Source organism: Lissotriton vulgaris, chromosome 1_1, assembly GCF_964263255.1.
Source record: "Lissotriton vulgaris chromosome 1_1, aLisVul1.2, whole genome shotgun sequence".
Classification (NCBI taxonomy): domain Eukaryota; kingdom Metazoa; phylum Chordata; class Amphibia; order Caudata; family Salamandridae; genus Lissotriton; species Lissotriton vulgaris.
The window spans coordinates 68,857,788-68,929,876 of record NC_141685.1 but is presented as its reverse complement, the minus strand read 5'-3'; the positions used below and the strand labels follow the sequence as shown (position 1 = coordinate 68,929,876).

At 47.0% G+C, this 72,089-nt stretch overlaps 1 protein-coding gene across 1 annotated transcript; it reads right to left on the bottom strand.

Moving 5' to 3' along the window:
• Positions 1 to 49,334: 49,334 nt before the first annotated feature.
• Positions 49,335 to 68,285, bottom strand: LOC147737335 (uncharacterized). Its single transcript, XM_086923619.1, is given in 3 exon segments — positions 49,335 to 50,997; positions 62,958 to 62,962; positions 66,486 to 68,285. Coding segments are annotated over 3 exon segments (3,282 nt in total). The 5' UTR covers positions 68,256 to 68,285; the 3' UTR covers positions 49,335 to 49,490.
• Between the last annotated feature and the right edge of the window lie 3,804 nt (positions 68,286 to 72,089).

Genomic DNA, 72,089 nt, shown 5'->3' with positions numbered 1-72,089 from the left:
GGAGAGGCCTCTCCTCTGCACCCCAGGACAGGCCTCACCTTCTCTGAACCCCTGGATAGGCCTCACCTCCTTTGCACCCTCTGGACAGGCCTCACCTCCTCTGCACCATCTGGACAGGCCTCACCTCCTCCGCACCCCCTGGACTGGCCTCACCTCCACTGCGGCCCCTGGACTGGTATTACCTCCTCTGACCCCCCTCTATCCCCAGAGAGGTGTCACCCTCTCTGCACCCCCAGCACAGGACAGTCATTACTTCCTCTGCACCCCCAGGACAGGCCTCGTCTCCTCTACACCCCCTAGACTGGACTCACCTCCTCTGCAACCCCTAGACTGGACCTACCTTCTGGACACCCCCTGGGTATGCCTTGCCTCCTTTGCACTCATTTGACAGGCCTCACCTCCACTGCACCCCCCTGGACAGGCTTCACCTCCTCTGCACCTTCTGGACAAGCCTCAGCTCCTCTGCACCCCCTGGACAGGCCTCATCTCATCTGCACCCTTGGACAGGCCTCGCCTCCTCTGCACACTTGGACTTGCCTCACTTCTGTAGAAGGGGATCTCTGTGTATAGTCATAATCTAGTGAATAGTCCCGCTCATGTGCGGGGGCCCCGGAGCAATCAAAAATAATCTCTTAAACTGTCTTTATGTGCAGTCCTGCATAGATACTTAAGAGAGAATTTAAAGACAAATAATGCAGCCTATACTTATCAGGTTACACTGTCCAGTACTTCAACTAGATATTCCACCAAAATTAAATGCAGCACAGCCTGCCAAGTTTCTCTCATAGAAAAACTTCCCCTTTTTACCAAGAAAGCCTCTGGAAGATAGAGAGGAAGGGGTGAACAGACAAGCCCCATAGGCTGCCATTATGTGGCTCAAAAAGGGATACTGTGCCTTTAAGGAAACTTTCTAGGACTCTCAGTATCCCAGAATGCACAGCAGCTCCCCTCCACTTTCAGTTATTTTTTCCGGCTCCTGCTAGCAGGACCCTGGGTCATTGAGCTCTCCCTTTTTAGGGTTTATTTCAATTTTTTTGGCACTTTTAAAGTGTTAGAGTGTGTTCACTCAACGTGTTTTTGAGCCTTCTTTAATTACTGGTATTTTTCTGGTAATTCTGAGCCCTCATTTATCAAATATGCCTGCCTTATTTGATAGAGTGCTCTAGGAAGAAGGCCAAGTCCGATCCACACGAGGTGTGTGTCCTGTGTCTCCCTTCTGCACATGTTCCTGAAGAGTGTGAGATCTGCCAGACTTTCACCTCCAGGACCCTGAAGGACAGACAGAAGATCAGGCTCCAAGGACTGGAGCAAAGAAAACATCAAGGTCAAGGTGGGTCTGGGAATGATGGATCTGCTTCATCTGCCCGTGCTGAGGCCTCTGGGGGGCTCCCCAGTGAGAAGAAGGCCAGAAAACGCCACCAGTCTCTGTCGACATCGATATCCTCGACGTCGGCGTCGAGAGGAATGACCACGGTCTGTTCCCCATCTCCCCAGGGCTCTGGGTCGAAGCGGCGTCGACGTTCGGCGTCGAGGGGACTGACGTTGAGACCTCCGTAGATGTTGACGTCGGGTACAGATTAATTGTCATCGTCAAGTCATCGACGTCGAGAGAAGTCACGACGGCACCGGCGCTCGCCGTTGAGGCGACACCGCCGTTCGACGTCGACATCGACTAGGCGTTCGACGTCGAAGAGGAGATCGTCGACGTCGAGAAGATCATCGGCGTCGAGATGAAGAGCGTCGAGGTCATGGAGATCTTCGACGTCAAGAAGGAGAAGTCCGGCGTCGAGACATAGATCATCGACATCCAGACGCCATTCGTCGGCGTCGAGAAGGCGTTCGTCGACGCCGAAGAGGCGCTCGGCGCCTAAGAGGAAGGCTTCGTCCTCCAGGAGACGTTCTGACGCCAGAAGCTCCTCCAGATCATCGGGGGCAAAGCGACAAGGTCGTTCACCGACAGGGGGCACGGCCTCTTGGTCTCCCCTGTCGGGTCAGGCTAGTAAGAAAAGGAGAGAGAAGTCTCCAGGCTCTGTGTACTTTGTGGTATACTCGCCCCCTAAACCGAGGTCGCCTTCACCACCGCCTCCGTTGCCAGAGGATCCGCCCCCTCGGATTCCGCCCCCACCTCCTCCTCAGCACCCTCCTCCTCCGCCGCCTCATGGGCTGCCACCGAATCCACTTCTGCCAGCTCATGGGCGGCCGCCTGCTCCACCGAGGTCGACCTCGTTGCCACGCTTTCCGACTCTGCCTGCAGGGCCTCTTCTTCCGAGGCTTCCGGTCAGGCCGCCACAACTTCCGCCTCTGAGACCAGTGGAACGACCAAGGCCGAGGAGGTCTAGATCCCGCTCCGGCCAGAGAGGGAGATCCAGGAGTCGCCGTTGTTCGTCTACTAGATCTAGACGGTGCCACAGGAGGGACAGGTCTAGATCTCGTACGGATTCGTCCAGCGCCAGGGGCTACTCTCCTACTCTGTCGGGGTCCCCTTGGACGAGGGTGTCGCCTGTGGACGACATTATATCCTTCCAGGATGTACTGCTGAGAGGGGTGAGCAAGCTGGGCATAACGCTTACTGTGCCCACACCGACGACCTCAGTCATTTTTGAGACCCTTCATAAGAAGCAATTGTCTCGACCTCTGTTGCCGTTAGTCCCGGGATTGGAGGAGCCCGCCATGGAGTTGTTCCTCACTCCTGCGACTACGAAATCAGCCCCCTCCAGGCTCCAAAAGAAGTACAGGGCTCCTGACTCGGACCCAGCATTTCTCAGGATGGATTCAGCACCGGATTCGGTGATAGTGACGGTGGCGCGGAAACAACATTCCACCACCCCGTCATCTACAGTGCCTCCGGACAAGGAGAGCCGCTGGATAGATTTGGCAGGCAGAAAGATCTGCGGGACGTCTGCCACCTCCATGAAGGCCGCAAGTGCATCGGCGTTGTTGGGAAGGTACGATCGGGCTCTGTGGGAGTCCCTCCAACAGTTGGCTGACCTCCTTCCCAAGGAGAAGAGGGAGGATTTCATGGAGATCCTGAACGAGGGGCTGCTGGTCTCTAATCAACTGATCAGCACAGCTGCGTATTCATCTCTCCTGGCAGCCCACGGGTACAGCCATGGAGTCAACCTGAGACGTCATGCCTGGTTGCGGCTTACGTCCTTGAAACCTGAGGCCCAACAGAGGGTGGCCAACTTACCCTCTTTGGCAAGCACGCTGACGATGAAATGGCCCAGATGAAGGCTGAAGCTGAAACCCTGACGGCTGTCGAGTTGGAGAAGCCCAAGGAACAAAAGAAGACCTACCGCCCGTTCCAGAGACGGTACGGGGTGCAGGGCAGGGGGCGAGGCCAGCAAACTGGACAGCAACAACAACAGCAGTTCCAGAGGAGGCCCTTCCAAAAACGTCAGAAGGGCCGGGGTGGGCAGCAATCTGCCACTGCAACCAAGGGCCCGGCCGGGTCTAGGCCCTGAGCTGTTACTTTCCCGTCCTCTGTTACCCACTCCGGTGGGGGGAAGTGTCCAATACTAACTGGCAGAGTGGAGAAAAATTACTCAGGACAAGTGGGTGCTGAATATTGTTTCCAATGGATACAGTCTTCGATTCATCAGCCCGCCTCCAGCAATTCCACCTGTTTGCTCGCAGTTTCAGCTGTGCGAGCTACAGGCGGAGGCCAATACCCTGTTAAGAAAAAGGGCGATAGAAGACGTCCCTCTGTCTCAAAGGGGAAGAGGTCTATACTCACGGTTCTTTCTGGTATGCAAGAAAGACAAGAACGAGTTCAGGCCCATTCTGGATTTGCAGCAAGCAAACAAATGGATTCGCAGGGAAAGGTTTTGCATGCTGTCTTTGCACAAGATTTACCCTCAGCTGCAAAGGGGAGACTGGCTGTGCGCGATAGACCTACAGGATGCATACTTTCATGTGCCCATTGAAAAGAAATACCGGAAGTTCCTGCGATTCCAAGTCGGCGCCAATCATTATTAATACACAGTACTACCCTTCGGGCTGAAGTCTGCGCCCAGGACCGTTTCAAAATGCATGGCAGTGGTAGCGGCACACCTGAGAAAGAACAAGGTGTTTGTCTACCCGTATCTGGACGATTGGTTGATCAAGGCATCCTCCTTCGCGGAAGCTCAATCGCACTTCCAGAAGACGTCGTTCTCTTGAACAAGCTGGGGTTACACATCAACATGTCCAAGTCTGTCCAGACGGCGGTCCAGTGCCTCCAGTACTTGGGAGCCTCCATCAATACGCTGTCAGCAAGCGTGTCTCCTTCAGAGGAGAGACGTTTATCACTCCTTCAGAAGGCTCAGGCTCTTATGACCGTTCCATCTACAACAGTGAGGATGGTGTCTTCTCTACTTGGGTCGATAGCCTCCTGTATCTTCCTCACGCCACACGCACGTCTGCACATGAGACCGCTGCAAGAGTGTCTGGAGGATCCGTGGGACCAGAGGCGATTGAAGTGGGACAACAAAATACGACTGTCTCTGCATGCTCTGCAGTCTCTGAAATGGTGGTGTTCAGAGGAGAACCTCCTCAAAGGGGTTCCCTTCCACAAGGACATTCCCACTCAGACGATCGTGATGAATGCTTCTCTCCACGGCTGGGGAGCGCATTCCGGAGAGTTACAGATACAAGGAACGTGGTCCCCGACCGAGTCCACGTAACATATCAATTTCCTGGAACTCAGAGCGGTTCACTTGGCACTGAAGGCCTTTCATCCGTCCTTTCAGACCAACTCTCTGCTTGTACAGACGGACAATACGAGCACGATGTATTACCTCAAAAAGCAGGGGTGTTTGAGATCGCGCCTTCTGTCGCAAGAGGCGCAGGCGATCTGGCACTGGCTGCTGGCCAGAGGACTGACGATAACGGCTACCCATCTGCCAGGTGTGCAGAATGTTCAGGCGGACGCGCTGAGCAGACTGATTCAGGAAAACCACGAATGGGTCACAAACGACGAAGTACTCAGAGACGTCTTCGCCAGGTGGGGCACTCCAGACGTGGATCTGTTCGCCACCGCCGAAAACAGCAAATGCCGAGACTTCGCGTCCTGGTATTACCAGCAGGGGACGCTGGGGAATGCGCTATGGATCAACTGGTCGAACAGCTTTCTGTACGCTTTTCCACCCATTCCCCTGATTCCGGCGGTGCTCATCAAACTGTCCCAGTCCAGGGTGCGGATGATCCTAATTGCCCCGGAATGGCCCAGAGAGTGGTGCTTCACTGGTCTCTCCTTCCGCACATATGGCTGCCGTGCCGGCCGGACCTTCTCACGAAGTTTGGGGGACAGATGGTACACCCCAACCTCTCGTCTTTGAGTTTGGCGGCATGGCTCCTGAGATATATGGCCATTTGAATCTCCCTGCAGATTGTATGGACATACTGAAGGAGGCTAAGAGATCTTCCACTAGGACTTCTAATGCTTACAAGTGGAAGAGATTCTGCATCTGGTGCAAGTCCGAGAACTATGATCCGACGACATGTAAGGAAGATGTCATCCTTCCATACCTTTTTCATTTGGCGCAGTCTGGCCTTAACTTCCATTCCATTAAGGTCCATCTAGCTGCGCTGACTGCCTACAGGAAATGCCCTTCACAGACTTCCTTTTTCCAAATTTCTGTGATGAAGGAGTTTTTGGAAGGCTCGAAGAAAGTGTTTCCTCCTGTTCGTCTTCCCTCACCTTCATGGGAATTGAATGTGGTGCTGTCCAGATTGATGAAGGAGCCTTTGGAACCTATTCATAAGGCTTTGCTGCAGCACCTGTCCTGGAAGGCGGCGTTCCTTGTGGCCATTACATCGGCCCGCAGGGTGAGTGAAATTCAGGCATTGTGTTGCCAAGAACCTTATACTGTATTTCATGCTGCTGAGGTTGTAATGCGTACTCACCCTAAGTTTCTTCCTAAGGTTATTTCTGATTTCCATGTTAACCAGACTATACCGTTACCTACATTTTTTCAGAATCCTTAATCTCCAGCGGAAAGATCTCTTCATTCCCTGGATGTCAGAAGGGTGTTGAAATATTATCTTGATAAAACCAAGGATATTCGTAGGTCAGACCAATTGTTTATCAACTATGGGTCAGTCAGGACTGGTCTTGCTACCTCTAAACAGTCCATCTCGAGGTGGATTGTGTCCTGTATACAATTGTGCTATCAAAAGGCTAACAAGACCTTAGGGGGTAAGCCTAAGGCTCATTCCACCAGGGGCAAAGCGGCCACAACAGCGCTCCATAATGTTCCCATTGCAGAGATCTGCAGGGCTGCCACTTGGAAGACGGTCCATACCTTTGCTAAGCATTACTGTCTGGACTCTGATGCCAAGGCAGATGCTCAGGTTGGGCAGGCTTCGCTGCAAAATCTGTTCGCACAGTAGTGGTGTTGTATTTCTTCTTCTCCACCGCCGCTTTGGTGTTGGGGATGGGCTTGCCATTCTATTCACTAGATTATGACTATACACAGAGATCCCCTACTACAGAAGGAGTAGTTTCTTACCTGTAACTCCAGTTCTGTAGTAGGGGTATCTATGTTATAGTCATAAGCGCCCGCCCTCCTCCCCGGTGGACAAAGATGTTCATGTACTGAATGCTACAGGTCGAGCTTTATATACCTCCAAAAAGAACTGAAAGTGGAGGGGAGCTGCTGTGCATTCTGGGATACTGAGAGTTCTAGAAAGTTTCCCTAAAGGCACAGTATCCCTTTTTGAGCCACATAATGGCAGCCTATGGGGCTTGTCTGTCCACCCCTTCCTCTCTATCTATAAGTTTTTCTATGAGAGAAACTTGGCAGGCTGTGCTGCATTTAATTTTGGTGGAATATCTAGTTGAAGTACTGGACAGTGTAACCTGATAAGTATTTACTGCATTATTTGTCTTTAAATTCTCTCTTTAGTGTCTATGCAGGACTGCACAGAAAGACAACTTAAGAGATTATTTTTGATTGCTCCGGGGTCCCCTCAAATGAGCGGGACTATTCACTAGGTTATGACTGTAACAGAGATACCCCTACTACAGAACTGGAGTTACAGGTAAGAAACTACTCCTTCCTCTGCAAACCCTAGACTGGACTCACCTCCTCTGCATCCCCTGGCAGGACTCACCTCCTCTGCATCCCCTAGACTGGACGCACCTCATCTGCACCCCTTGGACAGGCCTCACCTCCACTGCACCATTCTGGATAGGCCTCACCTCCTCTGCAACCCCTGGACAGGCCTCACGTCCTCTGCACCACCCTGGAAGGGAAACATCCGTTACAACGCGGATGTTTCAATGCGGTGCTGTTACGACGCGTCCGTAACAACGCAAGTCGTTACCACGACTTGCGCTGGAGGGCGCTAGAAGATTAAAAATAGTAAATTTACTATTCCAACACCTTCCCTAGTGTCCACGGGGACTGGTGTTAGAATAGTAAATTATACTATTCGAAATCCGCGCCCCCAACGCAAGTCGTGGTAACGACTTGCGTTGTAAGGGACGCGTTGTAACAGTACGCGTTGTGACGGTACGCGTTGTACCGTCATACATCCACCCAGGACAGGCCACACCTCCTTTGCACCACCCTGGACAGGCCTCACCTCCTCTTCACCCCTGGACAGGCCTCAAGTCCTCTGCACCACCCTCGACAGGCTTGTGCTATTCTTTATTTCTGTTGTTTTAAGACTGCTATCAGGCTTACTAGCAGGTTTACTAGCTCTGAGTAGGCAACGAGCAGATGTAGACGCCGGTATCTGTATCTAGGTACGTGCTTGTTAGCTGGTACGCTTTGTAAGATCTAATGACGCTCTATCTAATTGATTGGCTTTAATAGGGATGTATGTCATTCGTTTGCACTTGCATTTTACGTCAGATCATGGATGATTCGCAAAGTGTAGTAGTTTTTATAGTAGTTTTTATATGAACTGTGCTTATGCACCATTCATGTGCTGTAATTATCAATGTTTTTATTGCTATGGCATAAACTGCTGACAATAAACTTTTGACATTAAGTACCATACCTGCAGGAAATCTCAGTGGGTTGTGCGAGGCTACATTTATCCCAGATTCCCTTATTGATGGTGCACTATACTTCTTGTGCCCGTAGTTTTGGTTCGGAGTGAGGATAAGACAATACACATCATTTGTCCCTTTAAGGTGACAATGCCAATTATTGTTCCCTTCAGCTCTGTATGGGGAAGGATCAGACTATATACAACTTGCACCCCCTCAATCTGGCAATACACTTGTGCCATTTGCTCCTGTACGTAATGAGGCTCAGACTAGACACACCATGAACCCCAATACTAGACAGGCTTCTCAATGGAACTATTGTATTAGAAGTCACCTCAGTTTGTGGGAGACGGGCTCTGGGAGTGGCCTTCAGCCTTGCCATGGGCAAAGTTGTGATACATAATAGCTAAACACCGAGAGAAGTATGCTGTGCGATCCATCTTAAGCAACTGTTATCATACTGGGGCAAAACTGTGATAGAGAATAGCTAAACAGAGCAAGGAGGTACGCTCTGCGATCCATCTTAAGAAACTGTTATCATTCTGGGGCAAAGCTGTGATAGAGAATAGCTAAAAAGAGAGAGAAGGTACGCTGTGCGATCGATCTTAAGCAACAGTTATCATACTGGGGCAAAGCTCTGATAGAGAATAGCTAAACAGATCAAGAAGGTACGCTGTGCAGTCCATCGCAAGAAACTGTTATCATACTGGGGCAAAGCTGTAATAGAGAAAGCTAAACATAGAGGGAAGGTAGCCTGTGCGATCCATATTAAGAAACTGTTATCATACTGGGGCAAAGCAGTGATAGAAAATAGCCAAACAGAGAGAGAAGGTATGTTGTGTGATCCATCTTAGGAAACTGTTGTCAAGTTCAAGAAATACTTTATTCGGTTCAATTACAAAACCATAAAAGTACAAGAACACACAAAAACGGTCCATGGGTCACCAGGCGGCATAAAGACATAAAAGTACAATATAAAGAGAAAGGGAGTAACTATTAAAATATGCAGCGCATGATGCCAAAATTTAAAAACAACAATGTATACATCATTAAAAAGAGCAACATAAGAAAATTTAAGTTAAAACTTGATTCAAGGTGCAATGGTCAATATTTACAGTGGATCATCTAGGACCAGTTCATCTTTTTACTGAGTCTCACCGCTATGGTTAAAAATGTAGCTACATTGTAAATTTCCCATATGTCTACTAATAGTTGGAGATGCATTAAAGCTGGCTTAACTTGCCTAAACCTAGAGTGATGGGGAACACACAATGTTGTTTAAATGCCCCTCACACACCAACAGGCCCCTTGGTGTCATGCTTCATCATCGGGGCCTTCGCACCCCTCTACGGGATGCGGCGTGCTACGACTCGCGGATACGCAGGAGCACTTGAAGTGAACTATGTGTAGGGGTGTGTGTTTTGTTACAGAAGTGTGAGTGAGGTGAGGTGAAAAAAGGTGAGTGGTTAAAAAATACCTGGCACATGGGAGGAAAAAATACTTTATTTAAATCCCCGGCTGGTATTATTAAAACAAAAGTGCAGGGCGTGGTTTAAATAGATACGTATTAGGGTATCCAGACCACTGTATCAAGATGTCAACATGTTTCGGAGGTCACAGCCCCCTTCTTCAGGACAAGGGTTAATGCACTTACCCTCCCCTTACTCACATGTAAAATGTAAAAGTGTTATTAAAAATATATTACCATAATGTGTAATATTCCTAACAATGTTTTTATGTTAGTGAATGTCGTTGCGCCCAATTGGCGTAAGAACCTGTGGAAACAAAATCATAGATAAACATACAAATCTATAATGCACATGCTACTGGAGAAGAAACAAGCTTCTCTGAGAAACATCAGGGTAAACCAAAAATAATGGGACCCTGGAAAAGAAAAACACAAGGACACTACACAGTACATACAGACATAAACACACAACACCAAAATTGCTCTCTGCTCAGGTGGAAGGAGAGCAAACATAAAGAAGGAAAAGTCTTACTTTAGGTTCCTAACTACAAGACTTCATGAGCCTAAGCGTATATTGGGGAATCCTTCCTTTCTGATCAGAAACAACCTATAAAACATCAATGTCAGGGGTTCAGTTGGGAAACTGGGTATTAAATGCACCAATAGTAAAGAAAAACGACTGCTCCTCTCTGTGGTCAATAACTCACGGTTACTGCAACAGCTAATCGCCTGCCTTCCCTCAACGCGGCTCCGATGAAGTGAGCTACGATAGAATCAGGGCCCTTTTATATACTGTCCCTGTAGGTAATTAGTGGTAGTAAATTGGTTAATGCAGCTCGGGGGATGCCCAAATACGGAGATAATAATCTCCAAGCGTCCGGTGTTGCGCTAGCGGTCTTCACTGCTTTTACGCGCATGCGCAATCTAGCTTTAGCGGCACGCATGCGCGGCGAGCCAAGCGGCTGCGCATGTGCCGATTGAGACGCTATGCTGTAGTACGAAGCAGTGCGCTTAACAAATAGCAGCCTTCGCTAGCTAAGGATAGTCGCCTCGGTGGTGAATATACTACATTGGGTGATTGAGGGACAACAGTTTTTAGGTTATTTGAAAGGGCTCAAAATATGGTAATTGTTTAAGAGGGCGCCAAAGAAGGCTTATCTATCGGGGGAAACTCAAGAGGCATGGTCCCGGCTGATAGATAAAATATCCTATTTCAGAGCTGGGGAGTATCACTATTTGTTAGCGAATTGACCCAATAGGACCCCATATTCATGTTTATTAGATGTAACCCCCAAATGTACATCAACTGTCAATTATAGGTGATCAGGTAAGGGTTATCTGAGAAGATTCCAAGGGATAGAATCGTTGAGCCCAGTGGTGTCGGTTCCCAACCGGAACACCCACCGTTGCTCTTTTTCCAGGAGGCCCACCTCTGAGGGTAGTTGTTCAATTATCGTCCACTGTAACTCATTCACACAGTGTTGGTGTTCGATGAAGTGGGTTGACATCTTGGTTGTGAGTTTTTTACACCTGATGTTACTTTTGTGTTCATTCAGTCTCACTCTCACAGGTCTAGTGGTCATCCCCACATATTCTTTTCCACATGGGCATGTAATCAGGTAAACAACATTTTTACTGTTGCAATTCGTAAATGCACGTTGTTCCCAATGTGTCCCATTTGTGAAAGTTAAATTCTGGCTCTTTTTAGGTCTCGCTCGAGACCTATTGTGATTAAGTCGGCACTCAAGGGACGTCGACAGGGGCACGCGTGGCGATTTCACAGCGTGAACGCGCATCGCATGCCCCCCCCCCCAGCCGTGCACATCTCCAGAAGCCGATTGCCAGGGTCAGCCATGCCTCTCCAGTCACACGCGCACACACACACTGCATACACGCACGCGCACACACACACACTGCATACACACACGCTGACACACAGGTGCCAAGCCCCCCAAGCCCCACTTACCGCCTCAGCCGCCTCTCCTGACTTCTGCTGCCATCCACTTTGTGAGAGTGGGCGCGGGCTTCTCCAAAAGACGGAAGTCCCGCCCCACGACTGCCGTGAGCGTGCACATCCCGAGACCGGAAGTTCAGGAGAGTGCACGCTCACGGCTTGTTCTTGTACAGTGTTTTAGTGAGCCCCTACCACTGAGTCGTGCCAATAGATTTTTAGACGGACTTCTCATTTTCCTTCAAAACGTCTTGATCAGCAGCTCCCGTCTTGAATCTGGAGTCAAATACCTGAAACATCGCAGGAGGGCTTTAAGATAGCAGCAGTACCGAATATCTGCTGCTTTTTTATATAAAAAAAAATGTCTACTTTCAGTCTAAACCAATGAGGCCAGTAATGGGAAACATTAAAAAAACAACAGCAAAAATAGAATTACACAACAAACTGTACACGAACTTGGCCAAAAGTAAACCCGGGATCCTACGTGTCGGCACATGCCATTCCCGCCCCCGAGCAAGCAGCCAGCGGGGACAGTGGTAAAGGAATGTACAGTTTATGAGGAGAGAAAAGGCCCACATCCCTCAGACGCTCCATTGAGTATGCAGGGCCTCTGGAGCGGGCCGGACGGACGGTGAGACACACGCACATATCCCCCCCCCCCCAATGCACTCCCGGCCCTCACGCGCCCTCCACACCAGCCCACGCTTCACAGACACTACAGTCCCTCACGCCCTGCACAACAGGCCACACTTCACAGGCACTGCCGTCCCTCACGCGCCCTGCACAACAGCCCACGCTTCACAGGCACTCCCGTCCCTCACGCGCACTGCACAACAGGCCGCACTTCACAGGCACTCCCGGCCCTCACGCGCACTGCACAACAGGCCGCACTTCACAGGCACTCCCGGCCCTCACGCGCACTGCACAACAGGCCGCACTTCACAGGCACTCCCGTCCCTCACGCGCACTGCACAACAGCCCACACTTCACAGGCACTGCCGTCCCTCACGCGCCCTGCACAACAGCCCGCACTTCACAGGCACTCCCGTCCCTCACGCGCACTGCACAACAGGCCGCACTTCACAGGCACTCCCGGCCCTCACGCGCACTGCACAACAGGCCGCACTTCACAGGCACTCCCGGCCCTCACGCGCACTGCACAACAGGCCGCACTTCACAGGCACTCCCGGCCCTCACGCGCACTGCACAACAGCCCACGCTTCACAGGCACTCCCGTCCCTCACGCGCACTGCACAACAGGCCGCACTTCACAGGCACTCCCGGCCCTCACGCGCACTGCACAACAGGCCGCACTTCACAGGCACTCCCGGCCCTCACGCGCACTGCACAACAGGCCGCACTTCACAGGCACTCCCGTCCCTCACGCGCACTGCACAACAGGCCGCACTTCACAGGCACTCCCGGCCCTCACGCGCACTGCACAACAGCCCACGCTTCACAGGCACTCCCGGCCCTCACGCGCACTGCACAACAGGCCGCACTTCACAGGCACTCCCGGCCCTCACGCGCACTGCACAACAGCCCACGCTTCACAGGCACTCCCGTCCCTCACGTGCACTGCACAACAGGCCGCACTTCACAGGCACTCCCGGCCCTCACGCGCACTGCACAACAGGCCGCACTTCACAGGCACTCCCGGCCCTCACGCGCACTGCACAACAGGCCGCACTTCACAGGCACTCCCGGCCCTCACGCGCACTGCACAACAGCCCACGCTTCACAGGCACTCCCGTCCCTCACGCGCACTGCACAACAGGCCGCACTTCACAGGCACTCCCGGCCCTCACGCGCACTGTACAACAGGCCGCACTTCACAGGCACTCCCGGCCCTCACGCGCACTGCACAACAGGCCGCACTTCACAGGCACTCCCGTCCCTCACGCGCACTGCACAACAGGCCGCACTTCACAGGCACTCCCGGCCCTCACGCGCACTGCACAACAGCCCACGCTTCACAGGCACTCCCGGCCCTCACGCGCACTGCACAACAGGCCGCACTTCACAGGCACTCCCGGCCCTCACGCGCACTGCACAACAGCCCACGCTTCACAGGCACTCCCGTCCCTCACGCGCACTGCACAACAGGCCGCACTTCACAGGCACTCCCGGCCCTCACGCGCACTGCACAACAGCCCACGCTTCACAGGCACTCCCGTCCCTCACGCGCACTGCACAACAGGCCGCACTTCACAGGCACTCCCGGCCCTCACGCGCACTGCACAACAGGCCGCACTTCACAGGCACTCCCGGCCCTCACGCCCCTGCACAACAGCCCACGCTTCAGAGGCACTCCCGTCCCTCACGCGCACTGCACAACAGGCCGCACTTCACAGGCACTCCCGGCCCTCACGCGCACTGCACAACAGGCCGCACTTCACAGGCACTCCCGGCCCTCACGCGCACTGCACAACAGGCCGCACTTCACAGGCACTCCCGTCCCTCACGCGCACTGCACAACAGGCCGCACTTCACAGGCACTCCCGGCCCTCACGCGCACTGCACAACAGCCCACGCTTTACAGGCACTCCCGGCCCTCACGCGCACTGCACAACAGGCCGCACTTCACAGGCACTCCCGGCCCTCACGCGCACTGCACAACAGCCCACGCTTCACAGGCACTCCCGTCCCTCACGCGCACTGCACAACAGGCCGCACTTCACAGGCACTCCCGGCCCTCACGCGCACTGCACAACAGGCCGCACTTCACAGGCACTCCCGGCCCTCACGCGCACTGCACAACAGGCCGCACTTCACAGGCACTCCCGGCCCTCACGCGCACTGCACAACAGCCCACGCTTCACAGGCACTCCCGTCCCTCACGCGCACTGCACAACAGGCCGCACTTCACAGGCACTCCCGGCCCTCACGCCCCTGCACAACAGCCCACGCTTCAGAGGCACTCCCGTCCCTCACGCGCACTGCACAACAGGCCGCACTTCACAGGCACTCCCGGCCCTCACGCGCACTGCACAACAGGCCGCACTTCACAGGCACTCCCGGCCCTCACGCGCACTGCACAACAGGCCGCACTTCACAGGCACTCCCGGCCCTCACGCCCCTGCACAACAGCCCACGCTTCACAGGCACTCCCGTCCCTCACACGCCCTCCACAACAGCCCACCCTTCACAGGCACACCTGTCCCTCACGCGCCCTCCACAACAGCCCCGCTTCACGGGCACTCCCGTCCCTCACGCACCCTCCACACCAGCCCACGCTTCACAGGCACTCCCGTCCCTCACGCCCCTGCACAACAGCCCACGCTTCACAGACACTCACGTCACGTCCCTCATGCCCCTGCACAAAAGCCCACGCTTCACAGACACTCCCGTCCCTCACGCGCCCTCCACAACAGCCCACGCTTCAGAGGCACTCCCGTCCCTCACACGCCCTCCACAACAGCCCACCCTTCACAGGCACACCTGTCCCTCACGCGCCCTCCACAACAGCCCCCGCTTCACGGGCACTCCCGTCCCTTACGCCCTCCACACCAGGCCACGCACATCTCAAACACTCCCCACTTCTCGGGGTTAGAACTTGTTTTACAACAAACCTCGGGAGGCTTCGGCGCCAAACAAGTCGGGCGAGCTGTCAGGGAAGTGCGAGCTGCCGAAGGAACGCGTGCAGCCTGCGAAAGCGGCTGTCAGGGCCTCGGGCAAGTATTCAAAGGCCCGCATGAAAGGCTCATTCCGAAATCCCAGCCCGAACGGGCGGGAGCGAACACACACGTGGAGCAAAGTGGCTGCACCGAGAGCCGAGCCGCAAACCCGCACGAGCGAACGCACCGCACAGCAGGGCCCCAGCTCCGACAAACCACACACGGCAAGCAAGCACACATGGGCCACAGTCAGAGCAGCCACGGTGAGAAACGAGAGCTTCCTAAGACGGTGGGATATTAAAGTGTGAGGGGGAAACGGCATCAGGAAAAGAAGAAATCTTGAAATCAAAACATCCCTTTGAACATTGCAAAAAGTGATGCAAGGCCACTAACAGCCTCCCATGACCCTGCCTAGTACTGGACTAGTCAATACAGGAGGTAGACTCGAGCTACACCCGCTTCAATTCAATCTGCATCAGTGTTTCAGCTTTCACCATCAACGGGCAAACACCCACGGTAAGGGTAAATTAGAACACAACCAAATGCTGCTCAAATGAGTTGGGACAATTAATCTATGTGTGCTCCAATGTCCTACGGTGGCATACTTCTGGCCAATTTGCATATAATCTTAAAAGCTGTAGATAATGGAAGACGAAACACATACTATTAAGGAATAGTATCCTTACAATACCTTTAAGGAACACTGTTTTAGTCCTAACGCCATGTCCCGTGATCAGCTCTTGGGTACCACGGCACCCAGTGGGAGAGGAAACTATTCATACACATGCATGATCCCAGTAATGTATATTGGAAACACTCATGTACAATTCCTTCTATGTGTGCATGATTACAACCCCACCAGTCCCTACTTGAAACAAGCATTTGCAAAGCCAATAGGCCTCGCCTATGCGAGAGATCTACTGGTTTCGTAAAAAAATGTACAAAAGGATCACTAGATTGTTATGAATGGCTTTCCTGGGAAGCCTCTGTCGTTTTCACCAGATTCTAATCAGGTGATAAGAAACACCTTGTTACCCACTGTTGCAATATCATAAAGGCCTTCCAGGCAGGCGCGGGCCGTACAGGTAAAAGCGGTGGGGCAGGGTGGGGAGGTGGGTTGAGCAGGGGAAAAATTGACTGACGACGAGGGAAACTTAAATTTAAAATAAACTAAAACCACTCACCTTATGCACACAGTATCGCCGATTTGGCGATGCAGCAAGCAAAAGGTCAGAGGTTTTTAGGTCTCGTTAGGTCTCGCCTGTCAATGCGCATGCGCATCAAGCTTGCGAGACTATGGGGGCTTAAACACTCTTTAACTAACTTGCAAGGAATCGTGGCGATTCCTTGCAGTACCCGTGAAATTCAAGCTCAATGCGCATGCGCATTGAGCTTGAAAGCGCGTGCACATGCCCCCAGCCGCCTGCCTTGCATGGATTTTCCCTCGCTCGCATTTCTCCTCCCCCCTCCTCAGCCGCCAGCACCTCCCCTCTCTCTCCCTGCAGTTTCACGGCCGCCATTTTTATTTCCTTTCAGCCCGGCCGCACGGCCAATGCTTGTTGGTAAACTATGTCCTTCGCAAGTGACACTCCGTTCAGTGGTCTTCCTTGATTGCAGTTTCCTATTTCCTGGCGAGTGTCCGTGCAGTTGTCCCCAGCCTGAAGAAACACGGTCTGGAGTTTAATTTAATCTACTGCTTGTTATTCTTTCCCTCGGCTCGTGTATCAGCCCGCTTCATGGACGCAGCGATTTTTCTTGCAACCCCAGCCGCCTGCCTTGCATGGATTTTCCCTCGCTCGCATTTCTCCTCCCCCCTCCCCAGCCGCCAGCACCTCCCCTCTCTCTCCCTGCAGTTTCACGGCCGCCATTTTTATTTCCTTTCAGCCCGGCCGCACGGCCAATGCTTGTTGGTAAACTATGTCCTTCGCAAGTGACACTCCGTTCAGTGGTCTTCCTTGATTGCAGTTTCCTATTTCCTGGCGAGTGTCCGTGCAGTTGTCCCCAGCCTGAAGAAACACGGTATGGAGTTTAATTTAATCTACTGCTTGTTATTCTTTCCCTCGGCTCGTGTATCAGCCTGCTTCATGGACGCAGCGATTTTTCTTGCAATCAAAAGCAAAGCTTGCCCCGGCTTGAAAACATGTCTGTAAATCTTCTTCTGAGGAATTATGCCCCTCTGCCGCCCCACCCCCTTTCCGCTCGTCACTGCCTGTTATTTTCAATGCTTCGTGACTTAATATCCCATGCCGTGGTCCCCCCTCACCGCGCCCATCGCTGCCTATTATTGTTCAGTGCTGCAGCACCCGTTGCAGTCACTTAAGATCCCGTGCCTTCCCCTCCACCACCACCACTTCCCGCTCATCGCTGCCTATTAATTTTAGTGCTTCGGCACTGGTCACCGTCACTAGCTGCTGCTCAACAAGTTAGTTAATTTTACACCTGTACTGTGACTCATGTGAGAGAACAATAATACTATTAAATCTTAAAACAACAGCAACGTTTCAAATCTCAGTATAACTTCTTAGGGGAAACCGTTTCTAAGCATAGGGCATAAGTAACACATGCTTCCATAGCACATACCTTTGCCTACACATCCAGTACACGCCGTTCTTCAAACGGTCCTAAGTGATGGCGCCTGGTTATAAAAAAGCATCCGCACAGATGTACTTGGAGGCAATCTTGTGTTTAAGTGCTTTGCCGACAACAACTCACCTGAGAGCACAGAAGCATGACCAACTCCACCATAGAACTTCTGGATTTTATGCACACCAAACCGAAAAAACCCAAATGGATATCTGGTCACATCTCAAAGACTGTCTGCTCAGCCCACGGTGACACGTAGCAATACTTTTCACACGTAAACTAAAACGAGCAAGTGGCTACATTTATGTAATTTCATTCTTAAGGAGAGCAAAGAGACACATTTCAGTGTAAAACAATCTACGTTACAATTAAAAGTATAGAATGGCGAAAATGGGCCATTAGAAGTTTGGAAAGAGGAAAATGCCTGCGTTAGTAAGAAAGAATAATAGCACATGCGGTTTGTGGGTCTCTCAAAACGTATCCCTTAACTCATCTCTGTACCACACATTAGTCGTGTCAATTGAAGACAAAAACAACTGCAACTTTAGATCTGTTTGCGTTTATATTACTGGTGACAATGTGCAGGGCATCTGCTGTATTGATCCATAGTATCTACGTTATGCTGCTTCACAGCGTGTGGTCATTACATGCAGAGAAGGGAAATTGCTCCATGACCTTTGCTTTCTCCGTTGCTCTCCTGCCTTCAGCCTTCTAACTATCAAACAAGCTTCCAGTTTGTTTGGTGGCAGCAGACATCCCAAACACTCATTAATACGTTGACCCTTGACCTGCAGTAATCCTTCGCAGAAGTGCAAGTGGTAGCACATTAGATGTTTGCAAGTGTTTATAAATACATTTTGAGTATTCCTTTGTTGAACATTTGTAATACATTCTCAAAACCCCACACTTTTGCATGCACATATTGATTTACAGGGATGCACTCAGCGCAACCACAGCATCACTCAGCGCAAACCACAGCCTCACTCAGCGCAAACCACAGCCTCACTCAGCGCAAACCACAGCCTCACTCAGCGCAAACCACAGCCTCACTCAGCGCAAACCACAGCCTCACTCAGCGCAAACCACAGCCTCACTCAGCGCAAACCACAGCCTCACTCAGCGCAAACCACAGCCTCACTCAGCGCAAACCACAGCCTCACTCAGCGCAAACCACAGCCCCACTCAGCGCAAACCACAGCCTCACTCAGCGCAATCCACAGCCTCACTCAGCGCAAACCACAGCCTCACTCAGCTCAACCACAGCCTCACTCAGCTCAACCACAGCCTCACTCAGCGCAACCACAGCCTCACTCAGCGCAACCACAGCCTCACTCAGCGCAACCACAGCCTCACTCAGCGCAACCACAGCCTCACTCAGCGCAACCACAGCCTCACTCAGCGCAACCACAGCCTCACTCAGCATCACCACAGCCTCACTCAGCGCAACCACAGCCTCACTCAGCGCAACCATAGCCTCACTCAGCATCACCACTGGTTCAAATATGTTCTCTCAATGTTTCAAGCTTTATTACAAATGACAAAAAAGATGTTAATATTTCACTTCTGTTCTTGGATTTTCGTCACAATAAAATACACAGAACATAATTAACTAAAGATATTTAAAAAAGTTTAAGCTATTGCAATTATAAAATAAAATCACTTTTATTTACGAATTAATTATTTAAAAGCCATTGTTATTTGTAATATCAATACTTCTAAGTCACGTAAATACAAAACATGTTGCATTACAAATGCTAGAGGTGTCACATTTGCGAAAGTTATAACTATTGGCATTGTAAGTGACAAAGCTATTTATTTAGCTATTTTAAAAAACACAAATAAAAAAAATGTCATTTATAAGACCAATAGCTCCAACTTTCCTATTGCGAGACCTGTTGCATTTCCAATGCTTGTTTGTAAGATGGCAGTTGTTGCAGTTGCCACATGGATGGTGACCATGTAAGCCCTGCAGCCTTGTCTGATCACTTTTTGGAGGGGGCGGTCTTGTGTGAACGAGTATATCTCGCAAGTTCCTACCTCTTCTATGCGCAAAGAGGGGTTTCTCCAGAGTCAGGCCACCACTTGTTAAAGTGCGCCAATGTTTGTTGACCAATTTTGTGACTTGGTTAGTGACCGGACTGTATGTGGTAACACAGACTGTCGGAAAAAAGGACAAGACCGCCCCCTCCAAAAAGTGATCAGACAAGGCTGCAGGGCTTACATGGTCACCATCCATGTGGCAACTGCAACAACTGCCATCTTACAAAAAAGAGCCAGAATTTAACCTTCGCAAATGGAAACATTGGGAACAACGTGCATTTACGAATTGCAACAGTAAAAATGTTGTTTACCTGATTACATGCCCATGTGGAAAAGAATATGTGGGGATGACCACTAGACCTGTGAGAGTGAGACTGAATGAACACAAAAGTAACATCAGGTGTAAAAAACTCACAACCAAGATGTCAACCCACTTCATCGAACACCAACACTGTGTGAATGAGTTACAGTGGACGATAATTGAACAACTACCCTCAGAGGTGGGCCTCCTGGAAAAAGAGCAACGGTGGGTGTTCCGGTTGGGAACCGACACCACTGGACTCAACGATTCTATCCCTTGGAATCTTCTCAGATAACCCTTACCTGATCACCTATAATTGACAGTTGATGTACATTTGGGGGTTACATCTAATAAACATGAATATGGGGTCCTATTGGGTCAATTCGCTAACAAATAGTGATACTCCCCAGCTCTGAAATAGGATATTTTATCTATCAGCCGGGACCATGCCTCTTGAGTTTCCCCCGATAGATAAGCCTTCTTTGGCGCCCTCTTAAACAATTACCATCTTTTGAGCCCGTTCAAATACCCTAAAAACTGTTGTCCCTCAATCACCCAATGCAGTATATTCACCACGAGGCGACTATCCTTAGCTAGCGAAGGCTGCTATTTGTTAAGCGCACTGCTTCGTACTACAGCATAGCGTCTCAATCGGCACATGCGCAGCCGCTTGGCTCGCCGCGCATGCGTGCTGCTAAAGCTAGATTGCGCATGCGCGTAAAAGCAGTGAAGACCGCTAGCGCAACACCGGACGCTTGGAGATTATTATCTCCGTATTTGGGCATCCCCCGGGCTGCATTAACCAATTTACTACCACTAATTACCTACAGGGACAGTATATAAAAGGGCCCTGATTCTATCGTAGCTCACTTCATCGGAGCCGCGTTGAGGGAAGGCAGGCGATTAGCTGTTGCAGTAACCGTGAGTTATTGACCACAGAGAGGAGCAGTCGTTTTTCTTTACTATTGGTGCATTTAATACCCAGTTTCCCAACTGAACCCCTGACATTTATGTTTTATAGTTTGTTTCTGATCAGAAAGGAAGGATTCCCCAATATACGCTTAGGCTCATGAAGTCTTGTAGTTAGGAACCTAAAGTAAGACTTTTCCTTCTTTATGTTTGCTCTCCTTCCACCTGAGCAGAGAGCAATTTTGGTGTTGTGTGTATATGTCTGTATGTACTGTGTAGTGTCCTTGTGTTTTTCTTTTCCAGGGTCCCATTATTTTTGGTTTACCCTGATGTTTCTCAGAGAAGCTTGTTTCTTCTCCAGTAGCATGTGCATTATAGATTTGTATGTTTATCTATGATTTTGTTTCCACAGGTTCTTACGCCAATTGGGCACAACGACATTCACTAACATAAAAACATTGTTAGGAATATTACACATTATGGTAATATATTTTTAATAACACTTTTACATTTTACATGTGAGTAAGGGGAGGGTAAGTGCATTAACCCTTGTCCTGAAGAAGGGGGCTGTGACCTCCGAAACATGTTGACATCTTGATACAGTGGTCTGGATACCCTAATACGTATCTATTTAAACCACGCCCTGCACTTTTGTTTTAATAATACCAGCCGGGGATTTAAATAAAGTATTTTTTCCTCCCACGTGCCAGGTATTTTTTAACCACTCACCTTTTTTCACCTCACCTCACTCACACTTCTGTAACAAAACACACACCCCTACACATAGTTCACTTCAAGTGCTCCTGCGTATCCCCGAGTCGTAGCACGCCGCATCCCGTAGAGGGGTGCGAAGGCCCCGATGATGAAGCATGACACCAAGGGGCCTGTTGGTGTGTGAAGGGCATTTAAACAACATTGTGTGTTCCCCATCACTCTAGGGATCACTATCACTCTGAGTGGATTCCACTTTGTTTATTCATATAACCCGGGAGACTGAATCCACTGACTCTCTCTCTCCCCCCTCCTGTTAGAATCTGTTAACTTGCCTAAACCCTTTCCCCTTTAGCAAGGGTATAATAAACTTTTTCCTGATGTCTTTGAAATAATCACAAAAAAACAAAAAGTGAGCAGTATCCATGATCGAACAACCGTCACATTTGCACAAGTCCAGATCATGTGACTTGGTCCAACCAGGGCGGCCTGAAATTAACAGGTGGATTTTATCCAATCGGAACTTGGTTAAGAGATACCTATGGTTTGAGTTGTTGACAACCTTTAAGTAGAGTTCCAGATCATGACCAGAGGAAACAATCAGTTGGTGAGACCTAACAGAGGGTTTTAACAGCTCCAAGCCTTCTCTGTCCATCCCTCGGTTCAACAAAAAAGTGTTTTTAACACACTTCAAATCTCCTTTCACCAAGTTAGATGGTTTATTAAGCAATTCAGGCCGGCCCAGCTTTACACACATTTGCTGTACATATTTCAACCAGGGAATCTTGTCCCAATGATCCAGCATTAGGCAATCTTTAAGAATTTCGTGATTCACTTCAAGTTCCAAGTTGAGCCAGACTGATATCCATTTTAAAAGGGCGGCCATGGCGATTCGATCCTCCAGATAATCCACACCGCATTCCTGATGGACTATGAAGCTGGCCTTGGATCTCGGCAAGGAAAGAATCATTTTAAGAAAATTATCTTCTGTTACCTGGAGCGTTTTGGCTGGCCTAATACCCCACAAGTCTGCGCCATACATAGCGATTGCAATACATTTAGCGGCATATACCTTTAAGACTGCCTCCAGAGGTTTAACCCCTAATTTACGTGAGAAACCCATCACCGCAGAGATAGAGCGCGCCAAGGCCTTTTTTTTCTCCAGCATTTGGGGGTGCCACGTAGAACAATCATCGAAAACAACCCCCAGATAGGGAAATCTGGAAACTCTTGTCAATTTGTGTCCATTACAATGCAGTGTCATTACATTTTTCTTGGCCTTTCCTTTCTGGGCCACCACCATAACATGGGATTTGCCATAGTTAACACTTAAGTCAAGATTTGTCATAAAATCAAAAAAAGAGTTCAACAGGCTTTGGAGACTCACTGCAGTTCTGGCTAGGCGAGCGGCGTCGTCCGCATATAATAATGCGGGCAATAGGTACTTTCCAGCCCTCGGGATATCCTTGCAAGCTGCACCCAAAACTCCACCTAGATCGTTTATATATAGTGTAAAAAGCAGGGGAGCAAAAATGCAGTTACCTTTTCTGTCGTATCGTACCGTGGCTGTAAGGTCCCTATGGAGGTCTGCTAAAAAATACACAATGTTAGAGTCTATTCCAATACTAAGAAGCTGGCCCCACAGCTAGGATCTGTTTACTCGGTCAAATGCCGAGGACAGATCCATGAAAGCGATGTACAGGGATCCTTGCTTTGCTATAGTGTATTTCCCAATAAGCAATTGTAAATTCAAACTTTGGTCAATGGTACTACGCCCCTTTCTAAATCCATACTGTAGAGGAGAGAGGGTATTTGTCTCCTCTAACCAATCAGTAAGTTTGCATAGCACCACTCTCCCTAATACCTTTACTGCGGAGTCGATGAGAGATATGGGGCGGTAATTACCGGGGTCACCCCTGTCCCCTTTCTTATAGATGGGGACGATCACCGACTGGGACCATGTCTATTTTGTGTGTCCCAGGTTTCCTGTATGGCTATTATATCCATAGTGCCTATAAAATCCCTCCAGAAGGGGTCATCCACTTTACTCTTGAGACCAGCAATGTTCCATGTTGTCACAGTTATCTCCCCCGTTCTTAAAACATTATCCATTTTTTCGGGCAGTGAGGCCCCTTCTCCAACACCCTGATCATTAGATAAAATTTGATCAGTGTTTAACTTCTGCACAACCTGGATACTGTTTTCATTTTGTAAGGGGATAAAGGGGATATGTCGCGTCAGACTGAGCGATGTGCCCTGTTTTTGTCAATCAACCCAGTCCAAATTTGTCAGACACTCATATCCGTTAACCATTGGGATGTTAAAGTGATTTTCATACCCATTCGCAGTCTGGGGGTAATAGTGTGGCTGACCTAACCCTGTGGCAAACCCGCCTTGAATGGGCCTGCCTCTTCTTCTCTTGGCCAAGTTCCAGCCGTCCTCTCCGCCCTCATCCCACCCATAGGGTTGCCTCTCCTATGGGGAGTTAAACCTCCGTCTAGTTTTTTGTTCATGTGAGCCCCTTAACCTTACTATCTACAATTGTATCTTCCGGGAGGCTTAATGGTAGGCCAACATTTACCGGATATGCCCCCTCTTTGTCATTGACACATACTGCCAAGTCCCTGCTCTCAGCCACAGGATCTAAGATGGGAGTATCCTGGTTAGGGATGGTTTTTACTTTTACTTTCCTGCCTTTATGGGTGGTCAACTTATTGGTCTTTTGTTTAGGAATGGCCCCCTCTTTCAACCCTCTTTGACTTATGTCAGTGGCCATAGGTGGATTATCCATCACATCACTAGCTATACCACCCTCTGTTAACAAAATGGGGTTAGGGGTAACTTCCAGGCCCTGTTGGCCCTGTTGTGGACTTGAAGCATCATAACCCCCAGCGTTATCTACTCTGACAAGGGAATTTAGGCGAGTCACGGTGTTAGGCGTGTGTGCCTGGGCAATAAGACCTAAGGAGGATCTCTTTGCCATAGCTAAATCTTGGGACACCCTTCTATCCATTAAAATAATTCCTTCATCAATTAGGGCGTTAGTACGCACAATAAAATCATCCAGGGTGCCAGTCAACTTTTTATCTCCCCCTGCAGCCATACTTCTAGTCTCTCGACAATTCCTAACAGACCTTACTGCTACACACTAGTATAGCAGTTAAATGGGTCAACACTATGTTATGTTAGCCTGCCCTTAATCATTAAAAAATAAACAACAGTAACAGGAGAAATCAAAATCAAAAAACAGTTAGTTGAAATAATAGTATATGGGGGGTAAACAGCTTACAGTTCAGATGTCCAATGGTCCAATAGTCAATGGGGTAAAGGAAGTCGAGCAGGATATGTGGCCCAGGCCAGGCTCCTCAGGCCTCTGAGGGCCACAGAGGGCCCGCCCTTTGCCCGGGCTTAGCCCCGCGCTGTGTCCCGCACGCGTCCCGTTACGCGGATAGGGTGTTGGTGTCTTATGCGCCTCCGGGCGCCTGTTGCGCGTCACTGGGAGCGCCCCCGCAAAGGCTCCTGGGGGTTGAAGTCCCCCCACTCGGCGGCCGCTCTGGTGGTGAAAGGCGGCGGCGGGGGGGACTCTGCTCCTGCTGCTGGTTTCGTCCTGGTCTCCTTCCCCGGTCCTTGCAACACGGACACAGTGGTAAGAAGTGTGGCAAGTTTTTAATATTGTGGCGTTTGGGCTCTGTAAAATCGGCGTCCCTACCTGTCGGGAATGGTGGAGCCCGACCCATACTGATTTATCGTTTCCGGCTTCTCCACAGAATCCCGAGTGGGATTACGGAAACGAGACTGACAGCGAGTTCGAGGAAGACGGGCCCTTTAAGTGGGCGTCAACATACGCGGGGGAAGCCCCGGCCCTCCGTGACGTCACTGAGACCGCATTGGTTAAAACAGAGGAAGTCTTGTATACCCGGTGTGGAGACACCGCAAGGAAGGAGGCGGAACCGGCGGAGACGGAGAATCGGAATTCCACAGAAGACGGGACCCGACGTACCGAAGCAGGAGACTTCAGAGGAGCCGAAGGTGAATTCAAGCCACGAGGCGAGCCAGGAGGCCAACGACCCTGCGGACCGCCGTGCCACACTCCCGAGGGAGGAGTGTGGCTGACACAGGTACGGCGGCGTTTGGCGGCTTGGATAGGCAAGCGTAACGCTAGTGCTTAGAGCGCCACTGTGTGTTCCGCTCCCGCTGCACCTATCCCTTTAGTCCTTCCTTTCCTTCCCCCTACCCTCCTTTACCTTCCTTCCCAATACCTTCCACACTGAGCACGGCAATTGGTAGTTAGTTACACTGGGTGTATATCTATCACTCCCTGGGCCCCCTGGTGCAAACCCATTTGAGGATTGTGTCCTAACGGCCTTCCGCCTTGTTGGTCTTCTTTATTTCATGTGGCGAGACCCCTGGTACCCGAAGTGAAGAACCATCTTCCTGGGAAAGAACCCTTGACGAGCAGCGCCACGGACCCCAGTACCTTCGCGCGGGAGAGACTAACCTTCAGGACACGAAAGACATTTGTCACTAAACCCTCAAGAGCTTTAAAAATAAAACCATCCTTAAACCCTATAGTTGGTGTCACGGTCGTCCCTTCACCCACGTCCACACTGGTGTCAGAAGTGGGATCCTCCCCTCCCAAAACGACCATGGCAATGGAACAAGTGATTCAAACGCTCATTGATGGACAACAAAAACTAGAGTGGGCTATAGGCCAACAAATAAGCACCGCTGATGCTGACCGAGACTTATTCAGAACGTCTCTCACCCAACAGTTGGACACTATCCAAAAAGTTGTACAAACTCCCATCTCCTCATCCACACTGGACAGAAGGCCCGTAGGCCCACACCCATCAGGGGTCGCCTTACAAAAATACGTGAATGGGGAAGATCCCGACGCGTTCCTACTGAATTTTGAACGCGCAGCGAGAGCTTGTGGATGGCCTGAAGAGAAGTGGCCTTTCTTTTTGGCTCCATTGCTCTCAGGAGAGGCACAAACTGCCTACCAGGTGGCAAATCATACAGGAACATCCTCATATGCCGACATAAAAGCGGTGATATTAGACCACCTAGGGATGGATGCAGAGGCATACCGTCTACGGTTTAGAAAAGAGAAGGGAATACCAGGCGAGAATCCAAAGACCATGTATCTGAGGGTAAAGATGGCTGCCGAAAAATGGCTCAGGCCGGATATCCGGAGCAAAGAAGAGGTCATGACCAGTATCATACTAGAACAGTTCATGGAAGTGTTACCATACGGCACACAGAGGTGGATAAGACAACACCCCGGATTAACGGCGGCCCAAGCCATAGAGATGGCGGCCAACTATAATAGAGCCGCACCCCGGTCATTTCCTTGGGACAGTGAAAAAACCACCAAGTCCATAACTCCTACATCCAAACCCGAGAAGAAAAAAACTGTACCTGACCCAATCAAACCACGCCCGTTCAAACCGGAAGGACCCCATGCGAAGGGGCCACAGTGCTTCGAGTGTGGTGAATGGGGCCACATAGCCCGAATGTGCCCTCAACGAAGACCCCCGGAAGAACCCAAGTAGGTTGGCTACATCCCGCGGACAGTCCTGTACACTTCCGAAATGGGCCCATCCTTTTACGTAAGGGTACGAGTTAACCAGAAATTAGTGAAAGCCTTACTTGATTCGGGGTGTCGTCAATCAGTTGTTCAGGAACGCCTTTTACACCCTGACCAGATAGGCCAGGAAGGTACTGTTCTTATCAGGTGCGTCCATGGCGATGTCAAACCCTATCCAATGGCCCGAATAACCATCCACCCCATAGGTAGAGAGCCTTGCTCAGTGAAGGTGGGGGTAGTAAGGTCTTTACCCGAAGAGTTGATACTAGGGGTAGACAACCCAGACTTCCTGTCATTGTTCAAGAGGGAGTTAAAAGACAACACCGCGGAAGCTTACCTGTCAGTAGATCCATGGGTACTAGATAGAGGGTTTAAGTTTGCACAGGCCAATGATCCCTCTCTATTGAATGCCTGGGAAGCAGCACATCACTCTCAAACCTCTCCATCACAGAGTTACCCCAGGTTCAGGATAGAAAACGACCTGCTCTATAGGGAAAATAAAGAGGGAGAACCCACCCAACTAATGGTGCCCAAGGAATTCAGAGAACAGATTCTTTTCTATGCACACACACACCTAACAGCTGGGCATAGTGGTAGTGAGAAAACAACTCAGAACATTGTACGTCTCTTTTATTGGCCTGGGATATACAAAGAGGCAGACACATACTGTAAACAGTGCGAGGTGTGCCAAAAAAAGAACCTAACTCGACCACCCGCAGTACCCCTGCAACCCCTGCCAATCATTGGAAATCCCTGGTATAGGGTAGGTATGGACCTGATTGGGCCCCTACCACGTACATCACGTGGCCATACCTACGCTCTGGTGGTCGTTGATTACAACACTAGATTCCCGGAAGCCTTTGCACTAAGTACTCCGACTACCAAGAACGTAGCGGACAAGTTGGTGGAGTTGTTTTCAAGGGTAGGCTTCCCTCGCGAGATTCTCACGGACCAGGGAACACCATTCGTTTCCCGGATGATGAAAGAGGTGTGCAAAACACTTGATCTACACCACATCCGAACGTCCGCCTATCATCCTCAGACGGATGGCCTCGTTGAGACGTATAATAGGACCCTAAAAACCACCCTTAAAAAGCTACTAAATACCGAGAATAAGGACTGGGACAGAGTGCTACCCCTAGCGTTGTATGTGATAAGAGCCCAAGTACAAAGTAGTTTGGGGTTTTCACCATTCAAACTGCTCTATGGCCGTCAACCACGGTCCCTGTTAGAGATTACCAGGGAAGCATGGGAGAATGAAGGAGCTGCTGAACAGAGAAACCTGTTGGAGTATACCCAGCAGTTAAGATCTAGATTGGGCAAATTGAGGGACTTAGCATATTCAAACCTAGAAAAAGCTCAAGCCGCTCAAAAACGATACTATGATAAAGGAAAAAAATGGAGGACCCTGGAAAAGGGAGACTGGGCTCTGGTGCTTCTACCTTCATCCACCCAAAAGTTTCGGAGTGAGTGGAAAGGTCCATATAAAGTTGTAGATACCTACGGGCGTACCACATACAGCTTACAAATGTCCCAGAATAGGAGACAAACCTTCCACATTAATCTCCTCAAGAAATGGATTGGTCCATATCCCCGTCAGGCTAACTTGACCTTACCAGAAGATAGGAGCGGGTCTACCCTGAAACAACTACCAATGAACACGGAATTGTCTGAGCTAGAACGAGGAGAGTTGATGTCAACTCTACTCCCCTTCTCCCCTATCTTTTCAGACACCCCTGGGTGTACCCATATGGCAGAGCATGAGATACACACTAAAGAAGGGCAGATAGTAAAACAAAGACCTTATCGCATCCCAGCTGCAAAAAGGGCGGATGTAAAGAAAGAGGTGCAGGACATGCTTCGACTCGGGGTGATAAGACCATCTAAGAGCAATTGGTCCTCCCCCATAGTCATGGTCCCTAAACCCGACGGGTCTACCCGTTTTTGCATGGACTTTAGAGCCCTTAATGCTGTGTCGTCATTTGACGCATTTCCAATACCCCGGGTGGATGAACTTATAGAGCGGATAGGGGATGCTCGCTAAATTACCACCCTTGACCTGACCAAGGGGTATTGGCAGGTGCCTCTCAGGGAGGAGGATCGCCACAAAACAGCCTTTGCTACTGAAGATGGGCTCTTTGAATTTACTGTCTTACCATTTGGACTCCATGGAGCCCCAGCTACCTTTCAGCGGTTAATGAATAGGGTACTGGCCAACCACACCTCATACAGTTCGGTGTATCTGGATGATATAGTCATCTTTAGTTCATCCTGGAAAGAACATCTAGTACACGTATCCAATGTCTTGACCGCATTACAGGCAGCCGGACTCCATGTGAATGCAAAGAAATCAAGGGCCGCATTTCCAAAAGTGAAATACCTGGGATTCGAGTCATAGCCCCTCAGGAGGAAAAGATCAAAGCTATAACCAGTACTCCTTTTCCAGCCACAAAAAGGGAATTACGTGCATTCCTAGGTCTTATAGGGTACTATAGGAGATTTATCAAGAACTTTGCAGACCTTTCAAGTCCCCTGACAGACCTTCTGCAGAAACACGTAAAGAACGCTCTGCCGAATCCTCCATCAGAAGGAGCCCTCAATGCCTTCCAGACTCTAAAGACAGCCCTCACCACAAGCCCAGTCCTCATACCACCAAACTTTGAGAAACCCTTTTCCCTGGCCACTGATGCCTCTGACACCGGCATTGGGGCTGTGCTGTCACAGGAGGGGGATGACGGAGTGGAACATCCCATACTCTGTCAGCAGAAAGCTCCACCCCAGGGAACAGAAATACCCCACGGTGGAAAAAGAGTGCCTTGCCATCCAGTGGGCTATTGACAAGCTGAGGTACTACCTAGAAGGTAAAGCTTTCATCCTATACTCAGACCACGCACCCCTTCAGTGGATGCAAAGAAATCGATCCCAGAATGCTAGGATTTTGCGTTGGTTTCTCTTCCTGCAACCGTTTGCCTTCAAAGTTGTGCATTGGAAGGGGGTGGACAATGGGAATGCCGATTTTCTCTCCAGGATGCCTATTCTCCCCGATCGGGAGAATCCAGGGGGGGAGGAATGTAAAATCGGCGTCCCTACCTGTCGGGAATGGTGGAGCGCGACCCATACTGATTTATCGTTTCCGGCTTCTCCACAGAATCCCGAGTGGGAGCACGGAAACGAGACTGACAGCGAGTTCGAGGAAGACGGGCCCTTTAAGTGGGCGTCAACATACGCGGGGGAAGCCCCGGCCCTCCGTGACGTCACTGAGACCGCATTGGTTAAAACAGAGGAAGTCTTGTATACAAGGTGTGGAGACACCGCAAGGAAGGAGGCGGAACCGGCAGAGACGGAGAATCGGAATTCCACAGAAGACGGGACCCGACGTACCGAAGCAGGAGACTTCAGAGGAGCCGAAGGTGAATTCAAGCCACGAGGCGAGCCAGGAGGCCAACGACCCTGCGGACCACCGTGCCACACTCCCGAGGGAGGAGTGTGGCTGACACAGGTACGGCGGCGTTTGGCGGCTTGGATAGGCAAGCGTAACGCTAGTGCTTAGAGCGCCACTGTGTGTTCCGCTCCCGCTGCACCTATCCCTTTAGTCCTTCCTTTCCTTCCCCCTACCCTCCTTTACCTTCCTTCCCAATACCTTCCACACTGAGCACGGCAATTGATAGTTAGTTACACTGGGTGTATATCTATCACTCCCTGGGCCCCCTGGTGCAAACCCATTTGAGGATTGTGTCCTAACAGCCTTCCGCCTTGTTGGTCTTCTTTATTTCATGAGACCCCTGGTACCCGAAGTGAAGAACCATCTTCCTGGGAAAGAACCCTAGACGAGCAATGCCACGGACCCCAGTACCTTCGCGCGGGAGAGACTAACCTTCAGGACACGAAAGACGTTTGTCACTAAACCCTCAAGAGCTTTAAAAATAAAACCATCCTTACACCCTATAGTTGGTGTCACGGTCGTCCCTTCACCCACGTCCACAGGCTCCCAAACTGTTGTCATACTGGGGCAAAGCTGTGATAGAGAATAGCTTCACACAGAGAGAAGGTACGCTGTGCAATCCATTGCAAGAAACTTTTAGCAAAGCTGTGATAGAGAAAAGCTAAACACCGAGAGAAGGTACACTGTCCGAACCATCTTAAGCAACTGTAATCATACTGGGGCAAATCAGTGATAGAGAACAGCTAAACAGAGCAAGAAGGTATGCTGTGCGATCGATCTTAAAAAACTGTTATCATGCTGGGGCAAAGCTGTGATAGAGAATAGCTAAACTCCGAGAGAAGGTACGCTGTGCGATCCATCGCAAGAAACTGTTAGCATGCCAGGGCAAAGCTGTGATAGAGAATAGCTAAACACCGGGGGAAGGGATGCTGTGCGATCGATCTTAAGAAACTCTATTTACAGCTTTCTAGTTACTGCTTGAGCTAAGTTTTAGCATAGAGCTTGGAAATAGAGTTAGGGTCGCGGAATGATAGAACTTGCAAATCATGTTAGAAATGTTCCTTTTGTTTTCACTGACCATGTCATGCTCTACTGCACTTATTTTTGCATTCTATTTAGTTACTGTTCATATTAAATACACTAAGCTTGGGTTTTAGAAGTAAATATTTTTAATCATATACCATGTTTTTATTGCAATTTTGTTTTTAACAATATATTTTATTGAGTTTACGCAATATATACCGGGCATTGGCCAGGAGGATACATTTTTTTTTATATTTCTTTTTTAGTGATTTGTATAGCGCGCGGCTGCCCCAGCCAAGGGGCGTCCCGGCGCTGCGAGCAGACTAATTGCAGAGAGTTAGAGGCGCAGAGAAATGAAAAAAGTTATTGGAAGAGATGAGTTTTGATGGCCTTTCTGAAGGCTAAAAGGTCCTGTATACCACAAATAGCTTCCGGAAGACTGTTCCATAGCTTAGCAGCTAGGAAGCTAAAGGATCGGCCGCCTACTCTGGCCAGTCTGGTACGGGGGATGATCGCGAGATGTTATCATACCTGAGCGAAGCGACCTCCTAGGAATGTACTCCGACAGGAGGGGGCACAGCATTGGGGGGAGGCAGTTTTAAGGATTTTGAAGGCTAAACACAGTGACTTAAACTGGATCCTTTTACCCACCGGGAGCCAGTGCAATTTTTTCAAGGCTCCGGATACCGAGGAGTGGCGAGGGAGACCTACCAGCGCCCTGGCTGCCGCATTCTGGACTCTCTGCAGTCTTGGGGTTTCAGCAAGGTTCGCCCCCAGTAAAAGAGAGCTGGCATAGTCCAGTCTTGAAAGAATGGTCGCCTGAACAATTAGCTGGCGGGTGCGGCAGTCAAAGAACTTCAAAATAGGTCTAAGGTTACGTAAAATGCCGAAGCAAGTGGCAGCCACCTTTTTTGTATGGTGAGTGAACTTTAGTGCCGAGTCCACCCAGACTCCCAGATTTTTAAAGCATTCCTTAGGCTTGGGAGGTTGGCCTAGGACATCAGGCCACCAGCTGTCTCCCCAGGACGAGGTGTTTTTCCCCAGGAGCAGTATCTCTGTTTTCCCGGCGTTCAGTTGGAGGAAATTCGCCGTCATCCAGTTGGTGATGTCAGTAAGTGTCTGTTTGAAGTGATGAGCCTCCAGACCACTGTTGTCATTAAGAGCCACCACCAACTGGGTGTCATCAGCATAGGACACCAGTGCTAGTCCGCTCCTTCTAGCCACCTCTGCAAGAGGGCGGACATAGACATTGAACAGGGTAGGGCTCAGGGAAGAACCCTGCAGCACTCCCTGTCCGATGTTATGCTCCTTAGAGATGTAAGGGGGGTGGAGACTCTGAAAGACCTGTTGGAAAGGAAGTCTCTAAACCATCCCAGGGCTGTCCCTGTAATTCCAATTTCCTCCAATCTCATCAGAAGGACCTCGTGTGACACCGTATCGAAGGCAGCACTGAGGTCCAACAGGACCAGTGCTGCCGTTCCGCCGGTGTCAAGAATGGTACGGAGGTCCTCTGTGATGGATAAATGTGACAATGCATACTTCTAATCGTGATTTCCAAACAAAAACAGCATTGCGCAGCTCGTCTCAGCTTTTTGCAATTTTGAGCGTATTATACACTTATGAAAGAGGTTTCGGAGTCCCTCTTTGTCGCTGACTTCACCCATTGAGACTGATAACCCAAAAACACTTCCTGCACAGTACTGCTCAGTGGGTGGTGTATGGGTCGCAGTTCAAAGTGGTTTCCTAATCATATTGGTGCACTGAAATGAGTCCTTGCACCAGGGGGTTTGAAATCCAACCCTTGGGGGTCATAAGGTGCGGGCAAGATTGTGACACTTTCATCCTTGAAAGTTTGAACTTTCCAACCATGACTTGACTGTGCTTTCCCACCCACAATGAAAGGTGCATTGATCTGTCTAGCAAATGAGTTATGAGTTAGAAAATCCCGCCTGATGGGCATTAAAAGTAAGCCTGGGCAGAGTTCATGGGAACTCAGCGAAGTGACAAAAAAACTCTGCTGCGCTACTCAGAGTTAGGGTCATGTCGTTCGTGGTGATTTTGAGTGCCGGGTGTTTGACCAGTACTGTAAAATCATTGCGAGCAGCACCATGCGCAGGGAAAGAGGGCGCACATAGATTTTCTACTCCAGCTGCAGCTTTCTCAAGGTGAACGGAAGGTTTCTCAATGTGAGTGGTCACGCCCTGCCGTGACCACTTGCACTGACAAATCCGACTACCCGTGTTCAGAAATCTTGAGAGGAGGTTATTTATTTATTTATTAACAGTTTTCTATAGTGCGGACATGACCCATGGGTATCAGAGCGCTTAACATCATATGGTATGGGTTAAAAACACAATGTACATAGAGCAGTAAGATCGTACAGACTTAAATATTGTCCATTTAGACCTAGCAACTAAAAGGCTAATATAGGGGAACAATAACGGATTGGTAGTGATTAAGACAAGAGTTAACAATGTTCTGAGGTAGTATTTCTTTAAGGCTCTATCATTTCTATTCCCTTATTGGGTATCTAGTCATCAAATCAATGATAAGTCTTCGGAGGCGCTTGTCTTGTTTATGGGAGGAACTTACTCATAAGAAAGATCTTAATTTCTTTCTTGAATGTTGCAGTGTTTGTAATTATTCTGATGTTTGCGGGAAGGGAGTTCCAAATCCTGGGAGCTACGCCTGAGAATGTCCTCTCATATGTTTTTTTCTTCTTAAAGATAGGTGGTTTCAAAAGCAGATAATTGGCACTCCTGACAAGTCTGTTTCTTCCTGAAATTTCTATTTTGTGGGCGAGATATTTAGGTGTGTTGTGATGAATCGCTTTATGGGTGATACATGCCATTTTCAGCTGTACTCTGGCTTTGTACGGTAACCAGTTTTAGGCTTTCAAGTGTGGCAAGATATGGTCACATTTCCTCGACCTGTAATAAGCCTTGCCGCTGCATTGAGGCAGGCTTTTAGGGGTGCTGTGGAAATTTTTGGTAGACCAGCAAGTGTAGTACAACCATATTCAATCCTAGAGACAACCAGTGATTGCACAGCTAGTTTCAAGTCTGTCTCCGTTAAAAAAGATTTCTTCTTTCTCAGATAGTTCAAGTGGAAAGGGGCGTTTTTTGCCATAGATTTAATGTGGGTTTTCATATCAAGTATCTTATCCAGTGTGATCCTGAGGGATTTCGCCGAGTCAACTAGAGTAGGGATGCAGATTAATGCTGTGATCATTTTGGACCATTCTTTCACTATGGATTGATTTTTTTGTGGTGTAATGAGTAAGAATTCTGTTTTGTTAGCGTTAAGTTTGAGATGATTGTTAGTTAGCCATTTTAGCGATATTTTGAGGGCATCATTCACTGTGGTTATGTCTTCCAGGCTAGCAATCTTGATGTAAAGTTGCGTGTCGTCTGCATACATGTGGTAGGATATTTTTGATTTCCGCAGAATTTCTGTAAGAGGTTCGATGTATAAGTTAAACAGTGAAGGAGGAAACGTGGATCCTTGCGGTACTCAGAGTGTGTTTGGGCATGATGGTGATAGTGATTGGTTTACTAGGAATCTCTGAGTTCTGTTCTTTAAAAATTATTCCAACCATTTCAGTAGCGTGCCAGACGTTCCCATCCTGTTGTGAAGTCTGTTCAGTAATTTTTCGTGGTTAACTGCGTCAAATGCTGCTGACAAGTCTAGGAGGATAAGTAGGCAAGATTGATTGTGATCTAGAGCTTGAAGTGCATCATCGACAATGTGTAGGATTGCTGTTTCCGTGCTATGATTTGCTCTGAATCCCGATTGGCAGTCAGCTAGCAATGAGAAGTTGTCCATATGTTTACTCAATTGATCCTGTACACATTTCTCTATCAGTTTGGCAAGAATAGGGATGTTGGTCACTGGGCGATAATTATTTGGATCTGTTGGGTCCACTGTGGGTTTTTTGATGATCGGGACTACTTGTCCAGTCTTCAGGCTTTCTGGGAGGCACCCCTGTGTGAGTGAGGCGTTAATGATATCTGTCCATATTGGAATCATAGTATGGCTGATTTCTTTCAGTTATTTCAATGGTAGTGGGTCGTTATAATGGTTGTTGGGTTTCGTGGTCGCAAGCGTTTTAGCAATTTCATTCTGGTCTAATAATTTGAAAGTGTTCCAGTGTGCTTTGTTTATAGTCGTCTTGTTCGCATAATTCGGATCATATAGTGATGGAGGCGTGTTGTCTTTGATGTTATCTGCGATGGTCCTAATTTCTTCTTTCAACTTATTGGCTTTGTTAATGAAGAAGGTAGAAAATTCATTGCAACTTACTTGTGTTTTAGTGACCTCTTGGACAGATTTTGCCAACTTGTTAGATTGTTGTTTTATTATTTTGAATAATTTACGTGGTCTGTTTTTGGCGAAATATAATTCTGTTCTGATAAATTCCTTTTTTGTGTTGATGATCTTCTTGTTATATTCATTTCTGATTTTTCTGAGTGATTTCAATGTAGGGGAGGATGGGTGTTCATTTCCTTTCTGCTCGTCTCAAATTACGTCTTTCTTCATTCAATATTCCAATAAACCATGGATTTTCTGTCTTTTCCGTAACTCTTTTTAATTTGAGCGGTATGGTGGCATTGACTATTTCCGTTACTGTGGTATTGTAATGGTTCGTTAGATCGTTCACATTTTTCAAGTTGTCAGGTAGGTTTAAGTCTCTCATATTTGAGTCCTTGGTATCTCAGATCCATCTTTTCATTTTGTTAGTTTGAATCGTTTTTATTTTCTCCCGTGATGGTATTAGGAAGGTTATGGCGTGGTGATCTGACCAGTCACACTGTTCAATGGAGAGGATTGAGATGTCCTTGTTCTTCGAGTTAATCCAGTCCAGTGTAGCTCCTTTTGAGTGTGTTGGTTGAAGACATGCTTGGGATAGTTTTAGATCATTTAAAAATTCTTTAAAGGCGTTGACCTGTTTGTCGTTGTTGTCGTTCCAACGTAGATTGAAATCACCTAAAAATATATTATTAATGTCGGAGTTGGCGTTAGCAGTGATGATCTCCATCAGTTGGTCAATGAATTTCAGATTGTTTCCTGGTGGGTGATATAGGGCATGTAAGTTGCAGATCTGTTTGTTTGCCGATCTTATGTTGAGCCCTAGGTATTCACATGATTCGAGGAGGTCGGATTGAAATTGGCCAACTTCTAAAATCGATCTATGGATACTGGCAATACCTCCCCTGTCTTTATCTGTCTGTCCAGTCTTAATAGGTTATAGTACGGTGGTACAAGAAGGTCCAGGACTGGGGATGAGGATTCAGATAACCAGGTTTCAGTCAGGATTGTTATGTCTATTTCTTGATTGATGATGATGTCGGCTATGTCAGAAGCATGTTCCACTGCAGATCGACAGTTGAGCAGTAGACATTTTAGAGATTGATTAGAGGTTGATTTTCCTCACTCACGCTCACCAACTAGACCTTGGCGAGCAAGGAAAAAATCTCGCTGGGAGGTGGATTTTCCTCACTCAACTCACCAACTTGACGTTGACGAGCACAAGCGAGGAAAAAACTCCGCTCCTTGAAATTCTTCGTGCTCCGTGGAGTGCAGAAAACTCCGCAAACTGAGCGGAGGTCACTGCCCAGGCTTATTTAAAAGGATATTTTAAAACATCTCTGAGTTCCATGACCCTAACAAAGAGCTTTGTCGTCAGCCTCATTATTCTACATGGTCACAGAACCACTTAGTGACTTGCAATATCTGTATAATGTATGACAGAGGGTAATTTACCACTTGTGTAGCCTGTCTGCTTTATATGTTCCTCACTGGGTACTAGCCGAGCCCATCAACACTTGCGGTGCACTAACCCTATAGCATTTATGTATCACAGAATTAGCCTCTGTGGTAACAGGGCGATTTACATAATGAGGATAGAAGCCTGGTTATTCCTGGTCACAGAGTGCCACAATGTTCTTTACATAGAGATGAGAAATAGGAGAGGCTGTTCTCGATTATAAAGGGCACCACACCTCAGCAGACTGCACACAATCTTGTTTACACGGCGGGGAGTCACATTAGCCTGGAGCTTGTTTACATATGCACAAGCGAGCCGGGCTACAGATGGAACACAGACTCATTTACATACAGGACTGGTGGCTCCTGGTTGGAGATGGCACACTAGCGTGTTTACACGGGGAGGATGGAAGCCTAGTGCTCCTTTACATATGTGGGAGATGTGAGCTTGGTGGTGCCTGGTCACAGACGACGCACAGGAGCTTTAAACAGGGAGAGGAGCTAGGTGATGTAAGAAAGCCAGGGTCTGGCAATCTGCAGCGTGATGGATATTCAGTCCAACCGCCATGATACATTATGTTTTAGAGAATGTTCTCGGCTCCCTGTTGCCAACCATAATCCTGCTGACATCCGAACCAGGTCATGTGGAGTCTGGTTTGATATCTGTCCTCTTTCAACGCTCTATATACTGATCCGTAAATAACATAGACCCTTCCAGCCACAGCTCCAGCTGGTTACAAGCTATACACCAAGTAACAGGAAGACCTTTTAAGAGATCATGTGTCTGACATATCAGGTCAAAACATTCAATCACAAATGGAAACCAGTATTCAGAACATAGCTCCCCACATCCCATTGTAAGAGGGATGAGTGCTAATGAAGTGTGGACACATTTTACCTTATATATATATATCCTATTAATATAACCTGACTATCACTGGCAGGCATCCAAGCTCTGCACATGGTCCAAGACACAGACAGTCAACATGTTATTGGAGGGTAAATGGTTTCTAAGAGAGAGAGGAGTGCCGATGCATCATAATGTGATAATCTTTAAAGAGGTACATTTTCAGCTCTTTTCTGTCACAATTTGCAGCTCTGATGATTTCATATATTTCTGAAATATTATCCCTATTACAGCGCCTTCTGCCTTGAGAAGGCTCATCCTGGACCAATATGAAGACAAAACACATGCCGTCAAATCGTGGGCAAAGGGATTGTGACAAGGTTGAGGAACACTAACAACCTATCCTACATCCAACCTCATGATTAACTGATGGAGCAAAGAGGGATATGAAGTGATGAACTGAGAAAAAAGTAACCTGGAGAATTGCTGCAAATTAGCATAAATCAAAACTCATAAAGAACCACATATCAATCAATCAGAGAATTTATAAAGCGCACTACACACCCACGATGGTCTCAAGGCGCTGGGGGGGAGGGTGGCTGCAGCTAGCGGTTGAAGAGCCAGGTCTTGAGTAGTCTACTGAAGGTCTGTGGGTCTTCTGTCTGACGTAGGGGTAGAGGGAGGGCGTTCCATGTCATTGCGGTGTGGTGTGAGAAGGACCTGCCCCCGGTGGTGTTTCTGTGGATGTGTGGGACGGTGGCCAGTGAGAGGTCGGTGGAGCGGAGTTCTCTGTTGGGTACGTAGAATGACAGTCGGCTGTTGAGGTATTCTGGGCCTGTATTGTGGAGTGCTTTGTGTGCGTGGGTCAGGAGTTTGAAGGTGATTCTTCTGTCGTCGGGGAGCCAGTGCAGGTCTCTCAGGTGGGGAGTGATGTGGTCTCGGCATGGGACGTTGAGGACCAGGCGTGCCGAGTCATTCTGGATTCTTTGCAGTCTGCTGATGAGCTTGGACGGGGCTCCGGCATAGAGGGCGTTGCCGTAGTCAAATCTGCTGCTGATGAGGGCGTGGGTGACAGTTTTCCGTGTGTCTGTAGGGATCCATCTGTAGATCTTGTGGAGCATGCGGAGGGTGTAAAAGCAGGTTGAAGAGACTGCGTTGATTTGGTTGGCCATGGTGAGTTTCGAGTCGAGGATGACTCCCAGGTTGCGTGCGTGGTTGGTAGGAGTCGGGTCAGTGCCCAGGGAGGTTGGCCACCAGGAGTCGTCCCAGGCAGAGGGGTTGGGTCCGAGGAGGAGGATCTCTGTCTTGTCCCTGTTCAGTTTGAGCCGACTGTCTTCCATCCAGTTGGCGACAGCCTTCAAACCACTGTGCAGGTTGGCTTTGGCGGTGAGGGGGTCCTTGGTGAGGGAGAGGATCAGCTGTGGGTCGTCGGCATATGAGATTATGTTGAGGTCGTGGAGTCTGGCGATGCGTGCGAGTGGAGCCTTGAAGATGTTGAAGAGCGTCGGGCTGAGGGATGAGCCTTGCGGGACGCCGCAGATGGTCTTGGTGACTTCTGAGTGGAATGGGGGAAGGCGAACTCTTTGGGTTCTGTCGGAGAGGAAGGAGGTGATGCATTCCAGGGCCTTGTCGCTGAACCTTGTGCGGTAGATGCGTGTGAGTAGTGTGTGATGGCAGACGGTGTTGAATGCGGCAGAGAGGTCCAGGAGGATGAGGGCTGCTGTCTCGCCGTTGTCGAGTAGGATCCTGATGTTGTCTGTGGCGGCGATGAGGGCGGTCTTGGTGCTGTGGTTCTTGCGGAAACCTGACTGGGAGGGGTCGAGGATGTTGTTATTTTCCAAGTAGCGGGTGAGCTGGGTGTTGACGATTTTTTTGATGACCTTTTCCGGGAACGGGAGCAGGGAGATGGGCTGGAAGTTCTTGAAGTCGCTCGGGTCTGCCTTGGGTTTCTTCAGCAGGGCGTTAATTTCGGCGTGCTTCCAGCACTCAGGGAAGGTCGCGGTCTTGAATGAGACGTTGATGATGTTACACAGGTGGGGTGCAATGGATCTGTTGCCTTGTTGATGATGTGGTGGGGATGAGGGTCGTATGAGGCGCCGGAGTGGATGGTGCTCAGGGTTGTGCTCAGAGTTGTGATGGTGTCTTCGGTGGTCACGCTGGTCCATGCGGTGAGGTGGTCGGTGGGTGCTGGTGGTAACGGTGCGGTGGGGTTGGTGGGGCGCGTCCGGGGATTGAGGCTGTCGTGGATGTCAGTGATCTTGCGGTGGAAGAAGGCAGCGAGGGCATTGCAGAGGGCTTGAGATGGCGGGATGTCGTTGGTGCAGGAGCCAGGGTTTGAGAGTTTCTTCACGATGTTGAAGAGCTCCTTGCTGTGTGTGTGTTGTTGTCGAGGCGGTCTTTGAAGGAGGTCTTCTTGGTGGTCCTGATGAGGTGGTAGTGGTTGCCGATGGCATCCTTGAGGGCTGTGTGGCTATCAGGCGTTTTCTCGTCGTGCAGTTGTTTTCCCGTTTCTGACAGGCGCGCTTGGAGGCTAGGAGTTCCGGGGTGAACCAGCTTGCTTTTTGGCTGGGGTCCCTGTTGGTGTGCTGTTTCATAGGGGCTAAGGTGTTGGCGCAGTCTTCCATCCAGTGTCTGAGGACGCAGGCCCCCTCCTCGGGGTCGGTGGGGTTGGTCGGGGAGTTGAGTGCGAGGTGAGCTTGTAGTAGTTCCTTGGTGACTTTGCCCCAACGGCGTCTAGGGATCTGTGGGGTGCGGTGGTGTGAGATGGGTTTCTGGAAGCTGAAGTGGACGCAGTGGCGGTCGGTCCAGGTGAGCTCGGAGGCGTGGCTGAAAGCGACATTGGGACTGGAGGTGAAGATGGCTTCGAGCATGTGGCCGGCGATGTGGGTGGGTGTCGTGACGATCTGTGTCAGTCTAAGGGTGGAGAGGTTGTCGATCAGGGTGGATAAGTTGCTGTCATTTTTGTTTTCCAATTGGTAGTTCAGGTCGCCAAGGAGAATGTAGTTGGTGGAGGTCAATGCTTGCGTGCTGGTGAAGTCTGCGATGGAGTTGCAGAATTGGGGGCGTGGTCCGGGGGTCTATAGACGAGGGTGCCTCTTAGGGTGGTCGTGGGGTCCGTGTGAATCTGGAAGTGCATCTGTTCAGCGGTGTTGAGGGTGTCGGTGGTGCTTGTGGAGACTCTGATGGTGCTCCTGTAGATGATGGCAATTCCTCCGCCGACTCCTTTAGTGCGGTCCCTGCGGGTGATCTTGTATCCATCGGGGATGTCTATGGTGATGTCTGGGGTGGCGGTTTCGTTCATCCAGGTCTCTGTCAGGAAGGCGATGTCTGGTGATGTGGAGTCGAACAGGTCCCAGAGCTCGAAGGCGTGTTTGCTTGCGGAGCGGTTGTTGAGCAGGATGCATCTGAGCTGATTTGGTTCCGTCGTGGTTGGTGGCTCGGTGTCTTTGGTGCAGGAGAAGCTGCAATTCCAGCAGGTGAAGGGGCCGTGGGTGCGCTTGGGCGTGGCCTTGTTGCATTTGGATGGTTGTCCGAGGTTGAGTGTGATGAGGGTGTTGGCATCGTACCAGATGTGGCTTCGTGGGTGGTGCTTGGTCCAGGGGTCGTGGAGCTGGGCGCGGTCCAGGCACGGACAGGCGCAGACGGGCTGGCCAGCGGTGCACCCGTTGCGCGCATCCACTGCGCGGCCTTGCAGCGGCCGCCATAAATGGAGGAGTGGAAGGAAGGCTCAGCTGGGAGGAGGGTGGGACTGGTGGGAGTGACGAATCGGCAGCAGGGGGGCGGGGACGCAGGGAAGGCAGCGTTGGGAAAAACCTGGCAGCAAGCGCAGGGAGCATGGGAGGGGGGCGGGGTATAGAAGGAAGGGGTTGGGGCAATCAGCAGGAAGGCGGCGAAGCAATCAGGGCGGCGAAATCACCGGGGGCCAGGAACCGTAAGGCCAGAAGCACACAAAGTGCTCAGGAGTACAGGCAGGCACAGGAGCAGCGCACAGGCAGGTCAGGAGGCGTTCACAGAGGCATATGGCGGCGGAGCTGCAGCGGGAGGGGAGCGACCTACCAGAGGGTCAAGGGAAGCTGCGTGACTTGGAAGCCGATTACTTCCCAATATTTCTCAATTATTTCTCAATACATCCCTTGTTTGTGATTACCTTACAGCGCTCACATTATCATCCGCACTAGAACAGATGGGAGCTTGGGGTGTCTGCTCATAGAAGCTCATTTACATACAAAGAGGGGTGCTGTCTGTTTACAAAGCACAAATTGTTTATGTTAAATGTTAGCGCCATGAAACCGCTGGGTATGCGAGCGCTGTACAAATGTTTTTAAATTCAAATTCAAATGCCTACACAGCACAGGGTAAAGTGACTCAGGTACCAGTGCAAGTGTTGTATGACAGGAGCGAGCAGTCTTAGTTGTTGAGACCTGAATGTCTGACGCATGCATCTTTACCCTCATGCGCGCTAGCGGAATTCCGCTCGCACGCTGAGATTTTTTAAATCGCATGTTAAGTGACGAGCTGGGCTCGTCATCAGCGTGCGAGGAGGCTACGCCATGACGAGCCCAGCTCGTCATCAGCGTGGAAGGGGTTAAATACTTCAACTGTTTCAAGTCAAGTCATAACATTTGTATAGCGCACTACATACCCAGAGGGTTTCAAGGCGCTTAGGAAGGGGAGGAGGATTATTTGTCAAATATCCACGTTTTAAGCTGCTTTCTGAACGCTAGGTGGTTCTGGGTGAGGCTAAGGTAAGCGGGGAGTGAGTTCCATGTTTTAGCAGCCAGGTATGAAAAGGATCTGCCTCCCATGGTGGTCTTGTTGATGCGAGGTACAGTGGCGAGGGCTTGGTTGGAAGAACGTAGTTGGCGGGAGGGGGTGTAGAAGGACAGTCGAGAGTTGAGGCAATCTGGTCCGATGTCGTAGAGTGATTTGTGTGCGTGGGTGAGCAGTCGGAAAGTGATCCTCTTATTGACGGGTAGCCAGTGGAGGTCTTTAAGGTGACTAGAGATGTGTTTGTTGCGTGGGATGTCTAATATGAGCCTGGCTGAGGCGTTTTGGATTCGTTGGAGTTTCTTCTGGAGTTTAGCGGTGGTACCTGCGTAGAGGGTGTTTCCGTAGTCCAGTCGGCTCGTGACCAGGGCGTGGGTGACTGTTTTCCTTGTTTCGGAGGGGATCCAGCGAAATGTTTTTCTGAGCATGCGAAGAATGTTGAAGCAGGAAGAGGATACGGCGCTGACTTGTTTGCTCATTGAGAGTGAAGAATCCAGGATGACGCCAAGGTTCCGTGCGTGGTCTGTCGGGATGGGTGCTTTTCCGAGGGCTTCCGGCCACCAGGAGTCGTCCCAAGCAGAGGGGGATGTGCCTAAGATGAGGACTTCTGTTTTGTCTGAGTTCAGTTTCAGACGGCTTTGTTTCATCCATTCGGCAACTTCTTTCATTCCTTCGTGTAGGTTAGTTTTGGCGGTGCTGGGGTCATTGGTGAGAGAAAGGATCAGTTGAGTGTCGTCCGCGTAAGAGATGATGTTGAGGTTGTGTTGGCGTGAGATGGCCGCGAGGGGGCTCATGTATACGTTGAAGAGGGTGGGACTGAGTGAGGATCCTTGAGGTACGCCGCAGATGACTTCAGAGGCCTCGGACTTGAATGGAGGAAGGCGGACTCTCTGGGTTCTTCCGGTGAGGAACGATGTGATCCATTCAAGTGCTTTTCCTTGGATTCCGATGTTATTGAGGCGTTGTAGAAGGGTGCTGTGGCAGACTGTATCGAATGCTGCTTGTCCGTAGCTCGCTTTTGGTAATATGACTTGTGCAGTACGGCCTCGTTTGATGGTAAAGCAAAACAGTTCGAAGTCACAAATTTCAAAGAAAAAAGGGACAAGAACTTCAAGATTCTAACCAAGTTTAGATAAAGAAGAATATTTAATAATTATTCTGAAGCAAAATCAAAAGAATAATTGTGATTTAGGGATTATTATTTAGCAAAAACAACTGCCCCAAAGGAAATAAAGGTTACAGTTAGTCATGTATTCTAAACCAAAAACAAATGCAAAGAAAATGTAAATTAAAATGCTGATCCACTGATGCAGTGTTGAAGCCACATATGAAATAGTATTTGTCCTCGCTAGCCATGCTCAAGGGAGAAAGGTAAGTCTAGTCTCCGGTAATGATTAACACTGGAATTTGATGCAAGGGTTTGGAATGAACCAATCACAGAAGGTGACGAGGTGCACAGAAGTGGCTTGGAGTACAAAATTCTCAGAGTAGAGTTGGGTTATCAAGTCAAACCAAAATCTACGGCCATCAAAATGTCTGAAACTTCAGGCAGTTATAACAGGTGTGAAGTCTTCAGAGCTTCCAGGTTATGGATATGGTCCAAGGTCGATGATCCAAACCAACTCAAAGAACCAGCCAAACAAACACATCGGACGAGTGCTTTGGTGTTCGCGCAGGATCATCCCATTCACTCTAATAAGAGCCCAAGTGCTGGGTAAACTTTAGAGTTACCACAAAAATGAAACACCCAGGTTGAGTTGGACACCTCGAAGGCTATTCACAAAGGTACCTTACACCTGTGAGTAATCTATACATGCAAGGATGCTCGTAGAGTAACGTTGCTAGTTTTAGCTATTCACCATTACGAGTATAAAGTTATTTAAAAATGTGGACTTGCACATCTGCACACGCTTAAACAGAGGTGGAGTAAAATGTACAAATGTAACTTACTAGAGCAAAAGTGGAGCAATAGAGAGTGCAGCACCACGCATGGCCAATCACTGGTAATGCAACACCCTGCCTTAGAAAATAAGGGAGACAGAGACTTAACAAGCATTGACAAATCAAATAGGTTTCAGCAATTTGAGAGCTATAAACGTTGTCACTGTGAATGTCTTTTAGCTAAGGATTTTTCACTGAGTCCTGTTTTGAAAATGTGTGTTGCAAACATGGTATGAAAACATCTTTACTCTGGGTGGTATTTATCACACTTGAAACATTCTGACTCAGTAGAGTTGTATTTTATTTGATGCAATAAATATATCACCAATTACAAACCACATGCAGTAAGGGACTGAAATGTATAAGAAACACCATGTGTTGTCACTTTCTGCGATGTCACTTGGTCAAAGGTTATGTGAGGTCACTGACTCAAAGACCATGTAATGTTCACTTCCTATGATGTTGCTTTGCTCAAAGATCTGCTGGTGTGGCTTCCTTTGTTCAAGCTGCTCTTAAATGCTGATATTCATGTTATATGAAATGTTCTGTAGGAGGCTCGTTGACCCTAAATAGCTGATTTACGATGATTGATAGAATGGTAGCAATGGGATTCTGGTTGGCTGAGGTATGCACCCAGGCCAGGCAGGAACCACCGCTCTCTACAGGGCAAGCTAGATACACACTAAAAGATAACCTGTGCTCAACCTCTGATAGCTTTGCACAGAGCAGTCAGGCATATCTAAAGATGTGTCCACAATTGTCTTCACTGGGAACCAAACACCCCATTGTAGCGCTTGACTCTCGCAGGTTAGCTGGGAGGAGCAGTCCAAGGCCTACTCAAGGGAGGTGGTGTGGGCTAGTAATCACCAATCACTGGCACGCAATACCAACACCCAATAACTGATTGTTCAGTCAGTACCTTCTCTTTAGAAAAAGCAGAAGTACATTTATTTAAAACACACTTCTAAAAACTACAAAATATTTTACAAATATGTACATTGTCAGATGGAACATACATAGATGACATTGTGTAATCATTGGGGACCCCTTGGAGGGTCACCCAAACATCTCATATTCGTTCAATCATTTGTTTTGTGATAAACACATACCTTTTGCAAAAATCATTACCATTACTGTGATAACCAATAAAACATTTGCAATCATTATGGTAACCCCAGTAAGATTTTTTCAGTAATTAACCTTGTGTTTGTGTATTCTTTCATGGGTTTGATATCAAAGCTGCAATGGTAAAAACAACCCGTAGAGGCCATCACACTGAAAAAGCATTGAATTGCAACCATACAGTCAGTCCCTAGAGGGCATAGGATCAACATCACATTTGTGGATTTCCAGGCCTTCCACGTCTGATTAAATGCCATTAAATTACCATGCATCAGGCCCCTAGGGGTTGAAACACTACCGGCTGTAGAGTAAAAGCTACAGCAGTGGGAGAGCTCAAAAAGACACGAAAATCCAGGGGAGGTGATCGTTTTGCAGTCCCCACTAAGAGTGAGGACTCTGACAGTACCTTTAAAAGATAGGCTGTATTGTGTTGACTTTTTGGTGGTGGTCCCGTCATCCTGGGACCACCACAAGCAGAGATATGGGCCAAAAAGTGTTCAAACAGCAAGGCCCCGAAGGCATTATGTGGCTATTTTCTGAGAAAGCAGTAAATACGGTAGCAGGGGCTCTCTCGCTGTGCTAGGGAGACCTGCGCAAGTTTTGTTACTTTGTGTTCCTTCGTTTTTTAAGCGGCCTCGTGTTGCGCTTCGTTTAGGGTAAAGCAGTCAGCAGATGAGACAGCATCTGACAATTGATCTCAGTCTTCAGTTTTCATGTGCGTTGTGAGGCGCAAATGCACTGTATGGCGTGGCAGTGGGGGGCGTAGAACGGTGTAAGGGATGAGAGAGACAGATGCAGAACATAGGGCGGAGCCATTGTATAGAGAACGGTCAGCAGATGTGACTGCGTCTGACTTTTGATTTCGGGCTTCAGTTTTCATGCACATTGTGAGGCACAAACGCGCTATATGGTGGTGGCGGTGGGGGGGTGCAGGTAACGTGAATGGGGCGGAACACAGGGCGGAACCATTGTGTATGATAGCAGTCAGCAGATGAGACAGTATCTGACATTTGATTTTGGTGTTTGAATGGACAGCAAATATTATGAGATGAGAACAAGAATTTCATCCCTGTTTTCAGCGGTGCTCCATAAACCATGAGCACCCGTCTCAAGTGCTCTAAATTAAAGAAAAAAGTAGCACTGATAACAAATGCTAAAATGGCAGCTGGGGATGGATAGTAGTAATTGGTCTATGCTCTCGTAGGTAGAGACATGACGAATGTATGCCATGGACAAATGGGGATAAATAATATTAGATCGATGGTGGAGCCAGCAAATGGTAAGTCTGTGAGTGGGCTGAAGCCTATAAAGGAGATAAACATGTCTCTTTGAGACAGCGCAAGTAGTGTCTAGCCGAGACCTAGAAATAGAACCTCATAAGAAATAAAGATACATTAAAATAATGTGTTTTGTCTTTTCAAAAAAGAAATTCAATTAATTCTATACAAAACTTTTTTAAAGGCTTTGTCCCATCTGAGGCAATTTAGTAATTTAGAGTACATAATAAGAAAATATAGGGATTTTACTTTCAGTGGGATTTTTTCAACAAATCTTTAAAAAAACATTTTTAACATCTTTAAAATCAATTACATATTTAATTAAAATACAAGTTAAAGGCATTTTGTTCTACATTTAAAGTATATCAAATTAATTTACAATAATATTTAACTTAAAAAGATTTATTTTTTTAAGTTTAAAAAACATTCAAAATATTCTATATATTTTTACACAGGGAGATTTCCACCCTAGTTGAACATATTAAAGATTATATTTTTTCTTAAGATTGAATTAAAGGTTTCCCACCTGAAGTAACATCTTGTTTATGTATTAATAATTATTAAATGTGCTGAACTCATGTAATTTGACTTTACTAATAATGAATGTTATACTAGTGTTTAAATGTAAAAAATGTATTACAACATTAAAAAATAATGAAATGTTTTCTTTTAAATATTTTTTGCCATTAAATGACATTTAGATTTTTTTTAAACTAGTTTTAAATATTTAATTTAGCATTATTTCCTATAGGGTTTTATTTTATGTCCCTACCACCATTATTATTTATGGGAGTTTGCTGCAGTTCCAGTGGATGGCCATGTGTGATGTTGGACTTAATCCCCCTTTGAGCACAAGTACATTTACGATTGTTTTAGGTACATTATGACTTAGTGACTTTAGAGTTGTGGTTTATAAACAGAAATGGGCTTACTCTTTAGTGGGTGAGTGCCTGTCTTTTCCCTAAACCCCTCCCTAACTCGTCCTTAGTTCTGCCTTCACCCCTCCCCTTTATTTATAAGCATTCCCCATTTTACAGCCACTCCTTCTGTCCCTTCCACATTTACTACTAAAAACTATACTAACGTGTGGGGAAACTGTGAAGTCGGGGCAGACAACTACACACAGAAAAAGATAAGAGAAGCAGAACAACCGCACGTAATTTGTGAAAAGCATTTTGTAGTTCCTTAGTAGTACTAAAAATGTACAACTCAGATTATCTGTGAGACTCTCTTGGGTATGTCTGATGTGATTTTAAAGCTCGTGAAACTGTCCTCAGCAGATGGGAAGTAGGTTCCATTTGTAACATAAATGGACCTGGAAAGAGGTCACTAAAGTGGATCTTTGTAATACGAAGCTGTGTCCTATTGGAACAGAAGTCATTAGGACTTTTTAGAGTAGTGACAGGAATGGTTAGCATAGAGTTGGTCTTGTCTTTAGTGGCACAGAGACACAGAGACTGGAGAATGATGTGGTGAGATGTTGCTGCGAATAATGCTCAGTCCTTCCATCTCATTTAGTTTTTTTTCAATAATCAGTCACAAATTGCACAGGCATGAACAGACGTTGGTCCCATACAGTCCTACGACAAAGGGACTTCTGCCGCAGGCACCTGCTGAGGCTCATTAAGGCTGGAACTAGTTTGAGGTTACTTGAATTCCAGATCCTTGAAGGTGTGGCCTCAAAGTTCAGGATCGAGTGGACCTTGTGGGTCAGAGCCATGGCTTATTAACACTCAGGAAGTAAAATACACGGAATGGAATGAGGCCACAAATAGTCACTAAGGAATGAGGTTAATTCACAAATTTCTATCCCTCATTGTGCGCTTTTCTCAGTAAACAGTTTGTTGGACGATAAATTGATTGATGTCTTTGTGGCGGCTTCATGTGAAGGTTTTGCAATGCTGAAAGCTTCTCCTCAGAGCACCTTTTACTCTTCCACCTTGTCTCTGTCATGTAGAGAGGTTGCTTTTATGAATGAAGTTTTTGTCACACTGAGAGCACTGATACATTTTTTTCTCCTGTGGATTTTCTCATGTTGAATCAAACTGAGTCTCCAGCAGATGCTTCTCTGGCATTTAGACCAATGACAAGGTTTTGCCCAGTGTGAGTTTTCTCATGTTCAGTGAGACCAGATTTCTGACTGAAGCTTTTCCATCATTCAGAGCACTGATAAGGTCTTTGCCTAGAGTGAGTTCTTTCATGTCTAGTGAGATTTTTTTTCAAAGTGAACCTTTTCTGGCATTTAGAGCATTGATTCGGTTTTAGCCCAGTGTGAGTTTCCTTATGTTGAATGAGACCAGATTTCCGACTGAAGCTTTTCAAGCATTCAGAGCATTGATATGGTTTTTGTCCAGTGTGAGTTCTTTCATGACAAGTGAGACCAGATTTATGACTGAAGCTTTCCCTGCATTCAGAGCACTAAAAAGGTTTTTGCCCCGTGTGGGTCGTTTCATGTAAAGTAAGGCTGAATTTCCGGCTGAAGCTTTTACAGCATTCAGAGCACTGATAATGTTTTTGTCCAGTGTGAGTTACCACATGTCGTGAGAGAGTAGATTTCTGGCTGAAGCTTTTCCAGCATTCAGAACACTGATACGGTTTAAGCCCAGTATGAGTTCTCTCGTGTTGAATGAGATTGGCCTTACAACTGAAGCTTTGTTGGCACCGTGAGCACTTATATGGTTTTAGTCCAGTGTGAGTTTTCTCATGTTGAGTTAGACCAGATTTGTGACTGAAGCTTTTCCTGCATTCAGAGCACTGATACGGTTTTTGCTCCGTGTGGGTCCTTTGATGTAAAGTAAGGCTGAATTTCTGACTGAAGCTTTTACAGCATTCAGAGCACTGATAATGTTTTTGCTCAGTGTGAGTTACCGCATGTCGTGAGAGAGTAGATTTCTGGCTGAAGCTTTTCCAGCATTCAGAACACTGATACGGTTTGAGCCCAGTATGAGTTCTCTCGTGTTGAATGAGATTGCCCTTACAACTGAAGCTTTGTTGGCACTCTGAGCACTTATATGGTTTTAGTCCAGTGTGAGTTTTCTCATGGTGAGTGAGACTAGATTTCCGACTGAAGCTTTTCTGGCATTCAGAGCACTGATACGGTTTTAGTCCAGTGTGAGTTCTTTCATGACAAGTGAGACCAGATTTATGACTGAAGCTTTTCCTGCATTCCGAGCACTGAAAAGGTTTTTGCCCCGTGTGTGTCCTTTCATGTAAAATAAGGCTGAATTTCCGACTGAAGCTTTTACAGCATTCAGAGCACTGATAATGTTTTTGCTCAGTATGAGTTACTGCATGTTGTAAGAGAGTAGATTTCTGGCTGAAGCTTTTCCAGCATTCAGAACACTGATACGGTTTGAGCCCAGTATGAGTTCTCTCGTGTTGAATGAGATGGTTTTTCTGACTAAAGCACTTCAGGCACTTAGTGCACTGATAAGGTTTGTGCCCAGTGTGGATTCTCACATGTTGAATGAGATCGCTTTTCCGACTGAAGCCTTTCTGGCATTCAGGACACTGATACGGTTTTTGTCCAATATGAGTTCTCTTGTGTTTAGTGAGGTGGGATTGATAACTAAAGTTGTTCTCACATTCATTGCTCTTATTCAAGTTATTTGTATCTCTAAGTTGGGTTTGTTCCTGGCCACATGCCATCTTAAGTCTGAATCTAATTCCGGAATCTATACTTGTTTATGTTAAAACTCAACATTAACTTCTAAACTACACTGCCGAAGCTCTTCTTCACATTTGCATTCACCTAATTATAGCTTTTATTTGGAGATCAATGATCTTATCTTTGAAGGCAGCCTATCTAACTTGTCTTATAAACTTTCACTGAGGGGCCCCTTATTTTTATTAAGATACCCCTCATGGATTCATTTTCTCCAAGTTATGCCCACAAGGATTCCTTCAAGTAGAATTAAGCTCATTCTGACTGCAGTTTATCGCATTTAATTTAGGAGTTTTAAAAGCACTGATAGGGTCTTTGAGGATTAGTACTTACAAGTGAGGTACATTTTTTATACAAGTAATGAACATGGATTAAAACATGTTAGGGTAGTTCTCAAATTATCAATAGTGTAACACTGGCCCTTTTTAAGCTTCCTATTCCGGTGAGGCCCAAAAAGGTACACCATTAACTTTGGAGGTCTGGCACACTTGGAAACAACATAGATCAACCCAAGAGACAGAGTTGGTGGGACAAATCTTTCTATATTGTAGATGTTAATCCAGTGTCTTTGCTGTAATGACATCTGAGAAGTAAATTTTCAGTTATTCTTTAAAACACAATGTTTTCTTTCCTCCGAATCACAGGAGACGGAGACATAAGCTTGCTCGTGTAAACTGAGGTTATTAGCCTTCCTGACACTTCTGTCACATCACATCACGTCTACGGATACTGATTTGCTGGGAGAGGCTTAGGTCTCCAAGGCATTTCTCATAAACCATCAGGCAGAATTTGCAACACTGAATATTCCCAAGTGCTCTGTGTGAGGATCAGTTGTTGCCAATGTTCTTTGCTCGACCAACCGTGAAATGCTTCCTTTAAGTGAAAATATTCTTATATTTAGTAGCTGCCGTAGATTTTCAATTTACATGCAGGTACAGTTATTATTTCAGAGGCTATTCAATCCCAATAACTGACACTTGGTAAATGTTCCTGGTCATTGTACATCAAGGTTTGACAACAAATAATGATTGTAAGAAAGTCGATAAATCACTTTCACATTCAGCAGTTTCTTCTGCACCAAATTCCTCACCATTCCTGGTGCATAGAACTAGTTTTTCTTCAGAGATTTAGAGTGTTTCTACTTTCCTCAAAATAACCCTTTATAAAAATGTTTCCAAAATTACAACATTTATTTTTCTTTTTGTTGCTTCAGTGACCTGTAAAAATAGAGTTAGAAATTATAAGTGAGTTGCACTCCAAGGGGGTAAAACAGGTCATGGATACTGCATAGACAGGGAAGTTGGGACCACTGAGACTCAATGTCGTGAGAGCAAAAGTAGTGAATACTGTAGAAAGAAACACAAGTTACACATGTATCATGACACAGATTCTCAGAAGCATCCAACACCAGCAATTTACTCTTCCTGTGATGATGACTGGCATCACAGTAAGGTATTTGTACCTCCTTTAATGAATTGTCAGATGTTGTGTACTCCCCTGCTCATTTAAAGGACTCTGCTATTCCTTATTTCAGGCATCCATGAAGGGACATTTCATTGAACAAAAGAATCTGCCTTGTTGTAATCACTGCTTTAAATGCCACTGGCGGAGCGTGATTATTTTATTAAGAGTGTTTTGGTCACTCAATTCCTTACCCTTGGGTGTGATACTGATACATAATACATACTTAAGAAACATGACTAACAGTGTGCCTTGTGAAACACGTGAGAGTTTGAAACTGCATCGTAAAAGCATGCAGAAGGGTCACAAACTGGTTTGAGATTAAGTCATTCATGACAGAGAGAGAAACCTACTAATGTGCTATGAAAATAATATGAAAGGTAGTAATGCAGTCTGTAGTTTTAAAACAAAATATGATTATGAGAATGCTCAAGTAAAATTAGTCCTGCTTATGTTTTCTTTGAGATGTAAATCCGAGAGAAAGTGATTGCATGTTTCTTAATGAAACGTAATTAGGCTATGCTTACAAGTATAATGAAATGGTGTTTTTATATTATTTCTTATGCATCTCTAGTTCTTTAATGTTTTCAACATTAGCATGTTTTTTCTTTAGAAAATAGTGATTTAGTGGTTTTCCATGTAGGCCTCAAAAATGTATTTTGTCTTTCATTATTTCCTTCGAATAATCAAAAAATGTCCCGATTGCACTGAAGCTACGAGTATTATCACTGAAGTTTCTGTCCTACAGTTTGAAAAATGTACATCCTTTCTGTTTGAATAAAACTGTATTGACTATGTTGCAAGCTCAGAAGAGAGCGAGTGGAGTGGACACGTTGAGTTGCAAATGTATTTACTATTTCCGAAGGGAAGTGATATTGCACATTCTTAACCCTTTCCCTGTGGCGGCAATTCCGCCGCAGCGCTAAGGGGAGGGGGGGTGCCTCGGCGCTCCGACGCTTGTGACGGAACCGCTCCGTCACGGCCCTTAGCAATTTCATTCTGGTCTAATAATTTGAAAGTGTTCCAGTGTGCTTTGTTTATAGTCGTCTTGTTCGCATAATTCGGATCATATAGTGATGGAGGCGTGTTGTCTTTGATGTTATCTGCGGCGGTCCTAATTTCTTCTGCCAACTTATTGGCTTTGTTAATGAAGAAGGTAGAAAATTCTTTGCAAGTTACTTGTGTTTTAGTGACCTCTTGGACAGATTTTGCCAACTTGTTAGATTGTTGTTTTATTATTTTGAATAATTTATGTGGTCTGTTTTTGGCGTTATATAATTCTGTTCTGATAAATTCCTTTTTTGTGTTGATGATCTTCTTGTTATATTCATTTCTGATTTTTCTGAGTGATTTCAATGTAGGAGAGGATGGGTGTTCATTTTCATTCTGCTCGTCTCAAATTACGTCTTTCTTCATTCAATATTCCAATAAACCATGGATTTGTTGTCTTTTCGGTAACTCTTTTTAATTTGAGTGGTATGGTGGCATTGACTATTTCCGTTACTGTGGTATTGTAATGGTTCGTTAGATCGTTCACATTTTTCAAGTTGTCAGGTGGGTTTAAGTCTCTCTTGCAATTTTCAGATAGCAAATCCATATTTGAGTCCTTGGTATCTCGGATCCATCTTTTCAATTTGGTAGTTTGAATCGTTTTTATTTTCTCCCGTGATGGTATTAGGAAGGTTATGGCGTGGTGATCTGACCAGTCACACTGTTCAATGGAGAGGATTGAGATGTCCTTGTTCTTCGAGATAATCCAGTCCAGTGTAGCTCCTTTTGAGTGTGTTTGTTGAAGACATGCTTGGGATAGTTTTAGATCATTTAAAAATTCTTTAAAGGCGTTGACCTGTTTGTCGTTGTTGTCGTTCCAACATAGATTGAAATCACCTAAAAATATATTATTAATGTCGGAGTTAGCGTTAGCAGTGATGATCTCCATCAGTTGGTCAATGAAGTTCAGATTGTTTCCTGGTGGGTGATATAGGGCATGTAAGTTGCAGATCTGTTTGTTTGCCGATCTTATGTTGAGCCCTAGGTATTCGCATGATTCGAGGTGGTCGGATTGAAATTGGCCAACTTCTAAAATCGATCTATGGATACGGGCAATACCTCCCCCTGTCTTTATCTGTCTGTCCAGTCTTAATATGTTATAGTACGGTGGTACAAGAAGGTCCAGGACTGGGGATGAGGATTCAGATAACCAGGTTTCAGTCAGGATTGTTATGTCTATTTCTTGATTGATGATGATGTCGGCTATGTCAGAAGCATGTTTCACTGCAGATCGACAGTTGAGCAGTAGACATTTTAGAGATTGATTAGAGGTTGATTTTCCTCACTCGCGCTCACCAACTAGACCTTGGCGAGCAAGGAAAAAATCTCGCTGGGAGGTGGATTTTCCTCACTCAACTCACCAACTTGACCTTGACGAGCACAAGCGAGGAAAAAACTCCGCTCCTTGAAATTCTGCGTGCTCCGTGGAGTGCAGAAAACTCCGCAAACTGAGCGGAGGTCACTGCCCAGGCTTATTTAAAAGGATATTTTAAACCATCTCTGAGTTCCATTACCCTAACAAGGAGCTTTGTCGTCAGCTTTATTATTCTATATGGTCACAGAACCACTTAGTGACTTGCAATATCTGTATAATGTATGACAGAGGGTGATTTACCACTTGTGTAGCCTGTCTGCTTTAGATGTTCATCACTGGGTACTAGCCGAGCCCATCAACACTTGCGGTGCACTAACCCCATAGCATTTATGTATCACAGAATTAGCCTCTGTGGTAACAGGGCGATTTACATAATGAGGATAGAAGCCTGGTTATTCCTGGTCACACAGTGCCACCATGTTCTTTACACAGAGATGAGAAATAGGAGAGGTTGTTCTCGATTCTAAAGGGCACCACACCTCAGCTTGGTTACTAAAAGTACAATGATTCTGGTTGCAGACGGGACACAATCTTGTTTACATGGCGAGGAGTCACATTAGCCTTGTGCATGTGTACATATGCACAAGCGAGCCGGGCTACAGATGGCACATAGACTCATTTACATACAGGACTGGTGGCTCCTGGTTGGAGATGGCACACTAGCGTGTTTACACAGGGAGGAGGATGGAAGCCTAGTGCTCCTTTACATATGTGGGAGATGTGAGCTTGGTGGTGCCTGGTCACAGACGACGCACAGGAGCTTTAAACAGGGAGAGGAGCTAGGTGATGAAAGAAAGCCAGGGTCTGGCAATCTGCAGCGTGATGGATATTCAGTCCAACCGCCATGATACATTATGTTTTAGAGAATGTTCTCAGCTCCCTGTTGCCAACCATAATCCTGCTGACATCCGAACCAGGTCATGTGGAATCTGGTGTGATATCTGTCCTCTTTCAACGCTCTATATACTGATCCGTAAATAACATAGACCCTTCCAGCCACAGCTCCAGCTGGTTACAAGCTATACACCGAGTAACAGGAAGACCTTTTAAGAGATCATGTGTCTGACATATCAGGTCAAAACATTCAATCACAAATAGAAACCAGTATTCAGAACATAGCTCCCCACATCACATTATAAGAGGGATGAGTGCTAATGAAGTGTGGACACATTTTACCTTATATATATATATATATATATATCCTATTAATATAACCTGACTATCACTGGAAGGCATCCAAGCTCTGCACATGGTCCAAGACACAGACAGTCAACATGTGATTGGAGGGTAAATGGTTTCTAAGAGTGAGAGGAGTGCTGATGCATCATAATGTGATAATCTTTAAAGAGGTACATTTTCAGCTCTTTTCTGTCACAATTTGCAGCTCTGATGATTTCATATTTTCTGAAATATCCCTATTACAGCGCCTTCTGCCTTGAGAAGGCTCATCCTGGACCAACATGACGACAAAACACATGCCGTCAAATCGAGGGCAAAGGGATTGTGACAAGGTTGAGGAACACTAACAACATATCCTACATCCAACGTCATGATTAACTGATGGAGCAAAGAGGGATATGAAGTGATGAACTGAGAAAAAAGTAACCTGGAGAATTGCTGCAAATTAGCATAAATCAAAACTCATAAAGAACCACATATCAATCAATCAGAGAATTTATAAAGCGCACTACACACCCACGATGGTCTCAAGGTGCTGGGGGGGAGGGTGGCTGCAGCTAGCGGTTGAAGAGCCAGGTCTTGAGTAGTCTACTGAAGGTCTGTGGGTCTTCTGTCTGACAAAGGGGGAGAGGGAGGGCGTTCCATGTCATTGCGGCATGGTGTGAGAAGGACCTGCCCCCGGTGGTGTTTCTGTGGATGTGTGGGACGGTGGCCAGTGAGAGGTCGGCGGAGCGGAGTTTTCTGTTGGGTACGTAGAATGACAGTCGGCTGTTGAGGTATTCTGGGCCGGTGTTGTGGAGTGCTTTGTTTGCGTGGGTCAGGAGTTTGAAGGTGATTCTTCTGTCGTCGGGGAGGCAGTGCAGGTCTCTCAGGTGGGGAGTGATGTGGTCTCGGCATGGGACGTTGAGGACCAGGCATGCCGAGTCATTCTGGATTCTTTGCAGTCTGCTGATGAGCTTGGACGGGGCTCCGGCGTAGAGGGCGTTGCCGTAGTCAAATCTGCTGCTGATGAGGGCGTGGGTGACAGTTTTCCGTGTGTCTGTAGGGATCCATCTGTAGATCTTGTGGAGCATGCGGAGGGTGTAAAAGCAGGTTGAAGAGACTGCGTTGATTTGGTTGGCCATGGTGAGTTTCGAGTTGAGGATGACTCCCAGGTTGCGTGCGTGGTTGGTAGGAGTCGGGTCAGTGCCCAGGGAGGTGGGCCACCAGGAGCCGTCCCAGGCAGAGGGGTTGGGTCTGAGGAGGAGGATCTCTGTCTTGTCCGTGTTCAGTTTGAGCCGACTGTCTTCCATCCAGTTGGCGACAGCCTTCATACCACTGTGCAGGTTGGCTTTGGCGGTGAGGGGGTCCTTGGTGAGGGAGAGGATCAGCTGTGGGTCGTCGGCATATGAGATTATGTTGAGGTCGTGGAGTCTGGCGATGCGTGCGAGTGGAGCCTTGTAGATGTTGAAGAGCGTCGGGCTGAGGGATGAGCCTTGCGGGACGCCTCAGATGGTCTTGGTGACTTCTGAGTGGAATGGGGGAAGGCGAACTCTTTCGGTTCTGTCGGAGAGGAAGGAGGTGATCCATTCCAGGGCCTTGTCGCTGAACCTTTTGCGGTAGATGCGTGTGAGTAGTGTGTGATGGCAGACGGTGTCGAATGCGGCGGAGAGGTCCAGGAGGATGAGGGCTGCTGTCTCGCCGTTGTCGAGTAGGATCCTGATGTCGTCTGTGGCGGCGATGAGGGCGGTCTTGGTGCTGTGGTTCTTGCGGAAACTTGACTGGGAGGTGTCGAGGATGTTGTTATTTTCCAAGTAGCGGGTGAGCTGGGTGTTGACGATTTTTTCGATGACCTTTTCCGGGAACGGGAGCAGGGAGATGGGCTGGAAGTTCTTGAGGTCGCTCGGGTCCGCCTTGGGTTTCTTCAGCAGGGCGTTAATTTCGGCGTGCTTCCAGCACTCAGGGAAGGTCGCGGTTTTGAATGAGACGTTGATGATGTTACACAGGTGGGGTGCAATGGAGCTGTTGCCTTGTTGATGATGTGGTGGGGATGAGGGTCGTATGAGGCGCCGGAGTGGATGGTGCTCAGGGTTGTGATGGTGTCTTCGGTGGTCACGCTGGTCCATGTGGTGAGGTGGTCGGTGGGTGCTGGTGGTAACGGTGCGGTGGGGTTGGTGGGGCGCGTCCGGGGATTGAGGCTGTCGTGGATGTCGGTGATCTTGCGGTGGAAGAAGGCAGCGAGGGCATCGCAGAGAGCTTGAGATGGCGGGATGTCGTTGGTGCAGGAGCCAGGGTTTGAGAGTTTCTTCACGATGTTGAAGAGCTCCTTGCTGTTGTGTGTGTTGTTGTCGAGGCGGTCTTTGAAGGAGGTCTTCTTGGTGGTCCTGATGAGGTGGTAGTGGTTGCCGATGGCATCCTTGAGGGCTGTGTGGCTATCAGGCGTTTTCTCATCGCGCAGTTGTTTTCCCGTTTCTGACAGGCGCGCTTGGAGGCTAGGAGTTCCGGGGTGAACCAGCTTGCTTTTTGGCTGGGGTCCCTGTTGGTGTGCTGTTTCATAGGGGCTAAGGTGTTGGCGCAGTCTTCCATCCAGTGTCTGTGGACGCAGGCCCCCTCCTCGGGGTCGGTGGGGTTGGTTGGGGGGTTGAATGCGAGGTGAGCTTGTAGTAGTTCCTTGGTGACTTTGCCCCAACGGCGTCTAGGGATCTGTGGGGTGCGGTGCTGTGAGATGGGTTTCTGGAAGCTGAAGTGGACGCAGTGGTGGTCGGTCCAGGTGAGCTCGGAGGCATGGCTGAAAGCGACATGGGGACTGGAGGTGAAGATGGCTTCGAGCATGTGGCCGGCGATGTGGGTGGGTGTCGTGACGATCTGTGTCAGTCTGAGGGTGGAGAGGTTGTCGATCAGGGTGGATAAGTTGCTGTCATTGTTGTTTGCCAATTGGTAGTTCAGGTCGCCAAGGAGGATGTAGTTGGTGGAGGTCAGTGCTTGCGTGCTGGTGAAGTCTGCGATGGAGTTGCAGAAATGGGGGCGGGGTCCGGGTGGTCTATAGACGAGGGTGCCTCTTAGGGTGGTCGTGGGGTCCCTGTGAATCTGGAAGTGCATGTGTTCAGCGGTGTTGAGGGTGTCGGTGGTGCTTGTGGAGACTCTGATGGTGCTCCTGTAGATGATGGCAATTCCTCCGCCGACTCCTTTAATGCGGTCCCTGCGGGTGATCTTGTATCCGTCAGGGATGGTGATGTCTGGGGTGGCGGTTTCGTTCAGCCAGGTCTCTGTCAGGAAGGCGATGTCTGGTGATGTGGAGTCGAACAGGTCCCAGAGCTCTATGGCGTGTTTGCTTGCGGAGCGGGTGTTGAGCAGGATGCATCTGAGCTGATTTGGTTCCGTCGTGGTTGGTGGCTCAGTGTCTTTGGTGCAGGAGAAGCTGCAATTCCAGCAGGTGAAGAGGCCGTGGGTGCGCTTGGGCGCGGCCTTGTTGCATTTGGATGGTTGTCCGAGGTTGAGTGCGATGAGGGTGTTGGCATCATACCAGATGTGGCTTCGTGGGTGGTGCTTGGTCCAGGGGTCGTGGCGCTGGGCGTGGTCCAGCACAGACAGGCGCAGACGGGCTGGCCAGCGGTGCACCCGTTGCGCGCATCCACTGCGCGGCCTTGCAGCGGCCGCCATAAATGGAGGAGTGGGAGGAAGGCTCAGCTGGGAGGAGGGTGGGGCTGGTGGGAGTGACGAATCGGCAGCAGGGGGGCGGGGACGCAGGGAAGGCAGCGTTGGGAAAAACCTGGCAGGGAGCATGGGAGGGGGGCGGGGTACAGAAGGAAGGGGTTGGGGCAATCAGCAGGAAGGCAGCGAAGCAATCAGGGCGGCGAAATCACCGGGGGCCAGGAACCGTGAGGCCAGGAGCACACAAAGTGCTCAGGAGTACAGGCAGGCACAGGAGCAGCGCACAGGCAGGTCAGGAGGCGTTCACAGAGGCAGATGGCGGCGGAGCTGCAGCGGGAGGGGAGCGACCTACCTGAGGGTCAAGGGCAGCTGCGTGACTTGGAAGCCGATTACTTCCCAATATTTCTCAATTATTTCTCAATACATCCCTTGTTTGTGATTACCTTACAGTGCTCACATTATCATCCGACTAGAACAGATGGGAGCTTGGGGTGTCTGCTCATAGAAGAAGTGTGGAGAAGTGTGGCTCACTGGTTAGAGCAGGCAGACCCTGAAGCAGAGGTCAGACCCGGGACCAGGGTTCGATTCCCGACGCGGCAGGGTGTTGAGCTCAAATGTCCTCGGACTCGATAATTCTCGCTTCGGTGCCTGACCTAATCATGGGTTCACACTATGCAACTCTGGGCATTAAGCTTGCTTAATCTCCACAACGGCCCCCCGCGGCGGGATGCCTGGCTTTCACCTTGGGGATGCCCTGTAGGGGCTATCTCACAGGGAAAAACCAGGACGGGTTCCCAAGGCAAGCGCGGAGATACCCCTACGGGGGTCGATTCTGGCGCTATATAAGAAATGCAATAATAATAATAATAATAGAAGCTCATTTATATACAAAGAGGGGTGCTGTCTGTTTACAAAGCACAAATTGTTTATGTTAAATGCCTACACAGCACAGGGTAAAGTGACTCAGGTACCAGTGCAAGTGTTGTATGACAGGAGCGGGCAGTCTTAGTTGTTGAGACCTGAATGTCTGACGCATGCATCTTTAACCTCATGCGTGCTAGCGGAATTCCGCTCGCACACTGAGATTTTTTAAATCGCATGTTATGTGACGAGCTGGGCTTATCATCAGCGTGCGAGGAGGCTACGCCATGACGAGCCCAGCTCGTCATCAGCGTGGAAGGGGTTAAATACTTCAACTGCTTGAGAGAGGGTGGCAGTCTCAAATTCTGGGGACCCAGCTACCAACAGCTCCCCTCATAGTCTTTATTTTTTGCATCCACAGCAAGTGCTGATTCCACCTAAGACAGTAAGGTTTTCAGCTCAGTGGTCGGCTTCCCGGAGTCAGCCTGCCTTGTTCTTCCCACACTTCTTTCAGCAAAGGTAAATGTGTCTTCTACTAAAGTGTCCGTAGCTCGCTTTTGGTAATATGACTTGTGCAGTACGGCCTCGTTTGATGGTAAAGCAAAACAGTTCGAAGTCACAAATTTCAAAGAAAAAAGGGACAAGAACTTCAAGATTCTAACCAAGTTTAGATAAAGAAGAATATTTAATAATTATTCTGAAGCAAAATCAAAAGAATAATTGTGATTTAGGGATTATTATTTAGCAAAAACAACTGCCCCAAAGGAAATAAAGGATACAGTTAGTCATGTATTCTAAACCAAAAACAAATGCAAAAAAAAATGTAAATTAAAATGCTGATCCACTGATGCAGTGTTGAAGCCACATATGAAATAGTATTTGTCCTCGCTAGCCATGCTCAAGGGAGAAAGGTAAGTCTAGTCTCCGGTAATGATTAAGACTGGAATTTGATGCAAGGGTTTGGAATGAACCAATCACAGAAGGTGACGAGGTGCACAGAAGTGGCTTGGAGTACAAAATTCTCAGAGTAGAGTTGGGTTATCAAGTCAAACCAAAATCTACGGCCATCAAAATGTCTGAAACTTCAGGCAGTTATAACAGGTGTGAAGTCTTCAGAGCTTCCAGGTTATGGATATGGTCCAAGGTTGATGATCCAAACCAACTCAAAGAACCAGCCAAACAAACACATCGGACGAGTGCTTTGGTGTTCGCGCAGGATCATCTCATTCGCTCTAATAATAGCCCAAGTGCTGCGTCCACTTTAGAGTTACCACAAAAATGAAACACCCATGTTGAGTTGGACACCTCGAAGGCTATTCACAAAGGTACCTTACACCTGTGAGTAATCTATACATGCAAGGATGCTCGTAGAGTAACGTTGCTAGTTTTAGCTATTCACCATTATGAGTATAAAGTTATTAAAAAATGTGGACTTGCACATCTGCACACGCTTAAACAGAGGTGGAGTAAAATGTACAAATGTAACTTACTAGAGCAAAAGTGGAGCAATAGAGAGTGCAGCACCACGCATGGCCAACCACTGGTAATGCAACACCCTGACTTAGAAAATAAGGGAGACAGAGACTTAACAAGCATTGACAAATCAAATAGGTTTCAGCAATTTGAGAGCTATAAACGTTGTCACTGTGAATGTCTTGTAGCTAAGGATTTTTCACTGAGTCCTGTTTTGAAGATGTGTGTTGCAAACATGGTATGAAAACATCTTTACTCTGGGTGGTATTTATCACACTTGAAACATTCTGACTCAGTAGAGTTGTATTTTATTTGGTGCAATAAATATATCACCAATTACAAACCACATGCAGTAAGGGACTGAAATGTATAAGAAACACCATGTGATGTCACTTTCTGCGATGTCACTTGGTCAAAGGTTATGTGAGGTCACTGACTCAAAGACCATGTAATGTTCACTTCCTATAATGTTGCTGTGCTCAAAGATCTGCTGGTGTGGCTTCCTTCGTTCAAGCTGCTCTGAAATGCTGATATTCATGTTATATGAAATGTTCTGTAGGAGGCTCGTTGACCCTAAATAGCTGATTTACGATGATTGATAGAATGGTAGTAATGGGATTCCTGGTTGGCTGAGGTACGCACCCAGGCCAGGCAGGAACCACCGCTCTCTACAGGGCAAGCTAGATACACACTAAAAGATAACCTGTGCTCAACCTCTGATAGCTTTGCACAGAGCAGTCAGGCATATCTAAAGATGTGTCCACAATTGTCTTCACTGGGAACCAAACACCCCATTGTAGCGCTTGACTCTCACAGGTTAGCTGGGAGGAGCAGTCCAAGGCCTACTCAAGGGAGTTGATGTGGGCTAGTAATCACCAATCACTGGCACGCAATACCAACACCCAATAACTGATTGTCCAGTCAGTACCTTCTCTTTAGAAAAAGCAGAAGTACATTTATTTAAAACACACTTCTAAAAACTACAAAATATTTTACAAATATGTACATTGTCAGATGGAACATACATAGATGACATTGTGTAATCATTGGGGACCCCTTGGAGGGTCACCCAAACATCTCCTATTCGTTCAATCATTTGTTTTGTGATAAACACATACCTTTTGCAAAAATCATTACCATTACTGTGATAACCAATAAAACATTTGCAATCATTATGGTAACCCCAGTAAGATTTTTTCAGTAATTAACCTTGTGTTTGTGTATTCTTTCATGGGTTTGATATCAAAGCTGCAATGGTAAAAACAACCCGTCGAGAGGCCATCACACTGAAAAAGCATTGAATTGCAACCATACAGTCAGTCCCTAGAGGGCATAGGATCAACATCACATTTGTGGATTTCCAGGCCGTCCACGTCTGATTAAATGCCATTAAATTACCATGCATCAGGCCCCGAGGGGTTGAAACACTACCGGTTGTAGAGTAAAAGCTACAGCAGTGGGAGAGCTCAAAAAGACACGAAAATCCAGGGGAGGTGATCGTTTTGCAGTCCCCACTAAGAGTGAGGACTCTGACAGTACCTTTAAAAGAAAGGCTGTATTGTGTTGACTCTTTGGTGGTGGTCCTGTCATCCTGGGACCACCACAAGCAGAGATATGGGCCAAAAAGTGTTCAAACAGCAAGGCCCCGAAGGCATTATGTGGCTATTTTCTGAGAAAGCAGTAAATACGGTAGCAGGGGCTCTCTCGCTGTGCTAGGGAGACCTGCGCAAGTTTTGTTACTTTGTGTTCCTTCGTTTTTTAAGCGGCCTCGTGTTGCGCTTCGTTTAGGGTAAAGCAGTCAGCAGATGAGACAGCATCTGACAATTGATCTCAGTCTTCAGTTTTCATGTGCGTTGTGAGGCGCAAATGCACTGTATGGCGTGGCAGTGGGGGGGCGTAGAACGGTGTAAGGGATGAGAGAGACAGATGCAGAACATAGGGCGGAGCCATTGTATAGAGAACGGTCAGCAGATGTGACCGCGTCTGACTTTTGATTTCGGGCTTCAGTTTTCATGCACATTGTGAGGCACAAACGCGCTATATGGTGGTGGCGGTGGGGGGGTGCAGGTAACGTGAATGGGGCGGAACACAGGGCGGAACCATTGTGTATGATAGCAGTCAGCAGATGAGACAGCATCTGACATTTGATTTTGGTGTTTGAATGGACAGCAAATATTATGAGATGAGAACAAGAATTTCATCCCTGTTTTCAGCGGTGCTCCATAAACCATGAGCACCCGTCTCAAGTGCTCTAAATTAAAGAAAAAAGTAGCACTGATAACAAATGCTAAAATGGCAGCTGGGGATGGATAGTAGTAATTGGTCTATGCTCTCGTAGGTAGAGACATGACGAATGTATGCCATGGACAAATGGGGATAAATAATATTAGATCGATGGTGGAGCCAGCTAATGGTAAGTCTGTGAGTGGGCTGAAGCCTATAAAGGAGATAAACATGTCTCTTTGAGACAGCGCAAGTAGTGTCTAGCCGAGACCTAGAAATAGAACCTCATAAGAAATAAAGATACATTAAAATAATGTGTTTTGTCTTTTCAAAAAAGAAATTCAATTAATTCTATACAAAACCTTTTTAAAGGCTTTGTCCCATCTGAGGCAATTTAGTAATTTAGAGTACATAATAAGAAAATATAGGGATTTTACTTTCAGTGGGATTTTTTCAACAAATCTTTAAAAAAACATTTTTAACTTCTTTAAAATCAATTACATATTCAATTAAAATACAAGTTAAATGCATTTTGTTCTACATTAAAAGTATATCAAATTAATTTACAATAATATTTAACTTAAAAAGATTTATTTTTTTAAGTTTAAAAAACATTCAAAATATTCTATATATTTTTACACAGGGAGATTTCCACCCTAGTTGAACATATTAAAGATTATATTTTTTCTTAAGATTGAATTAAAGGTTTCCCACCTGAAGTAACATCTTGTTTATGTATTAATAATTATTAAATGTGCTGAACTCATGTAATTTGACTTTACTAATAATGAATGTTATACTAGTGTTTAAATGTAAAAAATGTATTACAACATTAAAAAATAATGAAATGTTTTCTTTTAAATATTTTTTGCCATTAAATGACATTTAGATTTTTTTTAACTAGTTTTAAATATTTAATTTAACATTATTTCCTATAGGGTTTTATTTTATGTCCCTACCACCATTATTATTTATAGGCGTTTGCTGCAGTTCCAGTGGTAGGCCATGTGTGATGTTGGACTTAATCCCCCTTTGAGCACAAGTACATTTACGATTGTTTTAGGTACATTATGACTTAGTGACTTTAGAGTTGTGGTTTATAAACAGAAATGGGCTTACTCTTTAGTGGGTGAGTGCCTGTCTTTTCCCTAAACCCCTCCCTAACTCGTCCTTAGTTCTGCCTTCACCCCTCCCCTTTATTTATAAGCATTCCCCATTTTACAGCCACTCCTTCTGTCCCTTCCACATTTACTACTAAAAACTATACTAACGTGTGGGGAAACTGTGAAGTCGGGGCAGACAACTACACACAGAAAAAGATAGGAGAAGCAGAACAACCGCACGTAATTTGTGAAAAGCATTTTGTAGTTCCTTAGTAGTACTAAAAATGTACAACTCAGATTATCTGTGAGACTCTCTTGGGTATGTCTGATGTGATTTTAAAGCTCGTGAAACTGTCCTCAACAGATGGGAAGTAGGTTCCATTTGTAACATAAATGGACCTGGAAAGAGGTCACTAAAGTGGATCTTTGTAATACGAAGATGTGTCCTATTGGAACAGAAGTCATTAGGACTTTTTAGAGTAGTGACAGGAATGGTTAGCATAGAGTTGGTCTTGTCTTTAGTGGCACAGAGACACAGAGACTGGAGAATGATGTGGTGGGATGTTGCTGAGAATAATGATCAGTCCTTCCATCTCATTTAGTTTTTTTTCAATAATCAGTCACAAATTGCACAGGCATGAACAGACGTTGGTCCCATACAGTCCTACGACAAAGGGACTTCTGCCGCAGGCACCTGCTGAGGCTCATTAAGGCTGGAAATAGTTTGAGGTTACTTGAATTCCAGATCCTTGAAGGCGTGGCCTCAAAGTTCAGGATCGAGTGGACCTTGTGGGTCAGAGCCATGGCTTATTAACACTCAGGAAGCAAAATACACGGAATGGAATGAGGCCACAAATAGTCACTAAGGAATGAGGTTAATTCACAAATTTCTATCCCTCATTGTGCGCTTTACTCAGTAAACAGTTTGTTGGACGATAAATTGATTGATGTCTTTGTGGCGGCTTCATGTGAAGGTTTTGCAATGCTGAAAGCTTCTCCTCAGAGCACCTTTTACTCTCCCACCTTGTCTCTGTCATGTAGAGAGGTTGCTTTTATGACTGAAGTTTTTGTCACACTGAGAGCACTGATACATTTTTTTCTCCTGTGGATTTTCTCATGTTGAATCAAACTGAGTCTCCAGCAGATGCTTCTCTGGCATTTAGACCAATGACAAGGTTTTGCCCAGTGTGAGTTTTCTCATGTTCAGTGAGACCAGATTTCTGACTGAAGCTTTTCCATTATTCAGAGCACTGATAAGGTCTTTGCCTAGAGTGAGTTCTTTCATGTCTAGTGAGATTTTTTTTCAAAGTGACCCTTTTCTGGCATTTAGAGCATTGATTCGGTTTTAGCCCAGTGTGAGTTTCCTTATGTTGAATGAGACCAGATTTCCGACTGAAGCTTTTCAAGCATTCAGAGCATTGATATGGTTTTTGTCCAGTGTGAGTTCTTTCATGACAAGTGAGACCAGATGCATGACTGAAGCTTTCCCTGCATTCAGAGCACTAAAAAGGTTTTTGCCCCGTGTGGGTCCTTTCATGTAAAGTAAGGCTGAATTTCCGGCTGAAGCTTTTACAGCATTCAGAGCACTGATAATGTTTTTGCCCAGTGTGAGTTACCACATGTCGTGAGAGAGTAGATTTCTGGCTGAAGCTTTTCCAGCATTCAGAACACTGATACGGTTTAAGCCCAGTATGAGTTCTCTCGTGTTGAATGAGATTGGCCTTACAACTGAAGCTTTGTTGGCACCGTGAGCACTTATATGGTTTTAGTCCAGTGTGAGTTTTCTCATGTTGAGTTAGACCAGATTTGTGACTGAAGCTTTTCCTGCAGTCAGAGCACTGATACGGTTTTTGCCCCGTGTGGGTCCTTTCATGTAAAGTAAGGCTGAATTTCTGACTGAAGCTTTTACAGCATTCAGAGCACTGATAATGTTTTTGCTCAGTGTGAGTTACCGCATGTCGTGAGAGAGTAGATTTCTGGCTGAAGCTTTTCCAGCATTCAGAACACTGATACGGTTTGAGCCCAGTATGAGTTCTCTCGTGTTGAATGAGATTGGCCTTACAACTGAAGCTTTGTTGGCACTCTGAGCACTTATATGGTTTTAGTCCAGAGTGAGTTTTCTCATGTTGAGTGAGACTAGATTTCTGACTGAACCTTTTCTGGCATTCAGAACACTGATACGGTTTGAGCCCAGTATGAGTTCTCTCGTGTTGAATGAGATTGCCCTTACAACTGAAGCTTTGTTGGCACTCTGAGCACTTATATGGTTTTAGTCCAGTGTGAGTTTTCTCATGGTGAGTGAGACTAGATTTCCGACTGAAGCTTTTCTGGCATTCAGAGCACTGATACGGTTTTAGTCCAGTGTGAGTTCTTTCATGACAAGTGAGACCAGATTTATGACTGAAGCTTTTCCTGCATTCCGAGCACTGAAAAGGTTTTTGCCCCGTGTGGGTCCTTTCATGTAAAATAAGGCTGAATTTCCGACTGAAGCTTTTACAGCATTCAGAGCACTGATAATGTTTTTGCTCAGTATGAGTTACTGCATGTTGTAAGAGAGTAGATTTCTGGCTGAAGCTTTTACAGCATTCAGAGCACTGATACGGTTTGAGCCCAGTATGAGTTCTCTCGTGTTGAATGAGATGGTTTTTCTGACTAAAGCACTTCAGGCACTTAGTGCACTGATAAGGTTTGTGCCCAGTGTGGATTCTCACATGTTGAATGAGATCGCTTTTCCGACTGAAGCCTTTCTGACATTCAGGACACTGATACGGTTTTTGTCCAGTATGAGTTCTCTTGTGTTTAGTGAGGTGGGATTGATAACTAAAGTTGTTCTCACATTCATTGCTCTTATTCAAGTTATTTGTATCTCTAAGTTGGGTTTGTTCCTGGCCACATGCCATCTTAAGTCTGAATCTAATTCCGGAGTCTGTACTTGTTTATGTTAAAACTCAACATTAACTTCTAAACTACACTGCCGAAGCTCTTCTTCACATTTGCATTCACCTAATTATAGCTTTTTTTTGGAGATCAATGTTCTTATCTTTGAAGCCAGCCTATCTAACTTGTCTTATAAACTTTCACTGAGGGGCCCCTTATTTTTATTAAGATACCCCTCATGGATTCATTTTCTCCAAGTTATGCCCACAAGGATTCCTTCAAGTAGAATTAAGCTTATTCTGACTGCAATTTATCGCATTTAATTTAGGAGTTTTAAAAGCACTGATAGGGTCTTTGAGGATTAGTACTTACAAGTGAGGTACATTTTTTATACAAGGAATGAACATGGATTAAAACATGTTAGGGTAGTTCTCAAATTATCAATAGTGTAACACTGGCCCTTTTTAAGCTTCCTATTCCGGTGAGGCCCAAAAAGGTACACCATTAACTTTGGAGGTCTGGCACACTTGGAAACAACACAGATCAACCCAAGAGACAGAGTTGGTGGGACAAATCTTTCTATATTGTAGATGTTAATCCAGTGTCTTTGCTGTAATGACATCTGAGAAGTACATTTTCAGTTATTCTTTAAAACACAATGTTTTCTTTCCTCCGAATCACAGGAGACGGAGACATAAGCTTGCTCGTGTAAACTGAGGTTATTAGCCTTCCTGACACTTCTGTCACATCACGTCTACGGATACTGATTTGCTGGGAGAGGCTTAGGTCTCCAAGGCATTTCTCATAAACCATCAGGCAGAATTTGCAACACTGAATATTCCCAAGTGCTCTGTGTGAGGATCAGTTGTTGCCAATGTTCTTTGCTTGACCAACCGTGAAATGCTTCCTTTAAGTGAAAATATTCTTATATTTAGTAGCTGCCGTAGATTTTCAATTTACATGCAGGTACAGTTATTATTTCAGAGGCTATTCAATCCCAATAACTGACACTTGGTAAATGTTCCTGGTCATTGTACTTCAAGGTTTGACAACAAATAATGATTGTAAGAAAGTCGATAAATCACTTTCACATTCAGCAGTTTCTTCTGCACCAAATTCCTCACCATTCCTGGTGCATAGAACTAGTTTTTCTTCAGAGATTTAGAGTGTTTCTACTTTCCTCAAAATAACCCTTTATAGAAATGTTTCCAACATTACAACATTTATTTTTCTTTTTGTTGCTTCAGTGACCTGTAAAAATAGAGTTAGAAATTATAAGTGAGTTGCACTCCAAGGGGGTAAAACAGGTCATGGATACTGCATAGACAGGGAACTTGGGACCACTGAGACTCAATGTCGTGAGCGCAAAAGTAGTGAATACTGTAGAAAGAAACACAAGTTACACATGTATCATGACACAGATTCTCAGAAGCATCCAACACCAGCAATTTACTCTTCCTGTAATGATGACTGGCATCACAGTAAGGTATTTGTACCTCCTTTAATGAATTGTCAGATGTTGTGTACTCCCCTGCCCATTTAAAGGACTCTGCTATTCCTTATTTCAGGCATCCATGAAGGGACATTTCATTGAACAAAGGAATCTGCCTTGTTGTAATCACTGCTTTAAATGCCACTGGCGGAGCGTGATTATTTTATTAAGAGTGTTTTGGTCACTCAATTCCTTACCCTTGGGTGTGATACTGATACATAATACATACTTAAGAAACATGACTAACAGTGTGCCTTGTGAAACACGTGAGAGTTTGAAACTGCATCGTAAAAGCATGCAGAAGGGTCACAAACTGGTTTGAGATTAAGTCATTCATGACAGAGAGAGAAACCTACTAATGTGCTATGAAAATAATATGAAAGGTAGTGATGCAGTCTGTAGTTTTAAAACAAAATATGATTATGAGAATGCTCAAGTAAAATTAGTCCTGCTTATGTTTTCTTTGAGATGTAAATCCGAGAGAAAGTGATTGCATGTTTCTTAATGAAACGTAATTAGGCTATGCTTACAAGTATAATGAAATGGTGTTTTTATATTATTTCTTATGCATCTCTAGTTCTTTAATGTTTTCAACATTAGCATGTTTTTTCTTTAGAAAATAGTGATTTAGTGGTTTTCCATGTAGGCCTCAAAAATGTATTTTGTCTTTCATTATTTCCTTAGAATAATCAAAAAATGTCCCGATTGCACTAAAGCTACGAGTATTATCACTGAAGTTTCTGTCCTACAGTTTGAAAAATGTACATCCTTTCTGTTTGAATAAAACTGTATTGACTATGTTGCAAGCTCAGAAGAGAGCGAGTGGAGTGGACACGTTGAGTTGCAAATGTATTTACTATTTCCGAAGGGAAGTGATATTGCACATTCTTAACCCTTTCGCTGTGGCGGCAATTCCGCCGCAGCGCTAAGGGGAGGGGGGGTGCCTCGGCGCTCCGACGCTTGTGACGGAACTGCTCCGTCACGCCCCTCGGGTGGGCTGTGCTTGTGATGGAGTGGTTCCGTCATGGCCCGCCCGCTCAATAGAACACGCTGCGCAGGCGCAAGATCAGCGCCGCGCAGGCGCGGTGAGCGGGCCATGACAGAACCGCTGCATCACCTGCACAGCCCACCCGAGGGGCGTGACGGAGCGGTTCCGTCATAAGCGTGGGAGGGGTTAAAGAACAATGACCACTGAACAAAGGTATTACGTATGGGTTCCAGAAGATTTGGGTTAGAGAACAATCACATCACGGTTACACTATGGATTTTGACCAATGGAAATCATGCACACTACCTAAAAGTTATTTTGTGGGCAGGAACTGAAATCGTTTGGAGGCATAATTGCCCCTTGGGAAAAGGACGGCACGCTGCTATTTTCCCTTGCAAATCCTTGGCCTGACCTGCTGTCGGTCTGAACTCTGATTTTTCCCTGAACTGAAATCTCCTGATTACCTCCGCACTTTACCAGCTGGTGAAGTTGAGCAGGTAAAATCTTTCAGCTGAAGAATTTATTAACCGTGGGCAATGAACTCAGGTCCGCTAGTGGAGGTTGCAGAGATTAGCTAACAACGCATTAAATTGAAAACACAGAGTTCATGCAAAAACTCTGACTCTGCCACGTAGGGAGTTAGCAACTACACCCACAACCCTTTGATAAAACAACTTTACCTTTGCTTGCTAAAAAGCATATAACCAATTCACAAAAGTGAGCTTCGAAAAATATCAGGCAATGAGAGAGGTGATGATTTTGGGGTCCCCCCTAACCTAGGGGAAGGCCCAAACAGATGCCTTGAACACAAAGAGCATATCGTGCTGAACGATTCAGTGGTGGTCCCATCCTCGTAGGACCACCCAAAGCAAAGTTATGGGCAAAAATACAATGCTAACCAAAGGCTCAGCAAAGCATTATGGGATGAGATTCTAGAGTGCAGTGAATATTATAGTATTAGCTCTCAGTTGAGCCGGGAGAGATGCAGCTTCAGGAATGTTTTGATATTGCATACTATAATATTCACTGCACTCTAGAATCTCATCCCATAATGCTTTGCAGGGCCTTTGGTTGGGATTGTAATTTTGCCCATAACTGACTGTGCTTGGGGTGGTCCTAGGAAGATGGGAGCATCATTGAATCGTTCAGCCTGATATGCTCTTTGTGTCTAAGGCTTCTGCTTAGTTCTCCCCTTAGGTTGAGGAGGACCCCAAAATCATCCACTCTCCCATGCTTGCTAAATTTTCCTTTTCACTTTTGTGAGGCGATTATATGCATTTTAGCATGTAATGATAGAGTTACTTGTTGTTTTACCAAAGGTATGTGAGGTTTCTGTTTCATTAATTGGGATGAGACGGGACGGAGTTACGGAGTGGA